Raw genomic sequence first — 69,666 nt, 5'->3', positions numbered from 1 at the left:
TACTACGAGTCCAGAGCCCTGTTAAGTTGTTTATAACCAAAATAAGTTGAAACTTGAAACCAAACATGTTTTTTTTGCATTCTTTCCTGACCACGCTTTTCACTATCTCTATTTTTACTAAAATGCAAAAGATAGGTCAGACTAGCTTATTTGACCATACTTTTCTTTCGTTTGTACAACTTCTCACGGAGGGTATTTTCTAACTAAAATGCAAAAGATAGGTCAGACTAGCCAATTTCCTCACCATTACCATGCAATTCGACTCGATGCCTTGTGTTGTTTACGTAGCTACTGTATGGACACTAGATGAAAATCTAATGAGCTACAGTAAAATCAGGTTCGTATTAGTTGCTTCGAGACGCATTACCAAAATGAAACATGTTCCCCGTTTCGAGAACATTGTTCCAATCATGGTAAGCATATGTTCCATCTCTCAAACAAACAATATAAATATGTATACTCCTTTGTACCATGACTTTAAAATGTGGCATCCTACGTGTTCTACATCTCCGTTCCTCTTGACCCATCGTTCTGAGAGAGAACCTAGATGCTAAGAATCAATCGAGGATGGGTGAGTGAGGGACGCCAGTGCGACGGCGGCACGAGAGGGGTGCAGGCAGAAGGGTGGGGAGGGCAGCATGTCGCAAGCGGCACAGGAAGGGCTCTGCGTCGGGCTGGCTCTAGAAAAAAAACCAGTGAGGACTATCCAAATCAAGACATGGTGATTTTTTTAGATAATTGATAGTTTATACCCGGCTTCATCTATCAACTGATAGAATCAGGCCAATTATTACAACGTCTCACCCAAAGGCACACACACAAACTTCAAAAACAACACCTTTGCCGCCAGCCACACTGGTAACCGAAACAAAATAAAGTTTAGACTAAACATAACCAAGACGTCTTGTAGATAACCATCCATTTGAACTAAAAACTATGGAGCTGACGATTCTAGGTGTTGTCCAACTAGGATCAGCTGATCCCGCTGATCATCATGCTGCTGCAATCTTGCCCACTGTCGAAGCTAGTGCGTTCCCCTGAAGAGTACCTTTGTCTGGTGTAGTATCCATGTTCCTTTTAGCCTTCAGCTTTGTTGCCTTGTCCACGGAATCCTGATCCGTAGTTGCTGCAGTCCTCTTGCTTGATCTCGAAGGAGACACTGTCCCACCCTTATGTGCTTTCAAATTATTGAGGTTCCCGGAGTCTGTTTGAGGGGGCATCAATTTAGCCTTCCACTGGCCATCCCCATTTGCATTCACATTTTAAGAAAGGACAATCACTGGTCTGTTAGGATCTTTCACTAGCTTTCCCTGAGAGGGCATTGGATCAGCCCCTTTTGCTTGTTGCTGTGTAGCATCAGCAGCAGCACCAGCGACTGGTAGCTGATTACCAGCATCATTGTTAGGCACGTGATCCCCCTCTTTACCTCCATCAATATCCATTTTCCCATTAGTTTTGTCCTCATTTGGTTTTTCCCCTTTAGGGTCATCATCCTCCATGGTAGAGTCTAGATCAATTAGCTCTAGCTCACCATCAGGCATACCCTGCTCTACCCCAAAGTGTAGCTGGTAAACATAGTCCCCAATGACCACATCCACAAAGACTAGGATGAGGTTGGAATCTAGCACCGCTACTTTCATTCTTGCTCTTCCAAATTTCTTCATGAATTTAGTATCCATAGCTCTTGGGACACCTAGGATAGAGGCAATTGCCCAGATAATGGGGAATTCCCTAAATTCCTTAGGTAGCCCCCTAAACTGCACCCAGACCTTCTCAATCTCATACTTGTAAACATCCTCCTCCACGCTCTTTTCAAATTGAATTTTGCCTTTCACAGTTTTTGTAACCATGGGGCCCCAGTAAACCATAGTGTCCAAAAGGTCAGAGGAAGGAAAATTAGTGGTGAAGGCATCCTTGCCTTTCTCCTCAATCACCCACTTGGTCTTGCCAGGTAGTAGATTTTCCAGTTCCACTGCTAACAGCTCAGCAGTAATGGAACCTTCCAACACACGTACCGTAGCAGACTTTTCCTCTACAATGACCTTAGGATTTTCATTGACTGGTATAAAATAGAACCCAGACCTTCTACAGCATAGCCACAAGGGATAGCAGTAACGTTCATTTTCTTTATATTTGGGCACAACTTAGTAACATGGTCACCATAACATATATCGCAACATAACTGTAGTGCGCTCATGAATGGTATGACCTTTAGTGTGGCAGTGATAACAAAACGGTGTACCCTTCTTTTTCCCTACATTTTTTGATGACTCCGGTACCTCGACATTTACTTTAGAAGCATTTGCATTCGGTGGGACAATGCCTTTCTGTACCTCCTTTGTCGCATGTGGTGCTGCAGTTGCCGAAGCCGATGTCGTGGTCGCTGTTGCAGCCACGTTGTCCAGTGAAGGCGTTGCCCCCATGGTAGGAGCAGCACCCTCTGGTGCCTTCCCTTGAGCCAGCTCAACCAACTGGTGTGACCCCCCCCCCTGTGCACCCTCCTGCGCGCCCGAGTTAGGGAGGGAATGAACCCCCCATTGCCTGGGACCCTCCCCCATGGAACGGGATGGAGCCCCCCGCGTTCTGAGAAGGGTGCCCCAAGACACCACCGGGTTGCTGTTGGAGAGGTTGCCCCCCGCCGGCCTGCTGTTGCTGGTTAGGGTTGGTGCCACCAAAATTTGGAATAGGCCCCATAGACAGATGACTGGAATGCCCCTGGCCAGACCAAGGACGGCGTCCACCGCCGTATCCGCCTCCACCAAAGTAAGGCCGACGTCCTTGTCCATGATGGCCATATCCGTTGCCATAGCCGCCATACCCTCCATGCCCACCTCCATATGCGCCGTGACCATGACCTCGACCATGCGGGTGGAAACTGTGTCCACGACCACTTCCCCGAACCCTGGATTAAATCCTGGGTTGAAACCGGGGTTGAATCCCGCACCTCTGCCTCCTCCTCGCTCTCCAAACCCTCCTCCATTGCCTGCTCCTGGCACCACCATGGTCTTGCCCTCACGCACAACTTCCGCGAAGGAACGTCGCTGTGGCGAAGAGGTAAGTGGCGGCAGGACTATGCAACTGAAATGTTCGGCCTGTTCGCTGGTTGGTTTCTGGGCTGGTTTGGGCTGCCAGCTGCTGGTTTATTGTGAGAGGAAAACACTGTTGACTGGCTGGTTTGGGCTGGCTGAAACCAACAAGCGAACAGGCTGGTTGGCTACAATATTATTTTAAACGTACGCATGGTGATTTAATTACCCCCATAGGTCACGTGTCAGCATATATCCGCAAGTTGTCGTGGTAGATATGGTCCTCACCGTTTTTTTGGCTGGCTCTTCTGCATCGAAAGGCCGTGAGTTGGTGGCACTGGTTTTCTCCGTCGGTGTCATCCGTCCTCATGTTGCTACTAGTAGATTGGCGTGCGCATCCGCGTGTCTGTGTGCCTGTAAATGGAGATTTTGTGTAACAATGGGCGCGTTAGAAATCTGAGTGAACTGAAGTATAAAGTTGAAAGCAGTACAATGTTCAAGTGCGCAATACATGTATGAAACTGAACTGTTCCATGAATTTAGTATATTATGAATTGAAGACTTAGAAAAAAGTCATCTAGCCCTGAATCATTTATCCTTTACTCATCCTTGACACAACAAAGCAGTACAATGAAGAAAAGCTAGCTGATCTACATAGAAGAGTCTATACAATAGTAGACAATATCCTAGTCATACACAAGGCCCTCAGAATATGTTCAACCAGCTACACAAGCATATCTCGCTTACATTTATGGTTATGGAGATCATGGTGGTCTCCTCTTCAGCCTTTTTGGGATCAGTTCATGGTAAACTGACTCCCTTGGATAAGTGCACAAAAGGATAGAAGAAGCTGAAGAGCCAAATTATACATAGGTAAAATTGAACGCAGATGTTGATCAATGGCTGGCCATTTGTTTGGGGGCTTCAATGTGTGCCCTCTTAATGAGCAGCCTGTGTCCTGCAACAATAAATAATGGATGACTACAACGTCCATAATCTGTGTAGTGTTGACGTTGTTTAAGATCGATATGACGAACCAGACAAATTGACATCAATCTGAAAATGAAGAGCAAGCAAATTTGAGATGTTAACGCCATTGAAGTGCACCCTTAATGTGTTAGCTGTCTATGTATATTGTATGTATACCCTACAAAAGTAAATGGAAATGGCAGTAGATACCTATGTCATGAATAGAACCTAGAATTGTATATGAAACAACACTGCTAAAAAAATCAGTTTCCGATGTGGGCAATCTGATTTGCCTTTCTATCTGCAAGGATAGCTTGGGAAAAACTTGTCTTCTTAACCGCCTTAGAGTCTTAAGCAACAGGTCAGAGTTCCTATGAATTCCATTCGAATCCAAGAGGTTTTCATTACGGAAATTCTTAGTATGTTCCTCTAATCAGTTACATCATCAGTTAACTGAGCTATATTATCTTATGATACGTGTACTGTATATAACATATCAGGCACGGATCAACTTAACTACTGGTGCATCCAGAATATGGAGAAGGAAAAATAAGGCAAAGATGAGGTCAGTAAAGCAGCAAAACAACACTAACCAAAGTTTTTTTTTCTGGACACTGCATTGAACCTTAGTGGAACTTACTTTGATATAGACAAGGTTCCTCCTTTGTAGCTTCATTACTAATCTTTTCTAAATGTAATTTAGAGGCAGACATGGCAGCACATTCTTTAACCAGTTGGACATTTTAAGTGAGAGTGTTCAGTGTAGTTGAATGGTGCTCATAACCAACTATATTTAAGATTAATTGGAAGCTGCAGGTTGGGCCTAACTATTTTGCAGGAGTCACGCTGTTGCAATTAGACCTCTTTTTGCATAGTAGTGCTGTGAGTTCGTCGCTGTGAGTTCGTCAACACGAGTTCACAAGGAAATAAATGGGAAAATAAATTATTTATTACTTTTTCCCCAACCGTGACCAACAACAGCATCACTGAAACTATAAAGATTCTGTATTGTTTCCAACAGTCACCAACAACAGTTTTCTAGCAGCAGTTCCATTTATGACTATTATCTAAACCGAACTATAAACTGTTGAGTCCACTATCATCATCATTAGTTGAATTTTAAACTAATAACTTCTATCAATATCTGTAATTACTACAGGCAAAGCTATATATGCAGGATGATCTGCTTGATTTTCTATTAGCACCAAGCCCATGATTGATGGCTGAAACTTAACAGAGTTTATCAAACTTGGTGGCCCTTTCAGTCCACTTAGCTAACTAAGGTTCCTGAGGTAGTTATCTATCTACATGCACACATATTCTATACAACATGTTGTAGGAGTGTCAAATATTCGTAAACAAACTAATCCATGAGTTCTAGGATCTATCAAAGTCAAAGGCAATGGATTCTGATGTCCCAATTATTTAATAACCAAACAACTCAACTGAAATACATGGAGTACGTAAATTTAGAGCAACAACTAGTGTTGCTGATGAATCGATCATCAGCTGACTTCCCCTTATCTAGCATATTTTCTTAGAAACTATGCCCACAAAACATGTGCAACTCGGCTGTAGTTTGCAAACATCATGTGAAGCAAAACGAAACACAGAGATAAGTTAGAAAATAAGTTCAGCTAGGGAACTCATACTCATTTATGTTGTACATCATTTTGGGATAGGGAACAGAAATAGGAAGTTGAAATCATGACGTATGGAAGCAAACGAAAGACCTCCTATTTGGAGAACCAAAGACACATGTACTGAAGTAAATTAAAAACAATAAAGAAAATTAACCTTTAGGCAGCAGGGTAGCAGCTGACATCTGTGATCAGCTAAACAAACCTTGAGCGGTATAGAGGAGGAAGCTAGAAAATAAAATCAGGAGCTCATTAGACCTGTATTTATGAAAACTTTAAACATTTCAACTATACTACTGAATTCGAAGCATATGTGGTGTAGTAGCCGACGATTTTTTGGAAATGTTGTCGCTCACAACAGAACATTGATTCAATTATCATGTAATAAAAACGCTATGCATGGCAACTGGAAAAACAAGTAGATGTTGGTTCTGTCCTGCATGGAATGGCTAGCCTGTGTGATGTAATAAACTGGAATGATTGTAAGGTAATATAATGCATGATAAAAGAAAAAGGCCTTACAGTTGTTTGACTTTATAGGACAAATAGAACAACGATGCATAGTGGGTCCCTTAATGGCAGCATGGTTCATTCTAGATGGTCAAAATCCTATAGCTCACATTGACGCAAATTTGCAGGAAAGCAGTGAGCTATAAATAAACAATAGTGGTATTGTTGTACAACTATTTATACAGCGTATATGTTGAGATAAGTCATAAGTGGGTCAGCAGCGGCAAGGAGCATGTATTGCATGATAGTTTGTAACAGAACCGACCAATTATACGAAATTAAGTAAGAAAATCATCCGCCAGCGCAGACGCTTTAGCAAACTTAAGCCCGTATAACCCGGTAGTCCGTGAAATCACGAAGGATTTCAAACCAACTCATGTCCCAGCCATGATCGTAATAAGTTTAGCGGTCACCAATCACATATTACATAAAAGTTTGCATAACAGATACATCAGAGTTTAACCATAGTTATTACAAAACAAGTTCGAATAAAAAGTAGCGGAAGTCAATTGTTTAAAACCACACACACTCACACGGAGTTCAAATATAGTGCCAGCGAATGATCATCTCCAACAAAAGCATCAGAAGAGACGTAAGGAATGACCATGCCCATGGTCCTAAGCATCACCCATCGCAGGATACAGGCAGTTGATACAGTAGCCATAGTACATCTGCCCATCTGCAACAAGTGGGAATAAAACCCTGAGTACGAGAAGGTACTCAGCCAGACTTACCCGACATAACCGAAAATAAATGACACCAAGGATTATGAAGGGCTTTATAGTGGGGTAGCTGACTCATTTGCAAAAAGAAGCATTTTTAGCATTTCAAGAACCTTTCTAAAAGCATTATTGCCAAGTTAATTATTATTAACCTGTCAACTAGATTTGCACCTATACTAGAGTAAACATATGATTAAGCAGATAATGATAACCAATGATCATTAATCAACTTCCATGCTGTCATATTCATTATAACTGTCCAAGTGTTCCATAACATTTACTACGATGAAGTAACTCAAGTCAAGTGCTCACTATCCAGGAGCGATGGCGATTCGAATCGATTCCTAACCAGCTGGTGATTTGTTCCTTACACAAACCTCACTCACCCGCTAAAGTGAGATATTGATCACCGAGTCAACTTTCCAGGAATCTCGAGTTTGCCAGGAACCACATGTACCCGGGGGCCGACCGACTGCACTTTGGCCTTATCATCCCGCCCCCGTTTCCTACCACACCTGCTTCGGCACAGTGCGTTGCGGGCAATTTACTCGGCCCGCAAAATCTCCCAGCTTCGCGGTCGGAAGGTACTTTATCCGGCCAGCTAAATGTAAGGCATGCGTTCAACATGACTCGAGGCCCAACAACGGCCGGTCCTTAATCGACACAGACGGAAAACACTACAGTCCAAAACACTGCAAGTCTCCGTCCGGTCTCAACTTCATTTAACACTTAGTTATACCATGACTTCATAGTCATCCAAGCAGATCCAGGTAACCACCTATAGCTCGCAGGTGACAGGAAATCACCCGACTTCTACCGGTCTAAGCCAGCTAAGCATTGACTCGACTGCGGATACCAGGGTAACAAGGATATAGTATAACAAAGGTAAGCAAGGTATAATGCAGCAACGGTTGCAAACAACTCCTGAACGTAATGCATTAATTAAAGTAAAGCATTTAATTAAATCATTGCAAACCGGGAGAAAAATGCTCCGGGGCTTGCCTCTCTCGAAGGAGCTCGGACGGTGATCGGGGCACTCCGGAAGTTCCTCAATGCCCTCCTCGTCGGCTTCTGGCACTTCCTGCGGCTGCACCTCGAACTGCTCCTCGGGCTCCTCGGGTATGACGGCCGGGTTCTCGGTTTGCGATCCTGTATGATGCAATGCGTGTAAGTGATTATGCAAACGGTGCATCGAAGGAGATGAATGCAATGGATATGTTGAAATACAAGGTAGTCAACATCATCCAAGAAACTATACCATAAGCACATGTCATCTACTGCATTCTCTTCTACTACTAATATGTTAAGTTAACCTATCTTATGAAATGCTTCAAAGATACACCAAAGCTTTACTAATTTCTTAATCACACTTAAAGCGACACTGGCTTAAACCCTAGTTAATAATAGGTTTGAATAGCAACATATATTTCTGATGCTCCTAAAAGTCTGCGAAAATTACAGTAGCATAATACTACTCTAAACAGACTACCATAAAAATTTCATGGCATTAGGCTAAGTAAACCATCCTACACAAAAATGACAAACTATAGCATAAAAATGAGCATGAAATTACTTTGTACTATGAAAAGTGTCAAACAACAGAATTAATATTTTTCCTAGGTTCTTCATAGCATATAATGACTGTACAAAAATTACCACATGCATGTTTTATACAAAGTTTGCTCTCTAGCAAAAATAACAAAAATCAGCCATTTAAGGTACTTGAACTACACCTCAAAATTTTCCCACAGCACATACATGAAATATATTTTTCCTAGGAAGTACATGACATAAGAAGATTAACAAACTTGGAATCATATTTTTCTGAAGCCTATATATTTTTCTACATCTTTTTCAAGTTATCAGCAATATTCAAGATTAAATAAAATCCTATAGAAAAGTATATCAAACATGACATGCAATAATTTTCCCAAGTAGATCTGGTAATAAGGAACCTAGAAAAATTTGTTTCAACAAATTTGGAGCAACTTTGAGTATCCAAATATTTTGTAAACCATTTCTGTTTTCAAATAAGAATGAATAAATGGAAATCAATTCTTCAAAACTCCACTGGGCCGGCCTGCGGATGAACTGGCCCACGGCCACAGCCGGCCTGCTCAGACCGAGCGAAAAGGGGGCGAGCGGCGGCCTGGCTCGGGGCTCGGCCCAAGCCAGCCTGGTCCAGCTCGGCCGGGCAAGGCCACGCCGCTGCGGCTGGGCCCTGCCGGTCAGCGACCGAGAGCAGGGGAGGTGCTCCGCCGGCCGGTGCTCACCGGCGGCAAGCTCCTCCGAAGATGCAGGCGGTATCAGCGGGCTCCCCACGCGGAGCCGCACCAACGGGAAGGGTAGAGGTGGCCCGGCGTCGTGGCGTTCCACGCGACCACAGCAGCCGCGCGCCGGCGAGAAAGGGGGACGGCCGAGCTCGGCCCTTACCTTGACGATGGCAGTCGCGAGCGAGCGCAAGCGAAGGAGCTAGGCGAGGCGGAGCTCCGGGCGAGATGAATCGAAGAATGAAGCGCTGGCGGTGGAGCACGTCGTCGGCGGGGCAGCGACGGTGGCGAGCGCGTGCGCTGCTGCTGCTGAGCAAGAGGCAGGGAGACAAGGCGGCGAAAGCGAGGAGTGCGGAGAGAGGAGCGCGCTGCGGGGCAGAAGAAGGCGCGCGCGTGGAGGTGAAGCCAGGCCACGGCTGCCGCGCGGCGGGCGTTGTCAGCGCAGGGCGGCCACGCGGCGAGCGCGCTCTGACGCGGTCGGGGCACGTCGCGGTGCGGCGCGGGCAGGCGCGCGGAGGACTGGGCCGCGGCGAGCCAGCTGGGCCGAGGCAGAGGCGGGTGAGCGGGCGACGGCGCGGAGGCAGGCCGGGCCGCCTGTGCGGCTGGGCCGAAAGCGAGGCGGCGGCCCAGGAAAAAGGAAATGAAGATTTTTCAATTGATTTTCAAGAAAATTTTAAAATGCCATCTTTCAAACATTATTTTGAGCAAGAAAATGACCTCTTTTGAAAATGTACCAAAAATGAAAGTTGCTTAGAATTAAATTCCCTACAACTTTGCTTTTATGACCAAAGTCCAATTCTATCTGGATTTTAAATTATAGAATCAAAGTTAAATTTTAACTCAAAACCCTAATTTTGGGAAATTACTTTGGAAGCAAAATTTTGAATAAATTTGAATACGAACCTTGCTCCAAAATTTTTGCTAAATAATTCTAGATGATTTACAAGCATAACCAACAGTTTCTACTCAACTAGCAAGCAAGAATCAGAGCAAAACAACTCTAATAAGTGTATGCATCATTTACTTTTCACAAACATGTTTCGTATGTTTCGAAGAAATGTTTTAGTTGTTATATGCAAGATTACGCATGTATGATTTGGATGCTTGATGATGCATGAGATGCGGGATTTGCAGTGCCTAAATGCAGGCATAACACCGGGGTGTTACAGCCCTCCCCCCTTATAAAAATCTCGTCCCGAGATTTGGGTTACGAACCATTTGTTATAAAATTCTTCATAAGCTTTTTGTAGATACTCTCCTGTCTCCCAAGTTGCATCTCCCTCATCATGATGATCCCACTGTATCTTGTAAGTTTTCACCACACTATTCCGAGTAGCACGTTCCTTAGTGTCTAACACTCGGACTGGTTGTTCACGATACACCAAATCTGATTTGAGTTGAATACCTCGAGGTTCTATTCTTTCCTCCGGAACACGCAAACATTTCTTGAGATGTGATACATGGAAAACTGGGAAAACTGTACTCATTGTCTCAGGTAACTCTAACTTGTAGGCTACCGGACCTCTTTGTTCCAAGATCTTGTATGGTCCTACGAATCTTGCGGCAAGCTTTCTTCGGATTCCAAACCTTTTCTTCTTCATTGGGGTGACTTTTAGATAAACATAGTCTCCAACTTCAAACACAAGGGGTCTCCTCCTTTTGTCCGCATAGCTTTTCTGACGGGATTGGGCAGCTTTCATATTCTGCTGAATAATCTGAACTCTCTTCTCGGCTTCTTCTACAAAGTCAATGCCATAATACCTTCTATCTCCCGGTTCGACCCAATTCAATGGTGTTCTACATTTTCTGCCATATAAAGCTTCGAATGGGGCCATCTTGATGCTTTCTTGATAACTATTATTATAAGAAAACTCAGCTAACGGTAACCATGACTCCCATGATCCCTTGGAAGACAATACACAGGCTCTCAACATATCCTCCAAAACAGCATTTACTCGTTCAGTCTGACCATCTGTCTGAGGATGATAAGCGGTACTGCGAATCAAACTAGTTCCTAAGCCTTTGTGTAAATGTTCCCAAAAATGAGCCGTGAACTGTGAGCCTCTATCAGATATTATGGTCTTTGGTATACCATGCAACCTTACAATTTCTGCGATATACTTCTCGGCATATTGAGGTGGTCGATAATCTGTTTTGACAGGCAAGAAATGAGCGGTCTTGGTAAGACGATCCACAATTACCCAAATTGAATCATGTCCTTTTTGAGTAGGGGGCAAACCCGTGATAAAATCCATACTGATATCGTCCCACTTCCAACTAGGGACTGATAAGGGTTGCAACATACCGGCAGGTTTCATGTGAATGGCTTTCACTCGACAACATGTGTCACATCTGGCAACATATGCTGTAATTTTTTTCTTCATTTTGGTCCACCAATATCGAGATCTTAGTTCTTGATACATCTTACTACTTCCAGGATGGATAGATAGCTTAGACAGGTGAGCTTCATCCATGAGTTTATTCCTAAGCTCTCGATCCTTGGGAACCACAAGACGGTTGTCAAACCACAACACGCCCTGTTCATCCACTTTAAAGTGTTGAGACGGCTTTTCTTTTATTTTCTCTTTGATGTGGAATATCCCCTTGTCAGTTTTCTGGCCTTCTATTATCTTACTCTCCAAGGAGCAACTAATCTGAATACTATTTAACACAGCAGGATGCATTAGATCGAATCCATCTTCAAGTAATGGCTGCACAGTCAAGTAATGTGACTTCCTGCTCAAAGCATCTGCCACTACATTGGCTTTACCAGGATGATATTGCACATTCAAGTTGTAATCTTTGATCAATTCCAACCATCTACGCTGTCTCATGTTTAGCTCTGGTTGGGTAAAGATATACTTAAGACTCTTGTGATCCGTGAAAATATTGCACACGTTACCAAGTAGGTAATGTCTCCAAATTTTTAGGGCGTGCACAACTGCAGCAAGTTCAAGATCATGTGTTGGGTAGTTGACCTCGTGCTTTCTCAATTGACGTGATGCATAAGCTATGACTCTTCTTTCTTGCATAAGAACACAACCCAATCCAGTCTTTGATGCGTCGCAAAACACATCAAATGGTTTCTCAATATCTGGTTGTGCTAGAACAGGAGCAGTGGTCAACAGTTTCCGCAAAGTGTGGAAAGCTGCTTCACACTCCTCTGTCCACACAAACTTGTGATCCTTCTGTAGGAGACTCGTCATCGGTTTGGCGATCTTTGAGAAATCTGGTATAAAGCGACGGTAATAACCCGCCAGTCCTAAGAAACTTCTAATCTCAGGAACTGAGGTCGGTGCTTTCCAATTCATAACTTCTTGCACCTTACTTGGATCGACTGAAACTCCATTCTCTGACAAAATGTGACCAAGGAAAGGGACTTCCTTCAACCAGAATTCGCATTTGCTAAACTTAGCATACAATTGATGATCTCTGAGTCTGGTCAAGACAGTTCTCAGATGCTCTTCGTGATCTTTCTCGTTCTCGGAGTACACCAGAATGTCATCGATGAACACTACCACAAACTTATCCAATTCTGGCATGAAAACTGTATTCATCAAAAACATAAAGTATGCGGGAGCATTTGTCAAGCCAAAAGACATGACAAGATACTCATACAACCCGTATCTGGTGGAAAATGCAGTTTTTGGTATATCCTGTGGCCTAATCTTAATCTGATGATAACCGGATCTCAAATCTATTTTTGAGAACACCTTGGCCTTGGATAATTGGTCAAACAGAACATCAATATGTGGCAAGGGATACTTATTCTTGACGGTCACAGCATTGAGTGGTCTATAATCTATGCACATTCTCAACGTGCCCTCTTTCTTCTTTTTCACAAACAAAGCGGGACATCCCCATTCAGACTTGCTTGGCCGAATAAACCCCTTTTTCGACAAATCTTCTAATTGCTTCTTTAGCTCAGCTAACTCATCGGGAGGCATCCGATAGGGCCTTCTTGAAATCGGAGCTGTTCCAGGGACTAGCTCAATTCCAAACTCAATCTCCCTATCTGGCGGAAGACCAGGTAGCTCATCCGGGAATACATCCGGAAATTCACACACTACCGGAATCTGATGAATAGGAATGACTGTTGTAGCGCATGTAACACTTATAAGGTCTGTTCTTCGAGGCAATGGTACTTGGAAAGTACCCTCACCTAGGGGATCCTTAAGGGTAAGTACTCGACTTCCAGTATCTATGACTGCTCCCCAATCCTTCATCCAATTCATCCCTATAATGACATCCAAGACTAACCCAGGCATAACTATCAAGTTCACTCGGAACTTCCTGCTACCTAATTCAAGGGTTGCCCCTCGAACCATCCGGTTGGTCAAAACGTCAGCCCCTGCTGAACTTATACGATAACCATAACCCAATTCTGTGCATGGTTGTTCATGTTTCTGTGCAAATGCTTGACTCATAAAAGAATGCGATGATCCAGAATCAAATAGAACAACTGCAGGGTTTTCATTGACAGTAAACTTACCAGCAGTGACGGGCTCTCCCTCTGGAATTTCATCCACTGTTGTACTGTGCACTCTAGCATTATAAGTCTGCTGCTTCTTCTTGGGAGGGTACGGACAAAACTTCGAGAAATGACCGAGTTGATCGCAGTTATAGCAGGGTCCTCTTACTGTCCCGGCAGATCCCATAGCTCCCTTGGAACTGCCTTGTACCGCAGTTGCGGCTGCTTTGTTGGGCTGTACTGCCATCTTGTACGGCTTTTGAGGTCCACGGAAATTCTGGCTTCTTGGCTGAGGTGGCCTGAATCTAGCGCCAGGTGCCGATGGGCGATAAGGAGGACGACCTCCCATAGGTGCTCTAGCTTGAGACGGCCCACCTTCGAAGGCTCTCTTGCGTGTCTTGGCTGCGGTGCTGGCGTTGTTATTCTTCTCCTGCTTCAGACAGTCGCTGATGAAGTCGTTGAATCTGACGCGGTTGTTGGTACCAACATGCTTCATCATTTTTGGATTGAGACCCCTCTTAAAACTGGCTATCCTTTTGGCATCTGTGTCAACCATGTCGGGAGCATAGCGACACAAGTTGTTGAAGGCATGCAGGTATTGCGTCACAGTTTTGGTACCCTGGTTCAATGCCAGAAACTCTCCCAACTTCATTTCAGTCAGCCCGGGTGGAATATAGACTCCACGGAAGGCCTCAGCAAACTCTCTCCAAGAAATCTGAGCATTTGGAGGGAAGGTGGTGCGATGGTGCTTCCACCACATTCCCGCCGGTCCCTGCAATTGAAGTGCAGCATACTCCGTTTTCAGAACCTCAGTCATCCTCAACACACGGAATTTATCTTCCATCGTGTTGATCCATTCCTCAGCGTCGAGTGGCTCTGTGGCTTCCTTGAATACGGGTGGCCTGGTGTCCATGAAATCTTCGAAGCTGCTATATTGGTTTACTCCCATGCCACCACCTTGATTGTTACCACGTTGCACGTTGTTGGCTATGGTGCGCAGAAAATCTTCCATGTTCTTCTGGGATTGTTCCGCATTGCGCTGACTCCCGAGCAGCTGTGCGAGAAACATCTCGGGGGTAAACGGGGGAGGAGGTGGCAAATGCGGTTCATGGGGAGGCTCATTGTTGTTGCCATGATTTCCTCCACCACCACCAGTCCCTGAACCGTTAGCACCGGGCTCAGCGGCTTCATACGTGGTTCGGCGAGTGTTTGTCATCTGCATATTTTAGCAACAAGTAACGATTGAGTGAAGTTGTAACAATTGCGAGTGCAGAAAAACTTATGCCGTACTGAATTTACTGGAGAGAATAAATTCATACAATAAAACAGAGGCACAACAATCGCATTCCAATTAAAACAACAGCACTTAATCGAATTACTTAAACGGCAAACATCGCGTCCATATAATCACATTGCCAGCATACATACACTGGACTTTTTATGCGTTCAGATATCGCATTCGAAAATCAAGTTCCAACCACATGCCAAGTCTCATACGTTCGAAGCAACATACGATAGATTACATGCCAACAAAGAAAAGTCATCGCGACAAGACCTAGATACTAGCGCAAAGCAACTAGCCTACTCCTCGGGGCCATCGTCGGGATCGGAGACGTCACCATCACCTCCAGGTGAAACTACAGGCTCGTTCTGGTTGTCGTCGTCGATGTCCATGCCAGCGGCGTTCGGCGGAGCGTATGGGCCAACCCCATTGTAGAGCGCGTGAAACTCCTCGTGCAGGTTGCCGTTGTATTCCTCTAGCTCATCGACTCTCTGCAGCAGAAGGTTTCTTGCGTTCCAGGCTTCATTCCTTTCCTGAACCAACTGTCCAATCATGCGATCTGCATTGTTGTTGGCTTGAGTCAACGTATGCACTCGCTGCATAGCTCTATCACCTCTTTCAACCGCCTGATCTCGCTGTAAGTTCATATCAGCCAACTGCTCCTGCAAGCTAGCTATGGCTCGTGCCTGTCTCTTCTTCTGCTTCTTCCCTTTGAGCTTATCCTCACTACGCAAGCCAGTCAAAGTCCAGTAGGTACTCTCGAGACCCTCATACGCTCTGATGGCGGCGAACATAGCACTCATTGCCTGGTTGTCGCTAGCCTGTCCCTCAGCTGGACCTCTGACTAATGCGCTTCCTTGAGGCTGAACCCAAATGGCATCACGAGGATCATCCCTAGGAAAAGTACCAGCTAAAGCTGCTGCAAGCTCACTGGGAAATCTGCTCATAATGTCCCTGATGACACGGAAGGCTGCTCCCTCTGCACCCTCAGCTGGAGTGCGACCCTCAAACTCCAAATGCCAACCATCCCAATCTGGAGCATCACCGAGAGCAGGAACCGTGATCTCCACCACTGCAAGTCCATCATCTGTTAACTGGTTCTCATTCCAAGAGTACACCGGCTCTTGACCCTCTGGGTACCCCACATCATGGAGCACTCTCCAAAGCAAAGTCGGCATGCCAAACTCGCTCAAGAAGGTGTCCGTGGTGCGGTGCTCCCTCAGGGCCAACGGACGTCGGGGTGCTCTTCCTCCGGTGGACTTACGGGCGGTCTGCTTCGTGCGGGCCATCTGTAGCAAAAGTTCTCTTATTACTTCGGGGAAACATATTTTTGGTGATACACTTTTTATCAAAATGAGATAATCAATTTATAAGGGGAGGTATGCATGAGATGAATGAGATGCACAAGTAACAGGATGTATGTACGGGTCGTACGTTCTCACAAACTTAGGAAATAAATAATTTCTAACGACTAAGTCGGTGGCATACAACGATCTCTCAAATACGTAGCTAATACGTTCTACACGATAGCGCTGTTATGTTCCTACAGAAGATTCATTTCAGCCCAATTCCCAATTAATGCATAAAGCAGTAAAATTTTTATCTACACGATCTACACGAATCCCCAGATACGTGTACAACGGTAGTAACTACCCGAATCATCGTCCTATTGACGGCATCGCCTCAACAGACGGAAGACCCATACATGAGATACCTTTGTAAAACATGCGTAGGACATGTAATTACTCCAGCATCATATAATCATTCACCCTAGATCGGCGGTGTATCCGATCATGCTCTCACAACTCACACTTACCGATGCGTAGAGGCAAAAGATCCATTCATTACCACTCAAACAAGTGGCACTCATACAATAGCACGCCGTATGAGCGACGAAAGAGAAATATGATGCAAGAACCCCAGTCAGTACTTAATTAAGCCACCTAAAGTCCTTAACTGGGCATAAAGGATCTGATCACTGGCACACTTTAGATTTTGAAAATCACGTTTTTCAAATGCCTTTTTGTTTTAAATACACTTGTGAACAGTAACACGCTAAACCATGCTCTGATGCCAGCTGTAACAGAACCGACCAATTATACGAAATTAAGTAAGAAAATCATCCGCCAGCGCAGACGCTTTAGCAAACTTAAGCCCGTATAACCCGGTAGTCCGTGAAATCACGAAGGATTTCAAACCAACTCATGTCCCAGCCATGATCGTAATAAGTTTAGCGGTCACCAATCACATATTACATAAAAGTTTGCATAACAGATACATCAGAGTTTAACCATAGTTATTACAAAACAAGTTCGAATAAAAAGTAGCGGAAGTCAATTGTTTAAAACCACACACACTCACACGGAGTTCAAATATAGTGCCAGCGAATGATCATCTCCAACAAAAGCATCAGAAGAGACGTAAGGAATGACCATGCCCATGGTCCTAAGCATCACCCATCGCAGGATACAGGCAGTTGATACAGTAGCCATAGTACATCTGCCCATCTGCAACAAGTGGGAATAAAACCCTGAGTACGAGAAGGTACTCAGCCAGACTTACCCGACATAACCGAAAATAAATGACACCAAGGATTATGAAGGGCTTTATAGTGGGGTAGCTGACTCATTTGCAAAAAGAAGCATTTTTAGCATTTCAAGAACCTTTCTAAAAGCATTATTGCCAAGTTAATTATTATTAACCTGTCAACTAGATTTGCACCTATACTAGAGTAAACATATGATTAAGCAGATAATGATAACCAATGATCATTAATCAACTTCCATGCTGTCATATTCATTATAACTGTCCAAGTGTTCCATAACATTTACTACGATGAAGTAACTCAAGTCAAGTGCTCACTATCCAGGAGCGATGGCGATTCGAATCGATTCCTAACCAGCTGGTGATTTGTTCCTTACACAAACCTCACTCACCCGCTAAAGTGAGATATTGATCACCGAGTCAACTTTCCAGGAATCTCGAGTTTGCCAGGAACCACATGTACCCGGGGGCCGACCGACTGCACTTTGGCCTTATCATCCCGCCCCCGTTTCCTACCACACCTGCTTCGGCACAGTGCGTTGCGGGCAATTTACTCGGCCCGCAAAATCTCCCAGCTTCGCGGTCGGAAGGTACTTTATCCGGCCAGCTAAATGTAAGGCATGCGTTCAACATGACTCGAGGCCCAACAACGGCCGGTCCTTAATCGACACAGACGGAAAACACTACAGTCCAAAACACTGCAAGTCTCCGTCCGGTCTCAACTTCATTTAACACTTAGTTATACCATGACTTCATAGTCATCCAAGCAGATCCAGGTAACCACCTATAGCTCGCAGGTGACAGGAAATCACCCGACTTCTACCGGTCTAAGCCAGCTAAGCATTGACTCGACTGCGGATACCAGGGTAACAAGGATATAGTATAACAAAGGTAAGCAAGGTATAATGCAGCAACGGTTGCAAACAACTCCTGAACGTAATGCATTAATTAAAGTAAAGCATTTAATTAAATCATTGCAAACCGGGAGAAAAATGCTCCGGGGCTTGCCTCTCTCGAAGGAGCTCGGACGGTGATCGGGGCACTCCGGAAGTTCCTCAATGCCCTCCTCGTCGGCTTCTGGCACTTCCTGCGGCTGCACCTCGAACTGCTCCTCGGGCTCCTCGGGTATGACGGCCGGGTTCTCGGTTTGCGATCCTGTATGATGCAATGCGTGTAAGTGATTATGCAAACGGTGCATCGAAGGAGATGAATGCAATGGATATGTTGAAATACAAGGTAGTCAACATCATCCAAGAAACTATACCATAAGCACATGTCATCTACTGCATTCTCTTCTACTACTAATATGTTAAGTTAACCTATCTTATGAAATGCTTCAAAGATACACCAAAGCTTTACTAATTTCTTAATCACACTTAAAGCGACACTGGCTTAAACCCTAGTTAATAATAGGTTTGAATAGCAACATATATTTCTGATGCTCCTAAAAGTCTGCGAAAATTACAGTAGCATAATACTACTCTAAACAGACTACCATAAAAATTTCATGGCATTAGGCTAAGTAAACCATCCTACACAAAAATGACAAACTATAGCATAAAAATGAGCATGAAATTACTTTGTACTATGAAAAGTGTCAAACAACAGAATTAATATTTTTCCTAGGTTCTTCATAGCATATAATGACTGTACAAAAATTACCACATGCATGTTTTATACAAAGTTTGCTCTCTAGCAAAAATAACAAAAATCAGCCATTTAAGGTACTTGAACTACACCTCAAAATTTTCCCACAGCACATACATGAAATATATTTTTCCTAGGAAGTACATGACATAAGAAGATTAACAAACTTGGAATCATATTTTTCTGAAGCCTATATATTTTTCTACATCTTTTTCAAGTTATCAGCAATATTCAAGATTAAATAAAATCCTATAGAAAAGTATATCAAACATGACATGCAATAATTTTCCCAAGTAGATCTGGTAATAAGGAACCTAGAAAAATTTGTTTCAACAAATTTGGAGCAACTTTGAGTATCCAAATATTTTGTAAACCATTTCTGTTTTCAAATAAGAATGAATAAATGGAAATCAATTCTTCAAAACTCCACTGGGCCGGCCTGCGGATGAACTGGCCCACGGCCACAGCCGGCCTGCTCAGACCGAGCGAAAAGGGGGCGAGCGGCGGCCTGGCTCGGGGCTCGGCCCAAGCCAGCCTGGTCCAGCTCGGCCGGGCAAGGCCACGCCGCTGCGGCTGGGCCCTGCCGGTCAGCGACCGAGAGCAGGGGAGGCGCTCCGCCGGCCGGTGCTCACCGGCGGCAAGCTCCTCCGAAGATGCAGGCGGTATCAGCGGGCTCCCCACGCGGAGCCGCACCAACGGGAAGGGTAGAGGTGGCCCGGCGTCGTGGCGTTCCACGCGACCACGGCAGCCGCGCGCCGGCGAGAAAGGGGGACGGCCGAGCTCGGCCCTTACCTTGACGATGGCAGTCGCGAGCGAGCGCAAGCGAAGGAGCTAGGCGAGGCGGAGCTCCGGGCGAGATGAATCGAAGAATGAAGCGCTGGCGGTGGAGCACGTCGTCGGCGGGGCAGCGACGGTGGCGAGCGCGTGCGCTGCTGCTGCTGAGCAAGAGGCAGGGAGACAAGGCGGCGAAAGCGAGGAGTGCGGAGAGAGGAGCGCGCTGCGGGGCAGAAGAAGGCGCGCGCGTGGAGGTGAAGCCAGGCCACGGCTGCCGCGCGGCGGGCGTTGTCAGCGCAGGGCGGCCACGCGGCGAGCGCGCTCTGACGCGGTCGGGGCACGTCGCGGCGCGGCGCGGGCAGGCGCGCGGAGGACTGGGCCGCGGCGAGCCAGCTGGGCCGAGGCAGAGGCGGGTGAGCGGGCGACGGCGCGGAGGCAGGCCGGGCCGCCTGTGCGGCTGGGCCGAAAGCGAGGCGGCGGCCCAGGAAAAAGGAAATGAAGATTTTTCAATTGATTTTCAAGAAAATTTTAAAATGCCATCTTTCAAACATTATTTTGAGCAAGAAAATGACCTCTTTTGAAAATGTACCAAAAATGAAAGTTGCTTAGAATTAAATTCCCTACAACTTTGCTTTTATGACCAAAGTCCAATTCTATCTGGATTTTAAATTATAGAATCAAAGTTAAATTTTAACTCAAAACCCTAATTTTGGGAAATTACTTTGGAAGCAAAATTTTGAATAAATTTGAATACGAACCTTGCTCCAAAATTTTTGCTAAATAATTCTAGATGATTTACAAGCATAACCAACAGTTTCTACTCAACTAGCAAGCAAGAATCAGAGCAAAACAACTCTAATAAGTGTATGCATCATTTACTTTTCACAAACATGTTTCGTATGTTTCGAAGAAATGTTTCAGTTGTTATATGCAAGATTACGCATGTATGATTTGGATGCTTGATGATGCATGAGATGCGGGATTTGCAGTGCCTAAATACAGGCATAACACCGGGGTGTTACATAGTTAAATAAGCATATTTGGACCAGCTCAAACTTGATACCATCTTCAATTAGAGGAACTGGAAACTGCGAAATCCAATAAGATATCCAAAACAATTTAGAATTTGATTCTGAATATCTTCATGCCATCTGAACACATATTACACCTTATTTGAACACAGAAAACAAAGGAAATGACATATATATGAGTACATAAGTAGGCAGCATTTCGATCTATTATTATGAAATAATCTAAACTAACATCTAAGGAAGGCAGAGAAAGAGGATAACATACCAAAACGATGAACTGAACCCTAGGTGTCCTCCCGAGGATTGAGTAGGTGTTCCCCCTGGATGATTAAGGGAGCCCAACCTACAAAATAGATCCATATTAGAATTGGCGTTGAAAAATATGATGGCGCAACAAATCTCTTTTGATTTCATTTTGTGCATTTTTTGAGGTACACGATAGAGCGAAGGACTAACTGGATAATTAGCCAATTTCGTTGCATCATCTTAGACACATAGAACTTAGAATTTACGAATGTATCGGGAAATAGGTAGAACTGATAAAGGAGATGGTGCGAAAATACCAATAATCAAGAAACATGATCAATCTTCCTCTGAAATCATCAAATTCTCCAATGAAAACCGGCATCAACAAATTTTGTCATGGAGAGACCTGCGTTGGTAGCTGCCACCTGAGAAAAGGTAACCACATATTACCTGAGAACCTGAAGACAAAAGGAAGGTGAACTAAGACCATTAGGAATTGGTAAGCTAAACTTTGGGTGGCAAGCATGCAGCTTATCAAGCTCTCCAGAGTATTAGCACATATATTTAAAGCTAACTTCTGAGGCAAATATGTGGACTGCTATATCTAGAATGACCATAGACATGAAAAGTGTAGCATGGCATATACAAAACTTAGGATCTTAGTAACAGTAACAGCATGCTATTAGTATGATTCCCGTATACAAAAACCAAATTTGATAGCGCAAGATTATTGACATCTCAGTGTTATAATATGGCTGCTTCAAAAAACAAAAACACATACACTGGCACTGAGATATGCAGAAAAGAGATTGAGACTGAATTTTCTAGACTTAGTATCTGCTACATGCACCGAAAAGAAACATTCCTTATTATAAATGAGGCATCTAGCAAGTTGCCAACCTGTGAAGCAACCGTGTTATGGTTTATCCTAACACAGTTCTGTTTTTAATCTGCACTATTTTCATCCAGCATCATATTTTAAAGGGAGGAGGGTAAGGCACCTGCTGGCGGAGATCGATAGCATCTTTTTCACCTTGGCTGCTCCGTCTGCATCCATAGAAAAAAGAAGATGGAGTATGGATCTATAGAGAGGAGAAGATAGAGCACCATAGAAATGCCCCTGTTCTTGCCCAATCCAGAACCCTAGAAATCAAAATCCCCAAATATCAGTGCATCCCCTAACCATAACGCAAAGAGATAAGGCCATTTACTTACCTAAGACGCCGACGGACCAGTGGATCATGTGATTCCAAATATCCTGTGCTGGAACTAACGGATCCGGCCATGGAGGCACTGGATCCGGTCATGGAGGCCCCCGATGAACCCCAGCAAAGGTGGACGACAAGCACACAGATCTCCGGTTGACCCCAGCGCCGGAGTGTGAAGGAGAAGAGGAGCAAGGGAGGGAGGCCGCCTTTACCTGGGGTCTGCTCGCGCCGGGTGGTCGCCGAGCCGCCCGCGCCGGCGCCCTCGCCAGCCACGCCGCGCCAGGGCTGTGCTCCGCCCGCACCCCGCGACCTGCGGCGTGGCCGTAGCCGGTGCATCGCCGTGGGAGAGAAGGAGAGGAAGGGGAGGCGTGAGCGGCGGCGGCGGCATCCGTGCGAGGCACGGGAGGAGTGGGGGAGGACGGGGAAGAGATGAGGCCGACTCTTTTTTTTTTCCTATAGAAGGATCTGGACCCAAAATCGGAAGCCGCAGTATATATTTGATGGATTGGCTCCAGAGCAGAAGCCGGATTACGCTGAGAAGCTGTTGCTTCGAGTGATCTGGGCCATCGAACGTGTGATCGGACGGCTGAGGTTATTTTGGGCGACGTTTTGGCTTTTAAATGCTACTTGATGGCATCCGCCACCAGCTCGTGAGCACTCCACAAGTCCCGGTAACCTAAAACTCCAGACAAACCATCCAACGGCCCAGCGGCACGGTCCCGCTCGGCCAACGGCCAGATGGGCCACCGAGCCCCTTTGTCCTCTCCGATATATTACTCCAGCGCCAAGCCCTAGCAGAGCTAAAACCCTTGCGGCGGCTACCTTTCCCCCACCCCCTCTCGTCTCGCGGCCGCCGCAGGCGAAACCCCCTCATCGCCTCGCACCGCGCTGTCCACCGCCAAATCTCCCCCAGGTTCGAGGGTTTCTGCCGTCTCAACAGCCCGATTCGGTTGGCCCACGTACTCCTCTGTCTAATTTGGTCCCATGGGCGTTCGTTCGGTGGTATCTGTTGTTTCAGCTGAGTTTATCGGGGGACTGGTTGTGGGCGGAGATGTTGGTGCTCTTCGAGACCCCCGCGGGGTTCGCCCTATTCAAGGTGCTCGACGAGGGGAAGCTCGACAAGGTCGAGGTGAGTGACCGCCGCTGCGATTTCTAAGTCTGGTTTTGATTGGGTTCGTTAAATTTGGTCTGCTCCGTGCTTTTCTTTTGAGTTATCAGTGCTAATGTGCTACGCCTTTGTGTTCTTGTTGTTGGCAGGATCTATGGAAGGAGTTCACGACGTCGGACTCAGCAAGAAAGGTCTGTGATTCTCTTAACCTTCAGAAGTTCGGAGCACAAACGGTTTTTTATTTTTCCATTCCATAGTCCCAGCGTAGGATCTGACACGTTATGACATTCTGCGTTTGTCAGTTTTGAACAAATGGCACAAACTCATTTATTTCGTTGGAACACTGGTTGTAGCCACGAGAATATGAACTTTTACTTAGCTTAGGTTGGCTTAGCTGGATATGTTTTAGAATGTGTTTTCTGTAAGCTATTTCAAACATTTCACATTTCAAGCTACGAAGCGGCTAGAGATTTTGCGCGCTGTTTCATGCTGATACCCATTATCTGCACACAATGGATGATGCCATTCGGAAACCATTCATACTGCGTCCCCTAACAGACTTACTGTTTCCGTTGAAATGCAAAATAAGAAAAAAAGAAGAAAACATGATGTGTCGTCCTAGCTATATTCTTCGCATCACCTTTATTAGCTTTCTGTTCTGACTAATAACTGTGGACTTTCTTGTAGGTGGTTGAGCTGAAGGCTTTCAACAAGTTTGAAAACACATCCGATGCCCTATCTGCGGCAACCCTGATTATTGATAGCAAGCCTAGCAAGGGTCTGCGCAAGTTCTTGCAGAAACATTGTGAGGGTGAAACATTGGCAGTTGCTGATTCTAAGCTTGGAAATGCTATAAAAGAAAAGCTGGTCAGTAGTATTTCTCAATTTGTTACTTTTTGTGAATGACCACCCCTCATTACATTTTTATTGCATTGCAGAAAATTGACTGCCTTCACAATAGTGCTGTGATGGAGCTGATGAGAGGGCTGAGAAATCAGCTCACCGAGCTTATAACTGGGTTGGGTGCACAAGACCTTGGTCCAATGAGCTTGGGATTGTCCCACAGCTTGTCTAGGTATAAGCTGAAGTTCAGTCCTGAGAAGGTGAGTCTTATATGGGTGCTACTGGCAATCTTATCTACCATGTTGTTATATGCTCTGTTTCTGGCTTTTATTGTGTCATCATCATTTGTGCTTTGCATGTAATTACCGTTTTCCATATTGTACTTGCATATTTATCCTTTGATTGCCTGTTGGTGTTTCTATGTTATCTTACTTTTGCCACATTCATAATATGTAACATCCTGCAAGTTTTGACTATTGAAGATTCTTCTAGATCTTTGTTATTAAAGAAACAATTTCAATCTGTTAGGTGAATTTTGTATTGTTTCTGTTACACAGGTTGATACCATGATCATTCAAGCGATTGGATTATTGGATGATCTTGACAAGGAGCTTAACACTTACGCCATGAGAGTTCGTGAATGGTATGGCTGGCACTTTCCAGAACTCACCAAAATAGTTACAGATAATATACAGTATGCCAAAGTTGTGAAGATGATGGGCAACAGAGCTAATGCAGTCAACCTTGACTTTTCTGAGGTGATTATTGACATCTAAATATGATCTACAATTCCTATTAAGGAAATTGTTTAGTAAGAAGCTCTGTTGTTTTCAGATATTGTCAGATGAAGAGATAGAAACACAGCTAAAGGAGGCAGCAGTAATATCCATGGGAACAGAAGTTAGTGACCTTGACTTGTCAAATATCAGAGAGCTATGCGATCAAGTGTTGGCCCTTTCTGAGTACAGAACCCAGCTATATGACTATTTAAAAAGCAGGATGAACACTATCGCACCAAATCTGACAGCACTGGTGGGCGAATTAGTTGGTGCTCGCCTTATTGCGCATGGTGGAAGTTTGCTAAATTTGGCTAAGCAGCCTGGTAGCACAATTCAGATACTTGGTGCGGAGAAGGTTTGTTTACCTGTGGATGGATGATTCTGGAAACTTTTTTTTTTCAATTTCCACCTCTTTTGTGTGCAACAACGCCTCGTATGGCATACATGAACAGTATTTGCTTATGTTGTCTGCTAGAATTATCTAACATCTCGCGAAACATGTGAATTTCTTGTTTCATGACTTTTTTTTAAAAAAATGTTGTTTATTCTCTAATAATGTCTTAGTGATGTCAATTGATGGCCTGTGTTAACATTATTTAGTTATTATGCTGCCTGCTAGAATTTGCTTTCTTTGCTAAGAACTAAAGATTGTGTCTCTCTCCAGGCTTTATTCAGAGCTCTGAAGACGAAGCATTCTACACCTAAGTATGGCCTCATCTACCATGCATCCTTAATTGGGAAGGCTTCTCAAAAGCACAAGGGAAAAATCTCTCGTTCTCTTGCTGCAAAAACTGCTCTGGCCATCCGATATGATGCCCTTGGTGATGGTGAGGACAACTCCATTGGCACTGAGAGTCGACTCAAGGTATGCGCACTGTGGAAATGATTTTGCTTTTCATAATTAGTATGATATACGCTGCCTTGTGACACATGACAATTGAACAGCTTGAGACACGGCTTCAAGTTCTTGAGAATAGAGAACTTGGGAAATCAGCTGGTTCCACAAAGGGGAAGCCCAAGATAGAAGTGTATGAAAAGGACCGGAAGAAGGGTGCTGGGGCTTTAACAACTCCTGCTAAGGTAAGCAGTGTTATGACTCATGACATCTTGCTCTCCATGAAAAAAAAAAAATCTGAGAAGGCTTTCGGATAATGAATGGGTTGGGCTGAAAACTTGCCCGGCCCTTCAAGAAATATATGGTTGGGCTGAAATTTGCCCAGCCCTTCAAGAAATATGTTTGTCAGAACCTTGGAATGTTCTAGTTTTGGACTGTTTTAACTTTTTACCGTAAAAAGGTCTCCCATTGGCTTTGCTTGAAGTATCTTTAGGCAAACACTCCTTTGGTTGCATTATATCTTTAGGCAAACACTCCTTTGGTTGCATTATATCTTTCTCTATAGATATTGCACGCATGATCTTGTTTTGACTTGATGCTTTTATTTTGTTTTAGACATACAACCCTGCAGCTGATCTGGTACTTGCTGAAGAAACACCAAAGAAGTCAGAATTGGCTTCAAAGAAGAGGAAACATCATGAGGTGAAAACTGAACCATCAGCAGAACCTGCAGATGAAGCAATCCAGGAGGCTGGTGACCAGGAGGACGGGAAGAAGAAGAAGAAAAAGAAGTCCAAGGAAAGCGAGGAGGCTCCTGCTGTTGAAGGTGATGGGGAGAAGAAAAAGAAAAAGAAGTCCAAGGAGGCCGAGGATGAGCCTGCTGTGGCTGCTGCCTCAGAAGGTGAGAAGAAGAAGAAAAAGAAGTCTGATGCTGATGGTAAGGATGTTGTAATGCAAACCGAAGAGTCTGGTAAGAAAGATAAGAAGAAAAAGAAGAAAAAGCATGCTGATGATGAGTGAGGCATTCACAGGTAGAGAATGTACGGGTACCAAAGGCTGGGACTCAGCTGTTCTGTAAAATGGGTATGATGAAGAAAAAGCATGCTGATGATCAGTTTTTTTTTTTTTTTGGACCCGGCTTAGTATTCGTACTTCATCGATCTGGATGATGATGGGATGTTGCAACCTCGTAAATTAGTATGATCCGGAGGATGATGGAATTTAAGTTTTGATGTTGCAACCTCATAAATTAGTATGATGATTGTTCATGGTAACTGTGCAGCTGAGAGACCTTCCATGTGTGTTTGGTTCTCAGTTCAATTCTAAGCCGGGCTAGCTCAAGCCAACAGTTACTTGTGGCTAAGTTTGAGTGTGTTTGGATAGCTGGTTTGGCTTGAATACACTCGCCCCTTCCTGGAGCTGGAGAATTTACCTCCTTAGAAACGTTCTGTCGAACAGTTGAAGTGCATGGTCGTGGCGGAACCAGGTCGTCTGCAGTTGGCCAGCTCGACTTGTCTCTGCGGTCACTCGATATCTGGCCGTTCAGTGGTATCCAACGACAGAGCATTTGCGCTGTCTCCACACTGCTCGCTGGGCTTCGACCCAATATCAGCACGGCGCAAGCAGGTCAGCTGCGTGAGCTCCACGAGCGCGGAAGAGGCGACGGTAAGGCTACGGCGCAAGTTCCATGGTCGACGACGCGAGCTCGAGCAGCAGGGCCCATGGCCGGCGCAGGCGAAACATCTGGCTGCAGCGCGAGCTCCATGGTCGGGGGCACGAGCTCGAGCTGTCAATCAGTATGGTCATGGCCGGCACGGGCGCAACATGGCCGCGGCGCCGGCGCGAGAGAGGGAACAGCCGGGCTTTGGCGTGAGCTGCACGCTCCACGCTGGGCGGTGCGAGCTCCATGGCTAGTAGGTCTCGGTGGGTGAGCATGAGGATGGCAGCCCGATCCGGTGTCGCACCTAACGAGACGGGAGCACCGCGGCGCTCAGGTGATGCGCCCGGCGATGACGGAGGAGCCGCGTGGCCTGGCCTAGGGAACGAGAAACGGCGGCGGAGGCGGAGGTCGGAGTCGCGAGGGGTAGAGCCGTGCGGGATGGGCTTACATGGGCCGGTTGGAGGAGGGCTGTTAGATTAGCTTCTTTTGAGCTGACGGTTGGATCAGATAGAAACGGCGTGGATGAATAACTGCAGACACAAGTCCATCCGGGCAACTGTAGAGGATCTCGTTCCGGTGGTGGCATGGCGCGAGCGACAATTTTCGGCGACTGCTACGGTGGGAGGTAGCTCTGCGCGCACGCCGGCGGTGGAGGAAGGCCGCCGGGGGGGGGGGGGGAGCTCTGCGCGCACGCCGGCAGTGGAGGAGGCCGCAGGAGGGAGCTCTGCGCACACGCCGGCGGTGGAGGAGGCCGCTGCCAGCTCATCCGGCGGCGGAGCATGTGGGGAGTGCGCAGGAGGACTCGACGCTGGCCTCTGGTTTGGTTGGGCAGCGCCCGCCTCTCCCTGCTCGCCCCCGCGGCGATGAGTAGCGATGCCATGGAGGCGGCCTGGCATGAGGTGGAGGCGACGCCATGAGGGAGCGGACGCGAGCACGAGGTGGAAGAGGGGAGCTGACGCGGACGCGAGCACAAGGTCCATCGGAGGAGCAGAGGGCGAGCTTCGGCACCCCGCAGCCGACCGGCGCCTCTGGTCCGTCGGACGGCAGCAGCCGGCCGCCCCGCTGCTCGGCGTCGAGACCAGTGGCGAGCCCGCGCCGCGGCCGTCGTCGTGGGTGGAGCGTGTGGTGAGCGAGCAGGGAGGGCCGCCGGAGACGAGCGAAGGAGCAGATGGCGAGCTTCGGCACCCCGCAGCTGGCCGACGCCTCTAGTCCGTCGGAGGGTAGCAGTCGGCCGGCCCGCTGCTCGGCATCGAGGCCGGTGGCGAGCCCGCGCCGTGGCCGTCGTGGTGGAGGCGAGTGGGGAGGGACGCCGGAGATGGCGCGGGGAGGGCCGCTGGAGACGAGCGAGGCGAGCAGACGAGAGAGGGCACGGTAGGTGAGGGCGGGGCGGTGACCAGAAGGGAGCATGGGGCTGGCTCGGGCCTGGCTCCAGAACGGCCGATTTGGGCGTTAGGGAGTGTTCGGCTGGGAAAGGTTCGGTTTTTTTTTTTGTTTAGCCAGTGTTTTTCTTTCATAATATTTGAATATAAACAGTATTTTTTAGCATGAACAGTATTATTTTATCCCAGCCGAACACTCAACGAGTCTGGCCTTGCTCCAGCAGTACGGATGGCCAGCCGTAGCCAGGCTCCACCCACTTCTAGGCAATCAAATAGGATAAAATTGGCTTCAGGGAGCTAGGCTAGAGGTTGGTCACTCAACCAAACACACCCATAATACTAGAGAGATGCCACATGCGAGTTTCTAATGTACCTGCAAGCAGAGGTCAGAGAGATGCTCAATGCTGACCTGAACCTGCAAGCAGAGGTCAATGTGGAGAGATTGCACAATGCTGACCTGAACCTGCAAGCAGAGGTCTCATGCATGATCAAAATAGGCAGAGACAAATTCAATGGCTCATAATTTAGCAAAAAGGCAAGGCAGGTTTTGATTCTTAGTTTTTGCTTGTTCTATTGTGAGTCTTGGACCCATTCTAGAAATTATACTATTTAGATGGCCCGTAAAACTTTCAGGGGCCTGTTTAGAACACGGGATATATTTTCTGTACCTGCGTTATCCCAGTGAAATTGAACTAATTCCTGTGAAATTCCTGCACGATTCCTAGAAATTTCTGTGTTCCAAACATGCCCTGAATGGTTTTTTTTCCATCTATATAATTTGTATTTAAGGTTTAAATGAAATTTACCCTTTCAAAAAAAATGCAAGTTTTCTATGTACCCCTGCTAGCGTGGAGAGGTCTAAGCTATACTCGCAGCGACAGCATTGCGACCCCTGCTGCTTGATGGCAGTAATTCACCACCATTCTTGCTGTTAGTTGATCTGGTGGTACATAATTTTGTGACCCATCATCACAAATCATTGGAGTAGAGCATTCGTCTAGCATGTGTTGTGTAAAACCGAAAACCATTTAACATGGGGCACTTCGCTACTTGAGGTTGCCTCTTACTCCTATGTGATGTTTGAATCATCTACCTAAGCTCCGATGTTTGAATCATCTACCTAAGCTCCAACGTGCGGTCGCATCATCAAGCTAACAAAAAGTTGGAAACCAACCTTGCATTGCACCATTAAACAACCCCGATCATTGTTGTTTTGTTTTGGAATATTAGGTGAATGAATGATTCCCCTGTGCAACAGTATGTTATTTTGTGATTTACTCTGTCCCAAGGAAAATACAATTCTATATTTGAACAAAATCATTTTTTTAAATTTAATTAAATTTGTAGAAGATAGTATATTTATTTGGTGTCATATACAGATAATTAAACTCTTTTTTAGTTGGAGTAATCCCTGTGCCGTGCTCCAGGAGAAGATTGGCAGGCAGGGTGCCTTCTCATGGCGCAGCACAGCGGCAACTTGTCCGGAAAAGTTTGCATCAACTGTTCCTGCCCGCTGGAAAGGGTGGACGATTCGGTGACAGCAGTAAGTAAACCAAACAAACAGATAGATGCTCGTGGTTGACGTCAAAAAGAGGGAGACAGATGCTCATGGTCAAAGCAACGAGCCATGGCAAGCAAAGGTTTGTGTGAGCAGCCGAAGCAACATGGAGAGAGAGAGGTACGGAGCGACTGACCGACCGACTCTTTGCAACCGAAAGAGGAACGAAGGGTTGGTAGTCTGGTACTCTGGTAGACCAGATAGTTCACCGTCGTGTCCTCCTGGGACGTCTCACGTCTGTTCAGAAAATGGAGAGACCCTTTTTTTATTTGTTAAAATAATAGAAGAAGGAGAATTGGGGGCGTGCGCTATGAATCTTGAAGCAACAATCGTTAGGGCCTTGCATAACATTTCGGGATTCTTTTTTTTTCCTTATGTCACTAGTGCTACCTTTGATCTGAAACTAAAACCAGTAGTGGACCCACTGTTCCGAGTAGAGTTTGAGCGAAACGTTTGGGGATAGGATTGCGTGTTTTTAAGCTTCTAGGGCTTGTTCGGTTGTTTCGGATTCATGGCATGGAATTATTTCGAGGTGAAATGATTGTATAATTTGTATAACAATTCATCAGCTGGATTGGTTCCTTCCTCCATTCTGGAATAACCAAACGACCCCTTAGCGAGGTGCAATGCAACAAATATCTTAGTCTGTGCCCATGATGGAGTCTAGGCTGCGCCCAGGATCGTTGGGTCCTAGGCTCGCCACTGTCTAAAACTAACCACATGCACAAATTCAGACCGAATGCCATATGGTGCTGCTACCATAGAAATGTTTCCCCTAGTATTCCTCCCACCTCGGCCACCAGGGATGTAAGGTGGGCTATCCGCAAAACCGTAAATAGACTTAGTTTCAAAACCAGCTATTTTCGCATAGTACAATTTTTGTAGCACCTTGGGCCATACTTTCAGTTTTCCGCTTTTTACAAATAGGTGGGAACATAGAGATGTTTCATAACCGTTTTAAGAGAGATAGAGAGAAGAGGTAAATTTTGTAATTGATCCAATTAAACAATTTATAATTTTTTCACAATAGTTTTTCCATGTATCACAACAGCCGAACCAAACGGACCCTTAACCGGTGCCGGAGCTCTATACCCTTATAGAGAAATATATACAAGACAAGAGAGAGCCTTTTTTTTCATTAGAGTACCTTTTATGACTTCATATTTGAGCCACATAACACTACTGGGGCCATGTTTAGTTCCCCAGATTTCCTGAATTTGGCACTATACAAAAAAAGATTTCTCGTCACATCAAATTTGCGGTACATGCATGGAGTACTAAATGTTAACGAAATCAAAAACTAATTGCACAATTTGGTTGTACTTTGCGAGACGAACGTTTTGAGCCTAATTAGTCAACGATTAGACAATTATTACCAAATAAAAACAAAACGCTACAGCGTAGCTACAGTAACACCGAATCCGGCGGCGCCGAATCCGACCTCCAACTAAACATGGCCTGGCATTAATATTTGCCAATGTACAACAGTACGAGATGGCGAAGCATTCGTCTCTTGCACTGATTGTCCCGCTGTTTCCGGATAAAAGGAAGTCGAGCAGAGTTCAAAGCCGTGCAGAAAACACAAAAATAAAATAAAAGCAACCAAACCAAAAGTCTAAATAACCAAGCTAAAATCAACGAGCTATTTTATGGGTAAAAGGTAATCCATCTGTTCCGGCAAAAAGGTCTGCCCATGTTTTCACTCTAGCCTCACATGGCATGTCCGCATGAGCACATCCACATCATGTCATGTCCAGGCGAGCGAGGCATGATCCGGACGGACACCGAGACAAAGCCCTTGTTTAGTTCGCGAAATTTGGATTTTGGGGCTACTGTAGCACCTTCGTTTTTATTTGGCAAATAGTATCTAAACATTGACTAATTAGGCTTAAAACGTTCGTCTCGCAATTTCCCACCAAACTGTGCAATTAGTTTTTCTTTTCGTCTACATTTAATGCTTCATGCACGGGCCGCAAACATTCGATGTGACAGGTACTGTATCAACTTTTTGGATTTTGAGGTCCAACTAAACAAGGGCAAAACGAGAGAGAGAGACCCATCAGCTTTCAGCAGCTGAAACTGAGAGAGTCAAACCCTCCTCCGGAGTCCGGAGCACGGGCACAGCAAGGCACAGGCGCACAGCCAGCTCTCCTCTCGGTCTCGGTCCCCTGCCCGGTCCACACTCCCTCGCGCCCGCTCCACTCCACTCCCCCTCCCCAGTCCCCACCCCCAGCCCCATGAGCCGCCGCCGGTGACCAGCAGCACCCCCATGGGCTGCGTCCAAGGCCGCCCCTCCGCGCCCAGCCCCGACCACCCGCCGCAGCCGCCCGAGCCGCCGGCCCCCGCGGCGGCGGCGCAGGAGGCCGCCGGGAAGGCCGAGCAGCCGGCAGCGCCAGCCGAGAAGCCGGCCCGGCGGGAGAGGCGCTCCCGCTCGTCGCGCAGCGGGCCCGGGCCCAGCTTCGCCAACAGGGCGCGCGGGGAGCAGGTCGCCGCCGGCTGGCCCGCCTGGCTCTCCGCCGTGGCCGGCGAGGCCATCGACGGATGGACCCCGCGCCGCGCCGACTCCTTCGAGAAGATTGACAAGGTACGCTCGCGCGCCCTCCCATTCCCCCGTCCCCACGCCCGCGGTTCGTGGTGCCGCCATTGGGAGCTGACAGAAGCTTTGTTTGCATCTCTGTGGGCTGCGCCGCCGGGCAGATCGGCCAGGGCACGTACAGCAACGTGTACAAGGCGCGCGACACGGTGAGCGGCAAGATCGTGGCGCTCAAGAAGGTGCGCTTCGACAACCTCGAGCCCGAGAGCGTCCGCTTCATGGCCCGCGAGATCCTCATCCTCCGGCGCCTCGACCACCCCAACGTCGTCAAGCTCGACGGCCTCGTCACCTCCCGCATGTCCTGCAGCCTCTACCTCGTCTTCGAGTACATGGAGCACGACCTCGCGGGCCTCGCCGCCAGCCCGGAAATCAAGTTCACTGAGCCACAGGTCCCCTAGATCCCCAACCACCGTTCCCGCACTGCATCCGCTGGGTGCCATCGGCTTCACGCACTCACAGCGCATGAATGGAATGCAGGTCAAGTGCTATATGCATCAGTTGCTGTCGGGTCTGGAGCACTGCCACGACCGCGGGGTGCTGCACCGCGACATCAAGGGCTCGAATCTGCTCTTGGACAACAATGGCATGCTGAAGATTGCAGATTTTGGTCTCGCGTCATTCTTCGACCCAGACCGTAAACAGCCGATGACGAGCCGGGTGGTGACCCTATGGTACCGGCCACCCGAGCTACTTCTCGGCGCAACGGATTACGGGGTGGGTGTGGACCTCTGGAGCGCAGGGTGTATCCTGGCCGAGTTGCTCGCTGGGAGGCCAATTATGCCAGGACGAACAGAGGTTGGCATAAAGTTCTTAACCTCACAATATCTCAATTAGATATACTTTACATCTGACTGCATTCCAGTGAAACGTAGCTTGCCTCAGAATCATTTCTGGATTTATGTAGTTCTGTTATATATTTGGAGAAAATTTCCCATTTTGACTTTTGAGTTTGCCGATTCTGGTATGATCGGTGATGGGGCTGCAGTGAGTTGGTTAGTTTGCTTCCCATTCCTCACCCATGTTCAATTCTAGGCATGACGAGGTGAAAACCGAAAATACCCTTGTTCATCATAGTACTGTGACTTGTGAGAAGAAACCACAGGAGAAAGATTCCTTTTTTATTATTTGTGTATTTCTTTATGAAACATCTCTGTAGTTTCTGTTGTATAACAAGCCACTCTAACTGAATCATGCCAGCATAGAAAATGTCTGTCCAGCAATATCTCTCGTGAAAAATTTATCTTCCTCGAAATTCTGATTATTGCCACATGTTTCAGCATTCATTTCCATGCTTCCTGTCCATTTTTTTTTTTAAAATTGCCATGCTTTATTTCATTTTGCATCCAGTCTTCTGTATCTGATTCAACTATGACCTGTTGCACTGTTTGTGCACTTAATGTTGTCCATACCATCCAACCCGATGAATAGCAATTGCCTTTATCTTCCATGTTTCACTGATCTAGTCATGTCTGTCACTTTTAGGTGGAACAGCTGCATAAAATTTTTAAGTTGTGTGGCTCACCAACAGAAGAATATTGGAAAAAGTCAAAGCTGCCTCATGCTACAATATTTAAGCCTCAGCAACCGTACAAAAGGCGAATAAGAGAGACGTTTAAGGATTTTCCACAATCAGCACTGCAGTTGATCGAGACACTACTTGCAATTGATCCAGCAGATCGGTTAACAGCGACTTCTGCATTAAAAAGCGATGTAAGCTGGTTACTATTTCACACTATCCTATTCCCATTTGATGGCACAAAACATTTGAAATTCTTTATTTGTGTTGAAGTCTTCACTAACTTTCATGAACACAATACTTGATGTTTAACAAATTAATGAGAATATTTCTTTTGCTGGCACATAATGATATATCCACTGGTCAAAATTTAGGTGTATCGCATATCCAAACAACTCAATTTGTTTTTGTGCAATATGAGGAAATTTAGACCATGATTCTCAATTTCTCACGATTCCATTGGGACTAAAGAATCATATGGTTAATTCCAGAAACAACATAATACTACATGAATCTAGGCTAGCAGAGACTGTAGGGGTTTCTAGCGCCTGATATGCTAGCATTATAGCACCCAGATTCTCATCCTTGTCACATTTTGTTTTGTAGCATATTTTTTTGGTGTTGTGTATTAATGCCTTCTGTTAACTTTCTATGTGTGCAGTTCTTTACAACCGAACCTTTTGCATGCGAACCGTCGAGTCTTCCAAAATATCCTCCAAGCAAAGAAATAGATGCAAAACGAAGAGACGAAGAAGCCAGACGGTTTGTCAACTTGCCACTTATTTCATTAGTTAGGATGATCCACAGTGTCATAGACTTATCTGCTTTGAGTGTGCAGTAACAAATCTTGTTATGAGCATAGCAACTGCCGCCTATAATTGCGTTTCATGGGGGTAACATCGCTATCCTTACGCACACAAAAGAAAAAAAAATTACAAATGAGCAAGATCAATTAGGTTTTATTTATCTTCTGTTTTCTTGTGGTCTGAAACCACAATTGTTTCATCTACATTTGCTCCACTAACCTAAAAAATATGCAATTTTTACATTTTGATATTTGAAATTGTTCATATAAGATATTTCTGTAGAAATAATACCTTAGTATGATAATGTAGGGTCCCATGCTTAGCAAGTGCTTACTGTTGGCAAGAAAAAAACTTGAGTGCACATTATTAGAAGGCTTTGTGAACACTAGCTTTGTCTAGTATCTGAAAAGAACAAACATGTTATTAGCCTATTAGGCATTGGATCTTTGGATCTATCCAGGTACTCACTAGTTACCACGAGTCATTAACATTGAAACAGAAGTTGAACAACAACACTGTCATGATTTAGTAAATGTAGAGGACATTTCGTCCTCCTTTCAACTCCTGTTAAACAACAAAGCCTTTAAGTCCCAAACAAGTTTTGTTGGCTAGAGTTGAAACCCAGCAGAAGCAATCAAGGTTCAGGCATGTGAATAGCTGTTTTCCGAGCACCCCTATCTAAGGCTAAGTCTTTGGGTATATTCCATTCTTTCAAGTCTCCTTTTATTGCCTCTACCCAAGTCAACTTCGGTCTTCCTCTGCCTCTCTTCATGTTACTATCCTGGCTTAGGATTCCACTAGCACTGGTGTCTCTGGAGGTCTCCGTTGGACATGTCCAAACCATCTCAACCTGTGTTCGACAAGCTTTTCTTCATTTGGTGCTACCCCTAATCTATCACGTATATCATCGTTCCGAACTCGATCCCTTCTTGTATGACCGCAAATCCAACGCAACATATGCATTTCCGCGACACTTATCTGTTGAACATGTCGTCTTTTCGTAGGCCAACATTCTGCACCATACAACATAGCAGGTCTAATCGCCGTCATATAAAACTTGCCTTTTAGCTTCTGTGGTACCCTTTTGTCACATAGGACACCAGATGCTTGACGCCACTTCATCCACCCTGCTTCGATTCTATGGCTAACATCTTCATCAATATCCCCGTCTTTCAACTCCTGTTAAACATAAGTGCTAAAAAGTGAGCTACTTAAATTGACCAGATCTTTTCTGGTATTTTAATGTTAATACCTATGTCCTTTGTAAGTTAAAAAAGAAAACGAGAGAATGTGACTAAAGGGACACATCGTGTACTAGTTTATGCTTCCATTATTATACAATACAAAAGCAAAAAGTATCTCTTCTCTCAAAAAACCTTTTTAGTTAAATTTAGTGCTAACTGTGGTCAAACTTTAAGTGGCATAATTGTGCTAAAAGCTCCTGGATTTCTGTAATTTGTTGAATATGTTTTAGACCTCATAATTGAGTCAAAGGATAACTACTGCCTCATTTTTCTGATCGAGTTTTCACTGATTGCGTGTCCCCATATCTGCAACTAGCCAAATATCCTAGTGCTACCCTTGAGGCCCTGACCCATCTCCCTGTTCGTGATCTCATGTCAGTTCAGTTGAGCACTTATACACTACCATGATGCTACCTGACTTGTCTACCATGTTCAACAGTTTAAGAGCTGCTGGTGGTAGAGCTAATGGTGATGGAGCCAAGAAGACGAGAACACGTGATCGACCTAAGGCAGTTCCAGCTCCAGAGGCAAATGCTGAACTTCAAGTAAACATCGATGTATGTTGAATGAACTTGTTACTTTTGGTACAATTTGTTACTGTGAGATGGTCTTTTTAGAGGTTAATAAGATAAGCTTAGGATAGAGTTGTTCAATGTTCTGAGGCCGTGCAGCCACTGCTTTGTCTCAGCCCACCCTTTCAGTCTTTCACATAAACTCTACATTTGTAAAATACACCCTACATCCAAGTAGACTTCATGATGGGTCCCCAGCCATGGTCCAAAAGGAAGCCCATACTACCATAAAACAAACTTTGTAGTATCACTGACTTGTGCTTATCCTTTTCTTTCTGATTACAGAAAAGAAGGTTCATTACTCATGCAAATGCGAAGAGCAAGAGTGAAAAGTTCCCTCCCCCACATCAAGATGGTGCGGTTGGTGTCCCTTTGGATACTTCAAATCATATGGACCCGCTATACGAACCTCCAGACCCATCTTCCTTCAGCACTGTGTTCACATATGAGAAAGGCGCTGTGCCTACTTGGTCTGGACCATTGGTTGATCCTGCTGCAGTGGTGAACCAAAAGCGGAAGCACAAGTCTGGGCGCTCATCGAAACAACCGGCAACTGCCCGTGCTCGGTAAGATCCTAAGGACCAATATTTACAGGTAAAAAAATGAGACTTCAACATGGGGGAAATACTCCATGGTGGTACCTGCACGCTGTTTTGCAAACAAGGCATGCAATGATAAAGTCGTCTGTTGGTTACCTGTTGTCATGTGAGTGATTTTTTCTAGACATCATGTATAGGCTGGGGAGGGAGTTGAAGTAGTCACTTCTGTACATTAGGTTTTCTTCTGCTCTTCAAGCAGCTGCATTTGATGTTAGATTCATTTGAATGGAAGCTTAGATCTCTAGAGTTTCACTACACCCCCTTCCATTGTAACAGTCTGTTGCCTGCATAATCAGTTCTTATCAATTCAATGGAATTTTTCAATCGGAAGTTTTGGTGAAGAGTTGATGGATTCATGAACTGTGACATGTATCACATTGGAAGCTGGAAAAATATTCCTGAATTTCTGATTTTGTATTTTTGCTAGGGATATTGAATTTGAAGTTTATATCTTGCTGATAACATCAGGTTGCGCATAACTTGTAGAATAGGTGGTGGTGTGGAGCTTTGGTGAGTCAAGCCTCCTCAGTAGGTCTGTTTTCGATTTGTTGAATTGTAGACGCAAGAATATAGAGGGTCAGAATGCCGAAATTAGAGAAAAAGAATAGAGAGAGACCCTGGTCAGTTTGGGACTGCTCTAAGAAATCCATCGGGGAGTAGCCTCATAAATAATGAAGTTTTTGAAACAACTCTTTAGGTGCTCCAAAGCTTCACCTTTTTTTTTTACCAGAGTTTGTGGAGATGCACATGTTTGGTTGAAAAAACGTCGAGCGAAACTGAAAAACATGAAATAGAGCAGTCCCAGACAAGTCAATTAGTACTATTTGAGACAATAGAAATCAGATCCCAGAAAAAATAGGGCAAGTAAGAAGCTATTTTAGATAGTACACCCTACGTTTCAAAATAAATGCTCATCTTGTATTTTGTGGAGTTAATTAATCTTAAGTTAACTAAGTATATAAAAAATACTAATATTTATGATACCAATAAAAGCTTGTTTGGATCAAGGGCTAATTGCTAGCTAACTTAAAAATTAGTCCAAAATAGCTCTAGTGCATTCAAACAGTAGGACTAATGTGGGCGAACTTTTTGACAAGTTTTCAACTAGTTGTTAGTAAACTATAGCTAATTTGGACCAATTATTAGCCCAACTAGTAACTAGCCATGTGTATCAAACATGTCCTAAATATTGTTAGATTAATTGCATCATCTATTTTTATAATAAACCTATTTAGAGATACAAATATTAATAATATTTTCTATAAATCTAATCAAATTTAAGATTCATCGATTCCACAATGTGCGAGATAAAGACTACTTTAGCACGGAGGAAGTACTGCTCAAGAGTGGAGAACTCAAGCTAACAACAATTTGCTCCAAATCCGCGAGAGCCTAAACCCGCTGTACAGCGGGCTAAAATGGTCCTACGCTAGGCACGTTGTACGGCTATTAGACTCAAGCCCAACAGTCTAACTCCACAGGGCTGGCTACAAGCGATGCGCGTGACCCCAGCCCAACAGCCATTTCAGCAGAACGCTCCACCGCTTCTCCGAAAAGGCAAAAACCCCACAGCTTGAGCGCCGCGCCGGAAGCCTCCGCCCCCGAAACCACGAGCGAAAACCCTCCTAGTCCGGCGGTGATGGCCGGCGTCGGTGGCAGCGGCGGTGGAGGTGGGGGCGACGCGGAGATGGGCGGTTGGACGGGGCTTCTCCACTCCTCCGCGAAGCTCCTCGAGCAGGCGGCGCCCACCCCGCACTTCCCTCCCCTTCAGGTGCGCGCCCGACGCCATCCCCCTTTCCTTCCTCGCAGCTTCTCTCCCTTCTCGCTGTCGGCGCCGGCTACACTTGTTCCCTTCCGCACCTGACGGCTTCGTTTCTGGTTCCTGCAGAGGAACCTAGACCAGCTCGAGGCGCTCTCCACCAAGCTCAAGGCGAAGACCATCCGCGCTGAGGCTCCGTCCCAGTCGCTCTCCGCCACCAGGTAGATTAATCTCTGGAACCCACTTGATTAGCCTGGGGAGCCTTTCTGTGCATTCTCTATTTTGCCTGAATTGCAAGTGCCGCTTCTCTATTTTGCGGGGGAAAGGCTTGGTCTCGGTTTATTCCTTTCGAGACCCCACTCATGTGGGAGTTTTTTTTTTTTTTTTTTTTTTTTTTTTTTTTTTTTTTTTTTTTTTTTTTTTGGCAAGTGCCGCTTCTATAATTTTGTCGGGACTTAGGGTTTGGGCTGTACTAATGCAGATTGCTAGCACGCGAGGGGATCAATGCCGAGCAGCTCGCCAGGGACCTCAAATCATTCGAACTCAAGGTAATGGATGAGCGTGCCTGCTGGGCCAGAAATAGTGCATTGAGGGCTACATTTCATATAGTGATATGACTAGTTTCAGTGGTGTTGAAAAATCGAGCAATTGATTTGGTTTAATAGAGGATCTAGGTTTGTTTGAAGCAGAATAGGATATGGAATTCACAGAAGCATTGTCATGATTTACATGACTATCTGGTTGCACTGGAAGCTGCTACTAGTTCGAAAATACATCACATATTTTTGTTGTGTGACAATCCACCCTTACTTCCCTCGCATAGTTATTTACTTATTACAGTAAGACGACTCGTCCTTTATTCCCTTATCGGTTATCATGCAGAACATGATTTACTAATAAAGAAATAAGTCATCAGCACATAGCCACAACCCTTATATCTCTCCAGCCATTTTGGTTAAGAAAAAAAAGACACTTGGCATTTTGTGCATGAATTACATCACGGAGAACAAGTATGGTGCTACAGTCTTTCTAAGATTGACCTCCACACCATTTTGGTTCCAGTAAAACCTTAATGTGCATGTGTATGTCGTCGCACATTTGCCAAATAGATGCCTAATTGATCAGAAAAGAACTCAATATGTCATTTTCTGCTGTGCTTCTATATGTGCCTTTTATTGTAGATTTTCAGCTTCTAAAATATCACTTGCTGCACAACTAATGTATGTAAATCTTATCTGGCCAAATTTGATGTTTTGCAGACAACCTTTGAGGATGTTTTTCCATCTGAAGCAACTACTGTTGAGGAGTACTTGCAGCAGGTGAACACTTTATATCGCTCTGATTAGATACTCGCCAGAATTTCACGGAGTATAAACACAGTATTATGTTTTCAGCTTCATGAAATGGCCATAGTTTCATCCATCCAAGAAGCTCAAAAGGACAACTTAAGGAGTTTTAACAACTATATGATGCAAGTTCTTGAGGTTGGTTTGCTTCCATCTATTCCGTTCAATTAATATTTGATCAGGGCTAATAGTTACAGAATCAACCTGGTGTATGTTTGATTAGCTATTCAAGTTTCTTCATCATCTGAATTTAGATTTGTGTTTGGACAACTTTTACATTCTGACAACAACCTTGGTTAATCTGGTATAATGTAAATAACACTTTACTTTTACCATTCAGAGAGTTAATATTTCTACACTTTTTTCATTGCCACAATGGACATTAGCACTTTAGCCTGTGTCTTCATGCTTTTTTTTTCAGTGATTTCACTCTGTAGTTTGATAACTGTATATTTTGTCTCCTGTAGGATGACTGGCAGAAAGAGAAGAGAGATTTCTTGCAGAGTCTAAGCCGGCTTTCTACATTACCCAAGAGAAACACTAATCTCTCGACCAGTGGGCTGGCTCGCCCTGCTTTAATGCCACCATCAACTTCCAATCTTCATGCTCCATCAGGCCTGCCTTCTGCAGAAGTCATGCCTATACCGAACAAGACCATTATCGAAAAAAAATCTTCAGTTTATGCTGTGGTTGTGAGGGACCTCAATGATGCTAGAGGACGCAGTCTACCTTTTAATGTACTCTCTTTACATCTATGTTAAGATTAAGCATATTATCAGCCATAAGAAATTAGAAATTTAAACCATTTAAAGTTCATTATCCAAGAATTCAATTTTGATTAATACCTTAAGTTTCTATTACATATGTTCTTCGATATATTATCATCATACCATGACAAATTTCTCTTGATGCTCCATCTTAATTCTGCTTGAGCTCATTAATGTCGTATTTTGTGTAGCCTGCTACGGTTTTTAGGGCTGCTTATGAGTCCTTGTCTGTTGATGCTGTTGGCACAAAGTCAGTGACTATGCAGAAAGTGTGGCATCTAATTCAGGTACTAATATTGACTTTATTTATACCATTATCTGTTAATTTCTGCTTATATTTGAATTCATCATTATAGGAAGATGAACAGTATTGTGCACTGGCAGTTACCATTACTTAATAATTGGTGTTTCTGTTGCTTATTATCTAATTCAGGCATTAGTTGGGGAAGGGTCAACTCATCGAATTGGTTCAAGAAAAATGTCACTAGTGGTAGGTGCAAGGCGCCATCTTGAATGGGGTCATGAGAAGTACATACTTGAGACCATCAACAGCCATCCAGCTCTTGTGAGTATAAATAGTTTTACTTATCTTTGTACTGAACTACTGGCGCTTGCTTAGCACATGAGTCTGCTTCCTTATGGAAGTCAAGTACCTTTCAAATCCAGTTATGTAAGGTTTATAATTATGACTTTGGTGCATATCTATACATGCTATCTTGACAATTGTTGTGTTTGCCCTTACTAATTTTGTATTTCCCACTTTCTTGTTGAATTTTTTATATAAATCAAATTTGGCATAAGCTTGCATTGGGTGCATATTTGTAGAACACTTTTTTACTAGGGCAGACCCAGTGCCGGAGGCTCCCACATGAGTGGGGTCTGGGGAAGGGAAAAACCGAGGCAAGCCTTCCCCCCCGCAAAATCTGCGGAGAGGCTGCTTCGAACCCGCGACCTGGTAGGTGTTTAAATTTTAAAATGCTTTGGAGGTCACGAAATTTTCCACATATGTGCAATTATGTCAGCATATTTGAATTAGAATCACGACTAACAACTCACTAAACTCCGTTAAGTGAAACTTTTGACATCAGATTCATCAACTCACCTAATCCCGCTTATGTGGATACCATGGTGGCTTAGGAGTGTATTTTTGCAGAAACCTCTTGGCTCTATGTTCTCATCTGCCTTCAATTTTTTCCTTCTCTCTATTCGTTACGCTGGTGTGGCGTTTTAGGAGCCTTGTGCTGCCCACCACCCCAGCCAACAGTCACAGCCAATTGCCCTAGCATGGCAGCTGAAGTTTTCCGCCCTTGATGTATTTACCAATCAACTTGAGGTAATGCTTGAGAAATGTTTGTGAATTTGCTATATCAGCCATGGTACATCTGCTGCCATTTCACACCGCTGGGTCCTGCCTTTAGTTGATGCCCATGCGACTGCAAACTCTCGCATTTGCAATGAAAAATCACCATGAATCTGTTAGGAGATGACCGAGGGATTCCAACACAGAAGTCCAATCATTCACAGTGCACCCCTCATGGCATCCACATAAGCAGGCATGTGTGACTTGCAATGAACACTTAACAAATTTTGGTGTCATCTTAGTCTAGTTTTTAAGATCACTTACCTAATTTCACGTAGAGGGCAAGTTTCACTACCACCAATGCAAATTACTCTATATTCTTGGTCGTGGCATGTCCAATACACTTGGTAGCATACAATTAAGATTAGTGAAACATTGCTATTTATGGGAGTTCTTTTGCTACAACATTTAATGACATTCTGGGTCATGAAGTATCACTTGATTGGCAGCATATGCTCAGAAGTCACATAATTACTCTGTTAGCGCCTTACGGTCATGGCAAATTATTCCTTCAAGATCTATTTGTTCATCTTTCTACATATAAACCAAATCTCCACTGCAATTAGTTCTTATAGTGATTTACATTTTACCTTAGGGCGCCCTATTTTTTTTCATATTTGTTTTTTTTTTGGTGCAAATGCTTCTCCCATTGCATTGTATAATAATCAATCATGTTTTGCATTTTGATATGTTGTTTTAGGCTGCTCTTGGTGGATCTGTTGGCAATCTTCAGAAGATCCGAGCATTTCTTCGGGTTGGTTTTGAATTGATGCTATTTTGCTCTATTTCTGTTGCTTTTGCACTAGTATTTATGCTCCAATGCATGCTTTGTCCACATGACCTGACAGGTAAGGCTGCGGGATCAAGGTGTGCTAGACTTTGACGCAACCGATCTACGCAGACAGCCTCCAGTGGATACAACCTGGCAGCAGGTTATTTTTTGTTTGTTCACTTCTATTGCTGAAAAGAACTCTGTACTTAACATCAGTGTTTCCATCTGTTAATGGTATGTTGAAATCTGTAACTAGCTATCTGTTAGTTCAGCTGCACTGTAGCTTCATGTGAAATGACAGCTGTAGTCAATGGGTTATTTCTAGACTTATTGAATCTAATTGTGTGTTCTTTCTTCTTATAATAGGTATTCTCATTTTTAGAGCACTTCTGCTAGATAATAAATGGCCTATGGTTGGGTTTATTACCTTTCTTGAATTTCCAATAGCAAATCCATGTTCTTTACTGTTCATTTTGGTAGAACTTTAGTAATTTGAATTGTTGCCCACTTATCTTTGAAGCTTCACATATTGCACTCCTGCAGATTTATTTCTGCTTGAGAACCGGATACTATGATGAAGCAAGACAAGTTGCCCAATCATCTCGTACTGCATATAACTTCGCTCCCCTGGTAAACTTTCTATGATCACGAATTCATGATTGTTCAGAACAAGGGACTCAGAGATAAATATGTTCTTCCACAGCTTGCAGATTGGATTTCTACTAATGGTGCTGTATCACCAGAGACTGCTCTGTCAGCTTCTGAGGAATGTGATAAAATGCTCAGAATGGGTGATCGGCCAGGGCGTCCTGGTTATGACAGGAAGAAGTTGCTGCTTTATGCCATAATTTGTGGTTGTCGGCGGCTAATTGAAAGGCTGCTAAAAGACCTGCCAACACTTTTTAACACTATAGAGGATTTCTTGTGGTTTAAGTTGTCAGCTCTGCGGGAATACACCAATGCATCTTCTTCTAATCTTATGAATGAAGGCTTGGTGCCTTATACGCTGGATGACCTGCAAAGTTACTTGAATAAATTTGAGCCATCATATTATACAAAGAGTGGGAAAGATCCCCTAGTCTATCCCTACATTCTGTTCTTAAGCATCCAATTACTCCCAGCAATTCTTTATTTGTCTAAAGAAGTTGGAGAGGATGGATACCATGTTGACGCTGTACATATTTCAATCGCTTTAGCTGACCATAGTGTTCTCCCTGACGGTGTTGGATCAGGCCAGAAAATTGGTGTCATGGATGCCTGCGCAGAGGCTGCAAGCATAATACGGCAGTATGGCTCTATATACTTGCGTAATGGTAATATTGATTTGGCCTTGGAATATTATGCACAAGCTGCTGCTGCCATGGGTGGAGGTGAGGTATCGTGGATGGTTGAAGGGCAAGCTGATAAGCAGCGACAACGAAGTTTGATGTTGAAGCAACTACTGACGGAGATATTACTAAGGGATGGTGGTATTCAACTTTTGCTTGGTCCAAATGGAATGGGAGAAGAAGGAGAGCTGAAAAAGTACATGATGGATTGGAGAAGTAGGCAGCAATTCTTACTTGAAGCTGCCCATCGGTGTCAAGAGGCTGGGCTCTATGACAAAGTAAGTAAATTTATTTTGTTGAACCTAAGTGTTTGTATTTGAAGGGCGGGCCTGGTGCAAGCGGTAGAGTCTTACCGCCTGTGACCGGAAGGTCCCGGGTTCGAGTCGCGGTCTCCTCGCATTGCACAGGCGAGGATAAGGCTTGCCACTGACACCCTTCCCCAGACCCCGCACAGAGCGGGAGCTCTCTGCATTGGGTACGCCCTAAGTGTTTGTATTTGTTTTTGTTCTTGTGCTTCTGGATCATTTTATTTTTGCATCTTCACTTTGGAAATAAGGTTCGTAGAAGGCAGCAGGCAGAAGCACCGACTCATCTTTATCGTTCTGTAGATCAGTGCTATGTATGTATTCATGATAGGATTATTATTTTTTGAATTTCTTGCATGCTTATTATTGATTGAAAGAGTTAAACTTAGGTTCTGCTTGGCATAGTAGTAGCTTTTCAAAAGCACCTCTTTTTTTTTTGCCCTTGTTTTGGAGCCATGACAGTAAGACATTCTAAAGTGCTTCACTTGACACATGAACCCCAAACTGACCCTCAGCTTCTAGCTTCTGAAAGAACAGTCTGATTCATTCTAGCTACTGATTATTGCATCTTAAACTTCACCAGTCCATCCATTGCCCTGCCATAAAACTACTTGTGTATAAACTTTATTAATTTTGCTCCAATACTGCCGTGCAAGAGACATGGCCAATCATATATGTACCATTAATCTGCTACAGTGCTATTGAACTTAATTATGCTTAGTGGATCAAATAGGACATGTCTATTTAAGGCACTTCAGCGTTCATTGCTATCTATATTCTGATATTATCTGCTTTGTGATGAAATTGAATCTTGAAAAGAGCTACCAGTGTATGCATTGTATAGAACGGTATTAGTTCAATTTTTTATTTGTGTTCATATGAAACAGGCTGTGGAAATTCACAAAAGAGTAGGAGCCTTTGCCATGGCTCTTCAGACAATAAACAAGTGCCTGTCTGATGCAGTCTGTGCCATGGCACGGAGTATGCTGGATGGCGAGAGTCGTGCTGCTGCCTTAATTCATTCTGGCAATGAAATTTTAGAGACAGCTAGATATTCTTCTGAAGCCAGGTTATTTCCCTCTTCTACTCTGGCACTGGTAGAATGCTGGTTATTTTACTGATTGAATCTGTTTTAATTTGTCTTGTGAAAACTTGCTTGCAGTATTCAAGAGAAGGATCTCATTTCTGAACAACAAACTGTGCTGAGACAGCTTGAAGCTATTCTCCATATTTATAGGCTAGCTCGAGCTGGACAGACTGTAGATGCTTTGAGGGAAACCATCAGGCTACCCTTCCTTCATCTGGACACTCAGGCTCCAAATGTGACTGTGGACATTTTCAGGAACTTGTCACCCCATGTTCAAGCTTGCGTGCCAGATCTCCTGAAGGTTGCTCTAAATTGCATTGACAATGTTAGAGATACTGATGGGACCTTGCGCACTGTCAAATCAAAGGTATTATCTGTTTCATATGTGTATCATTGGATTATCGCCACAAATTCATCAGACATGACAGCTTACTGCTTGCTGCTGTGGTACTTTTCACTACACTTAATTTGGCAATAACTGAAGGGATCTCTTGCAATCTTGTCGGAGGCCATATAAAGAGGGATTACATTATTGATTGTAATATACTCCCTCCGTCCCTAAATGTATGTCGTTTTCGCTTCCCGAGAAACAACTTTGACTAAATATATATTAAAAAATATTAATATTTATGATACATAATTAGTATCATTGGATAGATATTTGAATCTAATTTTTTAATAAATTTATTTGGAGATAGAAATGTTGCATGTATTTTCTATAAATCGAGTCAAAGTTATCGGCGTGCAAATCGTGGCGACAAACATTTAGGGAGAGGGAGTAGTTTGGATTGGTTGAGAATGATGTCGTGGAAAAATGAAGGAATATATCAATATATTTGTTTTTCTGTAGAACTGCCCATTTGTAATGTAAAACATGCATTTCTGAACCTCATCTTTTGCTGGTGTACTCAGCTTTAAATAATGCCTTTGCTAAACATAAATGCAGTCCTTCTGACCTGTTCTGATGCATTTTTCATTCGTAACTTGCAGATTGCAAACCTTGTAGCAAGCAACATGAGCCGGAATTGGCCACAGGATTTGTATCAGAAGGTGGCACAGTGCATATGAAGTGGCTTGTGTTTTGAGCTGGTCAGGAATCTGGACTAATCTGTATCAGAGCTCTGGAGCTTTCAAACTATTTGGTGTTGGCTACTTGTGCGCACCATGGTTGTCATCCCATCTTGTGTTTAATGAGCGACAAATGTAAAATGTTGATTTTTAAAAAGAATTTTCCACTGATATTATCCATTTTTGTTGTTGGAAAATAGCTCACCCATGGTACAGATGCCTTCAGATTTTAAGGTGGCTGTTGCTATTTTCGCCTTTTTGTATATTTTTTCTTCATAATCCTGATTGAACATTTAGGATATCTGCTATGTCTGTGTTTAGACTTAAACTGCGAGTTCTCTAAGCATTGGTCAAGTGCACATGCATCGACAAGGACCTCTATCAGTCGTTGGCAACTTAGCATCTCTGCCTGTTTTCAGGAGTGCACGTAGTGGTCTTTATCTCTCCGTTCTAAATTATAAGTCGCTTTGACTTTTGAGGTTTATTTATTTTATTATGTATTTAGACATATTATATTTAGATGCATAGTAAAATAGATATATAAAAAAGTCAAAGTAATTTATAATTTAGAACGGAGGGAGTATTACTGTTTCTTATGGAACCTAACCATTACTTAAGGAAGATTGAACTCCATATGTTGTCATCTGTTGTTTGGAAGGCAAAACTTACACGTGAGTTTTTACGTTTATTCGAATGGTAAAATCTCGTGTAAAAGTTTAGTGGAGTTCAACTAGCGTAAATGTAACGAAAGAGTGAAAGACGACGCCACAATAAAGAGGATCTTGTTTGTAGCAGTAAGTAATAAATAATTAAGAGGGAGAAATATGCAAAATATTAAGGTTATAGTAAATCTCAAGTAGTAACATGGCGTATCGATGCGGTTCGTGGCCTCGTTGGGAAGATGCTACAACTACAAGGTGTGTCATCAAGAAAGCCCAAGTTTCAGCGGCAAGCTCCTAGTTGTTTGTGGCCTAAAAGAAGCGAATATTTTTCTATAATGCTCCACGGCCGTCCGTTCGTCCAGAGGCTACCCGCCACACTTCGCCTTGTCGCTTTTGCCCGTCCTGCTCGCTTCAGCCTCTGACACGCGCCTCGCCTGTGACAGTTGCTCCCTTCTGTCACGCGCGCGGACCCCTGCGCCATGCAGCCCGCCCGCCGCGGCCATCCCTCGCCGCGCCTCATCACGCGCGCGGCCTCTGCTCTCCCCGTCTCTCGTGTCCGTTGACAATAGAGCGCCTCCTCGGTCTCTTCCCCAACCCCAATACTGTTGGGATGCCTCGTTGTCACCGCCCTTGCTGATGGTTACTGGGCGCACGTGCCGGGGCGCCTCGGGTCGTCTCCGGCCGAGCCTAGAGCACCCACGAGCACGGCCAGATGTTGGTGGTGGTCGCACATAGCCGCTCGCCGCCGGCTCCCACCCCAACGGCTGGAATTGGACCGGCCCGGGCCTCCCTTCTCATATGTTGCAAATGCATGTTTCAAGTGTTTCAAACGTTTTAGATGTATGTTTGCAATTGTTTCATATGGAGGCTATAAAAGTAGATCGGGGATGTTTGCACATGTTGCATATGCTACGAGCGTTTCATAGGCATGTTGCAAGCGTTTGTTTAAAATATTTTATCTGTTCTAGGCGTATGTTGCATGCGTTCTGATCTAAATGTTGCATATATTTCACACATATGCTGCAATAATATGTTCTAAATGTTTCAACTGTTTTCAGTCTTAATTTGCTGTAAGTGTTTTCATGTTGCAAGTTGCAAGTGTTTAATCGGGATGTTGCATATGTTTTCACACATATGTTGCATATGTATGTTTCAAATGTTTCATCTCCTTTCAGACGTATGTTGCATTGTTTCATATTTTAGACATATGTTCAGAGAGTCATGGGGCATGGCGCCCCCGGGTACTAGGGGATGGGGCGCGGCGAGCCGAGGCACCTGCGGAAGGGGCACGCTAGGGGGGGAGATGGGGCGGTGGGGCCCTGGGGGTTGCGGACGGGTGTGCGACGCACCGGGGCTGCAGACGGGGCGGGCTAGGGGCCGGCACACGCCGCGCTGTGGGAAGGCGAGCCATGCGCTGTGGGAAGGCTGGGGGATCGAATGGGCTCCTGTGGATCGTATCGTACGGGTGGGAAGCTTCGTCCGGACGTGCTGCTGGGGCCGAATGTTCGGGCGCTAGTGCCTCCCAAGATTTTTTAGGTTGGGGCGGCTTTCACGTGAGTGCTGTGATCTCCCTCCGTCCCTGTCCTCAGTAAATCAATTTATGAAGTTGTTTTAAAATCAAATATTTAAATTTATTAACTAAATTTATTGAAAAGTTAATCAAAATTGCGATATCAAATTAGTATCATTAGATTTTTTTCCACACTGATAAAACAATTAGTATCGCTAGATACATTATAAACTACTATATTTTCATAGTAACGTGGTACTTTCGTGCCAAATATAATTAGGTTAAACATAAACTTTTTTTTTGACTAAAAGATAACTTAGAAATCGATTGCTCAATTTCTTTATTCGTGTGGTTTTTTAGTCCTGTTTTCATTAAAAAAACTGGACAGACAATTGTCTTTTTTCTTTCTTCGTCTAATAGAAATCGTGGCAAAACTTATACCGTCCTTCCTAGAAAAGAAATCGATTCCTCAAGGGGCGAGGAGGAGAATGCAGTGAGCTGAGGGAACAGGGAAGTGAACCAGGTGGACCCAGTAAGTGATGTCTGGAGGCTTTGGACTGCTACAGAAAAGGAATCGTGCACAAAGGGTACCACTGGTAACAGCTGCAGCGTGCAGGTAATCGGTATGGAAGAACTGAAGAAGCATCAAGTCAATGAATGAATGAATGCAACACTCATGCACGCCCAGACGGCAGGCGGCAGCCGGGGCCCTGAAGCAACACCAACTTCAACTTGCATGTAGATCTAGATGTAGCACAAAAACACCTTATCCTGAGGATTACTTTATCTATGCTCCACTCCACCCTGTTGAGTATTCACCTGATCACTTCCAAGCCCGGGGAGGGGATCCACATCTCTCGCTCCACCGAAAGGTCGGGCGATTGGGCTTTGGCAGCAGAAAACACAAAAAACTAGTCGCGTCTGTTGGCCTGGGATCGGAGCCTAGTAACCATCTGTTTTAGAATAATTTTGTGTGATGCGATCCAGTGCCGAACAGCCCGAATGATTGGTTTGGTTGGTCAGGTAACCTGGGCACGATCGATAGATAAGCACGGAGATCGATCGAGTCTTTCAGGTGAAGCCGCTTGCGAGGTCGCCGTTCCAACGCAGACTGCGGATGGCTATGGCTGACCTAATATGTTTCTTTTTCATGAGATCGTGATGAGCATGTATCTTCTTTTCTATTAAAGAAGGAGAAGAAGTTTGTACGACAACATGAGATGGTATGCTGCGTAAGTTGCGGAGCTGAACCAGCAGGGCGCACAAGAATCGCCGTGGTCACTCGTGAGATGATGCAAGCAGCAGCAGGATCAGGAGTTGCTTTGGTTTGCCGGCACGCCTCCCCTGCCCCCCTCGGAAAGGAAAAGAAAGGAAACGGGAAGGCGCCTGGATGGATCTTGGTTTCTTTCCTTGAATGAAAAGGTTAAAGAAAGTGATTTTAGAAAGAGAGAAATGGAAGGGGCTACACTTTTGACTTCTAGATTGATTCTCTGCCACTGCGATGGTCGGCTACCTAGCTCTGAGCCTCTTCTGCAACTACTAGTACGAGTCATGGCATTGAAGACTCGCCGCTGGGCGGCCAACAAGAACCCCAGGTAAGCCCCTGTTCGCTGGGTAGTATTTGCTTATAAGCTACTCCCTCTGTCCCTTTACTTCTGTCGTTGTAGCTCCTACATGGGTTCATCAAAGACTCTGTGAATATAGACAGCAGGGGCGTCCAGGTGCAGGGCAAACACAGTGAATGCAGACGTTCAAATCCTATCTCCAAACGACAGTCAATACGGGACGGAGGGAGTATGACTTATCGATTAACGAATATTATTTTTTCTTTCACATCTGTCAACAATACTTTTAATCATGACTTATAAGCTAAATCAGGCCAAACGAATAGGACGAGAATAAGATGCTAGCAGCAGCACCAGCAGCACTATGCCAGAAGCAGCAGCACATACAGTATATATAAATAAACCGAAATGCTGTGGTGCCGACCTGCTCTCCTCTGCCTTCCTTCCTAGCTTCTCCACGAAAAAGGATATTTCCCAACTCGGACGTCCGTCACAGCGTTCCTTTTGCTCGCCGTTTGATTCTCCAGCACGGTTGCCGCTCCCGTGGCCTTCTCCAACGCGGGGGCGTCTCGCCACGCGAGGCCGCACTTGCCCGCCCGCCGTTGCTACCTCCACTATGGGTGCCGCTCGCCGAGATCGTCGCCGCTCACTAGGGGCTGCGCAGCCGCCAGCCACTACCATCCTCCTTTTTCACCGCGACCTAGCGCCTGATCTCGCTCTACAGTGTTCCCCATCCGATAGGTTTCGCTAAAAGCACATATTACAAACGTATGTTTAGTGTTTTAGAGGTACGTTACAGGTGTTTAATACAGATGTTGCAAAAGTAGATCGGGATATTGCATATGTTGCAATGGCTTTGTATACGTATGTTGCAAGCGTTTGTTTTCAATGTTTCATATGTTTTCAGACTCATGTTGCAAATGTGTTTATCTAGATGTTGCATATGTTTCACATATATGTTGTAAGTGTTGTAAATATTGCATCTAGATATTTCAAAAGTAGATCGGATATTACACATGTTGCTGTGGCTATACACGCATGTTTCAAGCACACGTTTCAAACGTTTTATCTGATTTAGATGTATGTTACGCGTGTTTTATTTGGATGTACCAAAATAGATCCCGAGGAAACACATGCTGTTGCTGTTAATTTGCCGCCATGGATCACCGCTAGCGCCCGCTGGTGGTGGTGTTGCCGCTGCGTGCATGCGTGGGTCCGCGCGGCCTCTACAACGGGATAGGTGTCGGCGTGGGAGCTAGGCACCTCAGGCGTGAAAGCACCCTCGGACACTAGCGTTCTGGATCGCCGTCCGGAAGCTGGCAAATTCGATAAATAAGGGCCTGTTTGGTTTCCATAAGTCAGGTGACTTATTAAGTCAGGTGACTGAAAACCAGTGACTTATAAGTCATGCCTGTTTGGTTGTAGATGACTTATAAGCTCATTAAAGGTGTGGGCCCCACGTGAAAAATGATGACTTATAAGTTTTAAGCAGGGGTAAACCAACTTAAAACTTATAAGCAGGGGTGACTTATAAGTTAGTGGTGTTTGGCAAAATAAGTTACTTATTTCACTTTTTAATTTATAACTAGGTGACTTATTTGAAATTAAACATGTCCTAAATATTAAAAATAAAGAATAGAAAGAAGCAGCTTTCCTTTTACAGCCCCAGCCCCCAGGACAGAATCACTCAGGCAGGCAGGGGCAGGGCGGCGACCCAATCCACGACGCCCATTTCCGTTTCTTTCCGTTTTCAGGCAGGCAGTCACTTTACCACCACTCGAGGCACCGGCGCTAGCGGCAGGCAGCGCCGAGGACCAGCAGAAGTATAAAATACTCTCCTGCTCCGCCACCACCGCGCCGCGGCAGCCCAAGCCTCATCCTTCCTCGGTTCCTCAGATCTCATCGCGGCGCTCCTCCCGCCTCCACACACGTCGCCGTCCATGGAGCACGACGCCAAGGCGCGCCGCGGGTTCGCCAGGATGGGCTTCGGGTCCGTGCTGCTGCCTGCTCACCGTTCGCGGTGTCTGCACAGCTGAAGCTGCTGCTGCTGGTTCTGCTCGCCGTTCGTTTGCTCACCAGGACCGTTGCTGAAGCTGCAGGTGCAAGCACTACCGGAGGCGGTGCCGGATCCGCGCGCCCTGCTGCGGCGACGTCTTCCACTGCCGCCATTGCCACAACGAATCCACGGTGCCGTGCTCCTCACCCCTCTCCATCCCTCTTCTTCCCTGCGCACCTGACGGCTGACGCTGACCTTTGGTCCTCTGTTTCTTTCGTCCTTTTCTTTTTCCCATTTTCATGTGCTGCTGCTGCTGTTCCTTGTTGGATCTTGGTCCGGTTGATTGATTGGATTGGATTGGGCGCAGAGAGACGGGCACGAGCTGGATCGACACGCCGTCCAATCGGTACACTTGGCCTTTTCGGTTCCTCCTTTGAAAATTTACACCATATCGCATCGAACATCGAACGTTGACACAAGTACGAAGTATTAAATATAGACTAAAAAAAATAACTAATAGTTCAGTTTGTAACTAATTGTGAGACGAATCTTTTAAGCCTAATTAGGCCATGATTTGATAATGTATTGCTACAGTAACACGTGTCCTAATGATGGATTAATTAGGCTTAATAAATTCGTCTCGTGGTTTATCGACGGATTCTGTAATTTATTTTTTATTAGTATCCGAATATTTCATATAACACCTATATGATTTCCCATATGACACCCGAAAACTTGAGCCTTGCTTACCATTTCTTCCTTCCTGCTCTCGATGCTTACTTCCCCGGATTCTTCTTGGGCTGACCTGTCGTGTTTCCATCCCACCCAGGTTATCTGCCTCGTCTGCGACACCGAGCAGCCGGTCAGTACTCAGTACTCACTGCACGACTTTGTGTTTCACTTTCACCTTAATTACTGTGTGTCAACTCCGTGTCCCAATGACAAGTGGGACCGGCCCTGCATTGACCGCGCAATGATGATACAGTATTGACTCCGAAACTCTATCTACGGAGTGGAGTGGTTCATTGGTTATTATTATTAACCCCGTCTTTCCTGGCGATCACAGATTGCGCAGGTTTGCTGCAACTGCGGCGTCTGCATGGGGGAGTACTTCTGCACAACGTGCAAATTCTTGGACGATGACGTGAGATGCAGACTGCAGCTGCTAGTACTGTAGACTGTTTTATTTACCTGATCTGGTGACTCCGGTTGTAAATGATATGATGCTGTCTGTGTGTGTAGGTTGACAAGGAGCAGTTCCATTGCGACGATTGCGCCATCTGCAGGTGTGTGTGTGCCTCCCCTTTTCCCCGTTACACGATCTGAATCACTGTGCAACCTGCCATTCTGTGCTTCAAGTATTGGTAACTTTGTAAACTGGGTCCAGTTTCGTTTGAGATCGGTCATGATAAGTGCCAACGTTGGTGCAGAATGCAAATCTTCTTCTTTTTTTTCTTTCTGTTGGCATACTTTGCTGTGAACTGAAACTTGCAGTCACAGTTTCGCTAGGAACCTCTGAAACTATCACTCTCGTTTGGAAGTTACGACTGCACTAAATAAAGCTGACTGAAATTGCGATCCGTTTGTTTGAACAGAGTTGGAGGAAAGGACAACTTCTTCCACTGCCAAAAGTGTGGTAAATACACTTGCATCCCGTTCCACGGCCGTCTGATTCTAGGACGAACTGATTCTTGCGTTCCCATCATCAATCATATTCATCCGGTTATTTATTTATATATCACACAGGATCCTGCTACTCGACGACCCTGCGCGACAAGCACTGCTGCATCGAGAACTCGATGAAGAACAACTGCCCCATCTGCTACGAGGTGTGGTTGCTGTGCCTTCTTCTGTGATTCTGTGTGCTGCTGCAGACTGTACACCTCTGCTTGCTCATCATTTGGAACCTTTGCTATTGTTGCAAGGCAGTACATGTTTGATTCGCTGAGGGAGACGTCAGTGCTCCGGTGTGGTCACACCATGCACCTCCAGTGCTTCCACGAGATGTTGAAGCACGACAAGTAAGCGCCCATGCCTCCCCTGCTTTTGCTGTTGCTGGCGCCAGGTCGGCGTCTCTTTCGTTTCGTGTGGCCTTCTTCTTCCTTGGATTGGATGGATAACAACGCTGTGCTGTCCGTGTAGGTTCTCGTGTCCCATATGCGCGACGTCCATCTTTGACATGGACAAGTTCTTCAAGGCCCTGGACGCAGAGGTATTACGCGAATCTCTGGCTCACTCGGCAGTTAAAGCTTCTTAGCGTGTTCAGATTGGCGTCTAGAGTCTTTTGATTGGCTGCAAGAAAACTCTCTGGTTTCTAGTCTGGAACGCGACATGAACCCTCTCCAGAGTGACACAGCCCAGAACAAGCACAGGCACAACAGTTGAAATGATATGTTGAGGAAACTGGTTTAGATAGATCATAACAATTGACAATTGTAGATGATTATTTCGACAACACGTGGCACAGGTTGTCTGAGTACTGAAAGTGGTTTGTTTCTTTCAAACTCTGCAGATGGAGTCAAGCTACTTCTACATGGGAAAGGTCAGTGCCTAACTGCCAAAGCTGATATGACCCACACCCAACCATCCTTCTCTATCCGAAATCTCTGGACCCAATTCTGTTCAGCTCTCCTGGAGAGCAAAGTATCCTCTCGTATAAATTCAGGGCATTTTACAACCACAACAAGATTCATCAGTGACTAAAAAAAGGCTGACAAGTAAAGTAACTGGCTCAAATTCAGAGAGAAAACCTAGAAACGGCCGCAGAGCAGAGATGCCCAGACGCAACTCGGCAGCAAGATCCGATCGATGCCGTATCAGTGCCCATTCCAATGCCATGCTGATGGATGACGGCTCATGCTTGTGTGTGTGTGGTGGTGTTGGTGCAGGGCTGGATCGTGTGCAACGACTGCAGGGACACGACGCAGGTTTTCTCCGGCGTGGCGGGCCACAAGTGCTGCCACTGCCAGTCCCACAACACCTGCCGGGTGGCTCCCCCTGTCCTCCCGTAGAGCCACACATTATTGTTGGATGGAAGGCTCATCCGTCCATGGATGATGGATGCGACGTATCGGCAGCCAAGATACCCAGCTACACCTACACACATATTGCTATTTATTTATACCAGTAACATTTTTATACAGTCCAAGATGAACTGCATAATTTCGTGATATGCAGAGTTAGCGTATGCGTATGTGCGTACGTACACTGTTATTGCAGATCGGAAGATTGTCCGACTCTGGACGCATTTGTACCACGACTAAAACTATCATGTGATACCATATTTGGACAGAAAAACTACTTGTAGGACATTGGAAGTTACTAACTTGACGAGTGGTATTTCGTTGGAGTGCATAATATTTATTACTCCCTCCGTTTTAAATTATAAGTCGCTTTGACTTTTTTTTTATTATATAAAATTTGCTATGCTAGACATACATTATATCTAGATGTATAGCAATATTGATGTACCAAAAAAATTAAAACGACTTATAATTTAAAATAGAGGGAGTAGTTCAAATCCAATCTCTCTTTCTAAGCTGAGAATGGCAGAGGCTTCCGAATTTCGCGTGCATTTTGACGTAATAAAAGAAGAAGCTTCACGTGAAAAGGCAGGTCCAAATTTATAGTTTGTTGTAAATTTGTTTCTTGTGTCCTGCCAGGTTTGTTGTGAATTCTAGAAAGATTTAACCCTATAAAGTACAAAATTAAAACGATTGTTTAAAGCATGGCTACACCGTGGGGAGAAAGAACTATATCGGGTTTCGGTGATTGATGAATCTAAAGCATATGTGGCTAACTATGTCTTACAGGGATACTGACAAAGGGTGAGTTACATTTAGACCACGTGGTTATCTTCCCTTAGCAAGAGGAGCCAAGGGGGCAATGCCCCCCAAGCCCCCACTAAGGCAACAATATTTTTTTACTTCATAATTATTTATTAATATAATCTACATTTGTATTAAGAGAGATATAGTATAAAATTGTTGTTATACACACATGTATATAGTATTCTATATGTATATATGAGTGTGAATTATGTGGAACGGGGGATAGTTGGCCACGAGGGTGTGGTAGCTACCACTGTCTCTTTTTTGAAATTAACTACCATCTTTTCTGGATTGGGGACACATGGATTGTTTTGCACTTTCCATTGCATGCACGAAATAGGGGCTGCACGGTCTCCGTGTCTGTTGGATAGCTTTCGCACGGACCGCTCCATTTTGGCTTGAGCGCCTGCCACCGGCCAGTGAGGGTCTGTTTGAAATGCGGGAAATATTTCTTGCTTTTGTGTTTTTCCTGTGAAATTGAATTGATTCTTGTGAAATTCCTAAATGATTCCTGCAAAATTTCTGCATTCCAAACATGCCTAAGTTGTGATTGGTTACAACAAAGTGCGTCTTTTTACTTGGTTTTAAGTTTGAGGCAATTATATCTTCTAAATTGTTTGTCTAATTAATGATCGTTTCCACCATTATATTTATCTCGATTAAACCTACAAGTTAAGACCCATTTGACTATGTTTATGAAGAGACGATCTTTTCTGGATTGGGGACACATGGATTGTTTTGTACTTTCCATTGCATGCACCAAATAGGGGCTGCACGGTCTCCGTGTCTGTTGGCTATCTTTCGCATGGACCACTCCATTTTGGCTTGAGCGCCTGCCACCGGCCAGTGAGTTGTGATCGGTTACAACAAAGTGCTTTTTACTTGGTTTTAAGTTTAAAGCAATTATATCTTCTAAACTGTTTGTCTAATTAATGATCCGTTTCCACCATTATATTTATCTCGATTAAACCTACAAGTTAAGACCCATTTGACTATGTTTATGAAGAGACGGGGCCATTATTGTCCTGTTCGTTTGGGCTGGTTTGGCTTATAAGTCATGACTGAAAGTACCGTTGGCTGGTTTGGTGTGAGAGAAAAATACTGTTAGTTAGCTGATAAGCCATGACTTATAAGCCCGATACGAGCAAGCGAACAGGCTGTATGTTGTTTAAGATATTTTTTAAACAGAGATTATGTTGTTTAATACAGAGGCGGAGCAATTATATTTAAGATAGAGGCGGAGCCAAGGGGAGCACAACAATAATATTTACTTCATAATTATTTATTAATAATCTACATTTGTATTAAGAGAGATATAGCATAAAATTGTTGTATTTATTTATTTGATGGTTTTAGACAACAAAATCACAGAAAACATAACTAGAATAAAATAGTTTGATTCTGCTAAATTTGTTTGCCTACTATATTAAGACGCATTTAATAAAATAGCTTTTACTAAATGTATACTTACATTTCATTATATTTTACAATTTTGTTGAACGCATACTTGATTAGTATTTAGTAATAACAATTCGGTGGCTATCAATATACTTTATTATCATAAAATTGTTGAACAATAGTGTTACTATATGTCGACTTTGCAGATCGTATTACAGACGCAGATGCTCATATACATGCACAATATGAGCATCTTAGAAATACTCAGACGGTAGATTTCAAGATTTACGAGTCAGCACATGTGTCTCGTTATCGATGGTCGCCTAACACGAGAAGAGCATTGTTAAATCATTAAATACTGGAATAAATTCAGAAAAATAAGAGAAAACTACATTGATAACAAACGGACGGGCTATTCTCGGTTCGCATATGTTGAACTTCTCTAACTGACCCCTCCACGTATAATTCTTGATTGGATTCGACATATGTCCCAAGAATATTATCTGAAGGGTAAAGACACGATAGTGTCAAGTGTATTACTTTGTGCTACGAGCGCTTACACGTAATGTTAGGACTTATGTTTATATCTTTGGACATACTATTAAGAGGGGAAGGGGAAGAGGAAGAGGGTCGAGACTAGCATCTTGATCAATGTTGGAGTTGAGAATAGTTTTGGTGCACATCAGCACACATAAGAAGATATCCAAACAAGTTGGATCAAGAGTGGCTAAAACAGATAGAGGATAAGTTAAGGATCTAAAATAAGTTGAATAGGACGAAATTGGATTTCAAATGGAGACATTATTCTAGTTTAAAGTTGAAAGTGCATCTAGGCCCCTAAGTGGCGCATTCATGATGATACAATTATGTGGTATGCTTAAACATGTTTATACGCCGATTAGAATGTTTTGGAAATTTACTATATTTTTTGGATATTTTTTTTATTTTTCTAGAGCTAAATCTAGTTTTGAAGCATCTAGATATATTTTCTTGAGGTCTAAACATTTTATTTGGGTCTGGAGTATCAAAGTCTATCTCTTCTCTTCTTTTTTTGAAAATTTTAAAAGCGTAGAGACATTTTCTGTGGTTTAAAACGTTTATCGTGTATTTATCAAAATTTTTAATAAAAAGATAAAACCACTTTTAAAACCACTCCAAACCACGATAGTAGATGTAATTTGAACGGTTTCAAGAGTTTAGGGATAAGATATCAAAATATTCAAAATCAGACTATAATAATTGTTTAGAGAGACAAGATGAACTTTCAAATAAGCTACGCTTCACGCGCTGAGCGGGCCAGCAGGACCCTTGGAAATTGTAATGTAATGGTCTGTTGGTGTCGTTGGAGAAGGGGTTATCGGAGTAAGAATGAATCAAGTCTGAACCTTAATCCTACATCTGAATACTACCGCTCCCAAATTCTTCTTCCCCGTTCCCAATTCCACTCCTTCCGAATCTATCTGAACTAGAAGTATATCCCGCGTGTCACCATGGGATTTTTGTAAAAATAAATCTATTATATACATAGTATTATTATAGATATTATGTATAATGTGTATATATATATGAATTTGACTTGTATGTTATTTTATTGTATCAGATCAGGTAAAAAATTGGTAAGTTAATAGAAGAAAAACCAATAGAATATTTGATTACATTATAGAAGAATAGGTGATGAAACAAATAGCGTAGTGTATGTAGATAACTTGTATGTTAATAGATTAAAGATTTAAAGTATTTCACATGATAGAGATAACATGGACATTTTTTTGTAATTAATAAGGGGTGACATGGAATTAGTGAAAAATGATGTGAACATCTTGTATGAAGAGATATAACATTTAGTGGAGTCACTTAGTGGGAAATGACGTGGACACCTTTCATGAAGAGAAAAATATTTAGTGGAGTTTTAGCTTTATAAGAGTTACTAGGTAGCGTGCTCGTACGTTGCTACGGGACAACTAAATCTTTTGTACTAAAAACACACGGATCGCACGATAAGATAACAATACTGTTAAATTAAATACCGACGTTAAAGTGACATTTAATTCAAAAAGCAAAGTTCGTGAAATTAACACAGTCACGGAGAGCGCGGCGTCGCAGGCTCACAAACTCTACTGTATAGACTTTTTCGTGATATGGCTAAGATAATATTTTATATCAGTAGAAAGAATTCTCCGATATCCATTTCTTTCACGCGCCAATAAATCCATGAATAAGTTCCGCTGCATCTCCATATAATCTTGTACACACAGGTTCGAGTATATATGTAAATATTAGTGCCTGTCACATGGATAATACTGCGTGTCTTAAAAAATCTCTCATAAAATTTTAAAACAAAATATGTTATACTCATCGTATAAATATGTATGACTTTAGGACTATTCCACACATACATATATTGTAGAATAAGGTATCCACTTGAATGTCTGTTCCATGATGTTGAATTAGGTGGTGTAATTCTTAATTTCGACATATTTTTCAGGTCAAGGCAACCAATGGTGACACTTTTCTTAGTGGTGCATAATGGTGTACCTCTTGACTATCTGAGTAAGGACAAGTTAGCACTGCAAAGGCTTAGAAAAGCTGTTGAGAAGACTAAGATTGAGTTTTTTTTCACTATGCATACTAAAACCTATGTCCTTGTTTATCATTGCCGATGCTTTTGATACAAAGCAATTCAACATTACCATGATCAAATATAAGTTTGAGTTTCTTATAAGCAATCTCATAGAGGGACTTTCATTCTTTATGTGATCTGCCTCAAGGATATTAGCAGGACGATGGATCCATGTTGGAATATCGTACCAAAAAGTGTCCACGTTTTATCCATGATTTATTTCCCATGAATACATGCGGGTACTATGATAACACTAACTACACCAAATAAAAGATTAGAGAGAATTTGCATTGCCTCTAGAAGAATTTATTTATTAAGTTCTTTAGACTCTACAGGTAGCTTTGAAATATCTGTTTGCATGTTTTACCTCGTATCCTAATTCAAAATTTTGTAGTTTAATTAGAATATTTAGGTGATTGTACATATATAATATTCAATACAAGAATAATATATGCATGATCTTCTTGAAAGATTTCTGCAGTGTAAAGACATCTTCGTTTTTCATGCATGCCCGTGCTAACGCTACGGTAAAAATAAAAGGACAATATATATCAATTAAAAAATAAAAACAAAACTTATGCTCAAAGTCAAAGAGATAAATTATGGATGCTTGAATTTTGTCATCCATTATCTACCGGCGTGCCTATAAAATAGACTGAATAAATAATTAAACATAGATAGAAATCTAAATTAATGAAAGGATCATTGCAAGACATCAATCATCTCATAGCTTCGGACAATATCGCAAAGCTACTAAAAACTATAATTGTGCCCTCATCTCAAACATTATCCAGATAAATGGATTACAATGAAAGAAATAGATATCGAAGATTTCTTCCTGCCAATATAAAATATTATCTTAGCCGCATCACGGAAAGGTCTATAAAGTAGAGTTTGTGAGCCTACGATGCCGCGCACTCCGTGACTGTGTTAAATTCATAAACTTTGCTTTTTGGATTAAATGTCACTTTAACGTTGGTATTTAATTTTTACAGTATTGTTATCTTATCGTGCGATCAATGTGTTTTTAGTATAAATTGTTAGTTATCCCGTAGCAACGCATGGACACGCTACCTAGTATAAATATAAAGAATGAAAAAGCCGACAAGAAAGATTGGCATTAGGCCAACTCCTTTTGATTCTTTACAAACACATCTGAAAGTTAACATGTGGGCTGTGGGCATCAAATCAAAACAACAAAAAGAACATTAATTCGACCATAAGTAGCATTTGCCCTCCTTTTTTTTGAAAAAAAAGAAAGGTACTGCAGAGTTACATGATTGCCAATCTTATCAGCACCATCAATTTTTGGCAATTGTAGAACTCAACCAAGACACCCATTGAAGTGCTACATCCCTAACTCGCAACCCAATTAAGAATAAGTTCTCGCAAACCTAGCTCCCCAACCATTATTAAACTGCATGAAGGGCTCCGAACTGAATACCACTATTTGAAAAAAGAGTAAATGATTATTGTTTCCTTCCATACATGATTATTGTTTCCTTCTATGTTTCCATGCATGATTATTGTTTCCTTCCATGCATGATTGTTTTCTTCCATATATGATTATTGTTTCCTTTCATACATGTGGCCTTAGGTGATCGATTTATTTTCTTCAAAGCAGACGAAGATCACAAGGATGTCAATTTCTTTTTTTATCGTGCAGGGTATCGCACGGGGTGGACAGACGGATGAACCAAAATAAATATCGCACCAAAAGATGTCCACGCTCTATTCTTTTTTGGTCGTAGAAGGTAAATAACGGGACTTGGTAGTAGCTAATTTTCCTTTTCGTTTCTCGGGCCATGGTAGACGGCTTGGCCCGTTTAGTTCCTTGGGCAGGTGGGCCGCCCGAGATCCAGAGGCGAGAAAGGCGCTACGGGAACCGTAAGGCGCCGCACTTCCCCAGATCACTCGATTCCTCGTCGCGGGTCTTGGTCCTGGAAGCGGCGGGGGAGCTGGTCCAGGAATCGTCAAGACGCCCCCGCGCGCCATTACAGTCTGACAGTGACCACACAGGTTCAGGCCTCAGTCCTCCTGTCGCTGTCCCCGCTCATGAACCGGGCAGCGACTACGGAACGAGCGGATGTGGATTTCCTGTTTCGATTTCGATTTCCCTTCCTCTTCCTCTGCCTCGGGGTAACCATTAATCTCACTTTCACCCTCGCGTTCCACCTCTTCCCTTTCCTTTGTTCCTCCAGCCTAGTAGCTTCTTGCTCTGCAGTTTGCCAGTTTTGGGTTCCAGTCCACATGGATGGGTGGAGATGGATCGGCAAAGCGGCTGCGGCTGCTGCTGTGGCGTTCTTGCTCCTGTCGACCGGTCCTCCTGGAGGAGCAAGGAGAGGTACTTCGATTCGTCTCACTCGTGTCAGATTCCTGTGGAAGCCCAGCGGAATCCATGCGCTCCGGCCGGGCTCTGATTTGTTATTTTGCTCTCAGATTGGGGGTTTCCATTCCCGGATTCCCCATTTGCCTTTCTGCTTTTTCCCAGTCGTATCTTGCTATAGTTGCTACTGTGTGTTTGTTCAACACTGCCTGTTGTAAATCAACTACTCTAATTATCACAGAACCCGATGTCAACAACAATGGGCGGAATTTTGTTTTTAACTATACTCTGGCCAAGGCTGTTGTGGAATACGCTGCAGCTGTAAGTTATTCAACCCCCCTTCATTTTAGCATATTGTGCCATATATACTAGCACTAGTATTTTTTTATATCATTTCCCCCACCATTTTCCTAAGAGTCAGCCAACTACGCATTTTATTTTAAATTTGTTATCATTCATTTAGTTTCAATTTTTCACTATATTTTAAATTTTTTTTCAAACCGGAGGTATCCCCCATTTCCATTAAGATCAACGGAAATCAGAGTTTGTTTAGACTGTTTCAGAGCAACCAGAAAACCAGACATGCAAGACTGAGCAGACTCACGACCACAACCTATCCTGAACATACCTTGCAAATGTAAAGAAGCGAACCAAAAGAAGCCATATAGGCAGACAGACCAAGAGTTCGGACTCAACAGAGAAATCACTATATTTTAATGTTGTCAAAATAAAGAGATCCCCATTTTTTTTCTTCTGGTACACAGGTATATATGACAGATCTGACCGCCTTATATACATGGACATGCTCAAGATGCAATGACTTGACTCGAGTAAGATTATCTAGGAGTATATGGTGTTTAGTGAATAGTCCAATGTGATCTGTTTCAGTTGAAGCTTGAAGTAAATCAAAGATACGTTTTTCACTGACTTTGCCATGCTTACCTATTTTTATTACAAAACAGGGCTTTGAGATGACTTGTATAATTGTTGATGTCCAGAATTGCTTGCAGGTCTCTATGCTACTTCCTTTCCCTCATAAGTCATAAGTGCTTTATTGTCAATATTCTTTAAATAAAGAAAACAATGCTACTCGTGATTGAACAATCAATGTCGCAGGCATTCGTCGGTGTTGATCACAATCTCAATGCTATCATTGTTTCAATCAGGGGAACTCAAGAGAACAGGTTCTGAAATAATTTGCAAACTTGTACTCATCTTTTTTTTTAATTTCATGGAGTTTCCATCTCATGATATCACACTTCTTAAATTTCCTGATCAGCGTACAGAATTGGATTAAGGACATAATATGGAAGCAGGTTAATCTTAATTATCCAAACATGCCCAATGCTAAGGTTTGTGGCGTTAACCATCTGATCTAATTTTACTTCTCTTTTCAACAGTAAGACATGGCTTATCTTTCCTCCAGTTCTTTTTTTCCTGATGAGATTTCTCCTATGGTTAAAGGTCCACATTGGGTTTTACTCTTCTTACAATAATACAGTTTTACGTCCAGCCATCACGAATGCTGTTCGCAAGGCAAGGAAGCTACATGGACATAGTAACATAATTGTAACAGGGCATTCCATGGGTGGAGCAATAGCTTCTTTTTGTGCCCTTGATCTTGCCGTAAGTGACCCCCAGATACTGAATATATATTTGTTTGCACAAGGTTCCTTCTTTACTGCACAAGAGGTTACCATCGGTGGCCATGGAATGTTTTTTTTCCTCCATGATCTCTGAAACGTTTCTCTCATTTACAGATGAGCTTTGGAAGTAACAATGTTCATCTGATGACTTTTGGGCAACCACGTGTTGGCAATGCTGCTTTTGCCTCCTACTTTGCCAAGTATGTGACAAACACAATCAGAATGACACATGAACGTGATATTGTACCTCATCTGCCGCCTTATTTCTTCTTCCTCCCACAACTGACGTACAAGCACTTCCCCAGAGAGGTATGCTCCTGAACAAACCTAGGAAATGTACTGTGCTGAGTACTAAACACTTCTCCAAATTCTCTCATTATATTGCTGTGCTTACATCTCTGGATTCAGTGGCGGAGCCAGGATTTTTGTGGAGCCTGGGCAAAGACATAACGTCATACTAATATTGACAAGTTCAGAAAAATAGCACACATAATTATTTAATAATTTTAAATTTTAAACTAAAATAATCTTTTAGAACACAAGTTCACGGTGGCTCAGAAATTGAAAATTAAAGATAAATCCAAGTGAACAATAGTAGTACATCATCCATTCCATTTAACCCCTACATATTTGAGAATTGAAATTTACATGCCTGGCAAAGCCTCCTCCCCTCTGCTATTTGCATTTTTTTGTGGTAAAATGTGAACTCAGAACTTCAGAAGCTGAGAGTGTGGTGACGTCCAACAGTGGACTCGTGACGGCTTTGCTCCCGTCATTCACCCTGTTCGCTTGTTGGTTTCAGCCAGCCCAAACCAGCCAGCCAACAGTATTTTCCTCTCACAATAAACCAGCATCAGTCAGCCCAAACCAGCCCACAAACCAACCAGCGAACAGGCCGATTATTAGTATATGCTACTGCCCCCTGTGTCCTAGCCAGCACCCTCTACCCTGCCTCATCTTCCCTGTCTCTGCTACTGAGTCTTCCTGTATACGAGTAGTACAGTGTACTTGGGTCTAAAGTGTCACACTCCGCAGCAAGGGAGCCCGGCCAGCCGCCCAGGGTGGCCAGGCCTTGGCTCCGCCGCTGTCAGGATTGAACTAAATGTTGAACTCCACGACTATTTGCTTGGTAGCATGTGAATTTGAGTGAACACCAATTGCTTCCGAAACGATATGAGCATCCTCATAATATGTTAACACAATAAAAACGTAAATAATCTTTCAGTTCTTGAACAAATTGTCGCAGACTGTTCATTCTCTGTTTCTGAGTGGATTAATTTGCCTCGCTGTTTAGCCTACTTGAAGAACCTGTAGTATGTGCTGTTTTGGCTTGAACCTGAACTAAATGCTGAAGTGTTTTCTTACCAATGCAAGCATACACATCTTTGCAACCTCATCCTAAACTCTTTACATGTGTTATTAGGTGTGGGAACATGAAGTCGATGGCAACACAACCTATCAAGTCTGCGATGGCAGCGGTGAAGACCCAAACTGTTGCAGGTGGGAAGGGAACTGGTAGCTTCAGTTTGTTGCTGCCTACTAGCTCAACACTTATATTCTTATATATACATCATAGGGCTCTCTGTTTTGCTTTTGCCTTTCCTCCTCCAGGAGCGTGTTTGTGCTGCTCTGGAGTGCTTCTGACCACTTGACCTACATGGGAGTTGAGATCGCGGCTGATGATTGGAGCACCTGCAGGATCGTCCTGGGGCGAAGTGTCGAGCAGCTCAAAGGGAGCCTTGCCAGCGACATTGTGATGTCCGGACTGTCAGTCGACGTTGTCATCGCGGATGATAGTGTGCAAGTTGAGTGACGCGGTTCAGAGTAGTCGTTCGTAGTCATGAATTTAAAGGAGGCTGTTGTTGCATATCCTTCAGAGCAAACGGAAGGCTTTTTTTCTTCCGTTTTGTTCTGTGGTTCTTTCAGGCATGTGTAGCTTGAGCTGTACAGAAGCTGGCACGGTCCTTGGCTTCATACTGTATATACAATATAGTGTACAAGGATTGATTTGTTTTACAGGAACGAGGATCATGCATGTGTGTTTTGGCGTCTCATCAGATGGATTATTCAGTTTTTTTTAAAGTAAAGATGGATTATTCAGTTGATACGGGATCCACTTTATGTACGTGTAACACATATTTCATTAAGAGAAATTAGAAGTACATTACAATTTACCCGCTCAGTGGTAAGCGCCAAGCTTACTAGAGAGAACCAAAAACACAAGAAAGAAAGAAGAACAACCGAAACAAGAGCTGAGGGCGAAAAAACAGCAAGCCTAAAAGTCTGACTCCCTAACCAGACAACAACATGCACGGCCACTCAACCTGCGCACAAAGCAACAGAACAGGAAGAGGCAACCCTGCGACAACTGATGGCTACGTTAACTCTCAACGCATCTATCTCAGGAGCCCATCAACCTTCGGGACGAAGTCATGCAGGATGCGTCGTCCGGAAAAATAACCTTGAAAGCCTCATGCGCGGGATAGCACAAACGCCAACGATTTTTTGGGTAGGAGAGAACCCACTGAACGACTTCCTTGCTAGTAGTCACGTCTTCAGTACAAGGTAGAAAAACTATAAAGCTTGCTTGCAAGGTTGACAATTAGGAGATATTGATATTGATTGATTCTTGGAGTTCTTATACTTTTCTCAGTGACAAGGCAGTACAAGCTCTCAATTGTCAGGTCACTGCGGCACCGGAGGTATCTATGACTGTGGCAAATCGGCAGAAACTCAGCAGTAACCAACAGGTTGAAAGGTCCTGATAGTTAGAGGGGGTAAATATCCTATATAAATTTCTACAACAACACTAAGTAAAATGGTTAGACAGATATAAGGCGAAACAAATATTACACTAGCCTACTAAAAATGCAAGCCACCTACCATAATTCTAGTTGCTATAGTCTCTAATCACACAAAGGCTATGTCACTACACTAAGTTAGTGAGATCTCAAAGACTAACTAAAGAGCCTCACTAACTACTAGACCTGACACAAGTTAGCTCTCAAAACTAATTACACTAAAGAGCTTAGTGTAATACCCCGGTGTTACGATCTCGTTTGGCACCGCGATTTAGGCATAAGAAAAATTTTTGAAACGCGTTTCTCAGATTTTGCTTTAAAAAGTACTTGATGCGATGAGTGGATCCGGTGACTCAGTTTTGGGGACTCGAATCAACGTCCAAGTTAAATTCCTCAGTGCGTAAAGATAATTAGGAAAGTCGAACGACTATTCTAGCGAACGGTCTATTCTGCTAGATTGAGCTTGAAAAGCAACTTTTATAAATAAAATAAAATCCATTAATAAATAGAACGATATATTCCGCTGTTAATATATCGTTCTGGTTGGCGTCCTCATATTAAATGTGCGCCCACGCATATTTAACCACAATTTACTAGTAAGACACGGGGAAAAACTATATTCCTGTTGATGCGTACAGACTAGTATTATAACAATTTTGTACTTCGCATGGTCAGCTATTAATATATTCCTAATTTAATTGAACTGCGCTGTGGTAAACCTTGCGCTGTGGCCTTGGCCTTATTTGATGTGTCAGGCCACTCTGTCCTGCAGACTGTGCTAGTTGACCTGCTGCTTGCCTTTCTTTTCTCCGCTGCGTCTCTGTCTTGTCTGACTGCCTCTGTTCCTCGTGTTCACCACCCAGTGCATTTAATCTGGAGCACCGCCTAGCTGAAGCCGTAGCCACCGCTGGCTTGGCTTCGCTCTCCTCTGTGAAATGTGAAGCAAATCAGGAGCGAGCCCCACAGTTCCTGTTTCTGTCTGTGTCCTGATTTTTTTTTCTCATGCCTATCTCCGTCTGTCTCCTGCTCGCAATGTTTCCCTCTCTTGCTCCTTTCCTTTTTCTACTTATTTCCGACCGTCGTCGCTCGGCCACTGCCGCATCAGTCCACCGTAGTGCCCTGTCGTCGTCCACGCCGAGTCGCCTTGCTGCTGGCGCACGCGTGTTGCAGCGGCGCCCCATCTTTCTTCCCCTCACCCGTGCGCGCCCGAGCCACTTTCGCCGGTCTCGCCTCGTCCCGCCGACGCTGGTCGTCCCCGCGAGTGAGCGCGCCCGCGCTCCTCGGGTCCGCATTGGGGCCTGCTGCTCCGACCGTGGCCGTCATGCGTGCGCGCGTGCGCGAGTTCCTTGGCCGCGCGTGGCTCTCCGTTCCTTCCCTTTCTCGCTGCCCTGCGCCCTGCTGCTCCTCGCCACCGTAGCTCACCGCGCCGCGCTCCCTCCTCTGGCTGCGCCGCCCCCACCACCGCAGCGGCCACGTCTCTTGGCCAGCAGTTTCCCCCGAGACGCCCCCGTTTTTCCTTCCCGCTCTTCCCCTTGCTCAAGGCCGAAGCTCCGCGGTTCCTCGGCGTCCATGCCACAGCGCCCTTCCCCAGCTCACCCATCCGAGCAACCCGCGCAGCCCGCTGTGGCTGTCGTCGCCGGTTTCCCTTGCGTGCGCGCGTGAAGCCACCACTGCGCTGGAACCAGTCC

At 44.2% G+C, this 69,666-nt stretch overlaps 5 protein-coding genes and 1 long non-coding RNA gene across 8 annotated transcripts; 5 read left to right on the top strand and 1 right to left on the bottom strand.

Moving 5' to 3' along the window:
- Positions 1 to 18,497: 18,497 nt before the first annotated feature.
- On the bottom strand, positions 18,498 to 21,573 carry LOC136539929 (uncharacterized). Its single transcript, XR_010779785.1, has 3 exons — positions 21,450 to 21,573; positions 21,152 to 21,229; positions 18,498 to 18,589 (listed from the first exon to the last, which is right to left on the bottom strand). It is a non-coding gene; the product is annotated as an uncharacterized lncRNA (long non-coding RNA).
- A 1,557-nt stretch (positions 21,574 to 23,130) lies between these two features.
- LOC136531534 (probable nucleolar protein 5-2) lies at positions 23,131 to 27,179 on the top strand. The gene is made up of 10 exons (XM_066524181.1): positions 23,131 to 23,253; positions 23,359 to 23,469; positions 23,598 to 23,639; positions 24,136 to 24,315; positions 24,387 to 24,551; positions 24,849 to 25,049; positions 25,126 to 25,425; positions 25,735 to 25,935; positions 26,016 to 26,150; positions 26,521 to 27,179. The coding sequence occupies exons 2-10, from the start codon at positions 23,392 to 23,394 to the stop codon at positions 26,923 to 26,925; spliced, it is 1,707 nt and encodes a 568-aa protein (XP_066380278.1). The 5' UTR covers positions 23,131 to 23,253; positions 23,359 to 23,391; the 3' UTR covers positions 26,926 to 27,179.
- Positions 27,180 to 32,643: 5,464 nt separating this feature from the next.
- On the top strand, positions 32,644 to 38,162 carry LOC136531541 (probable serine/threonine-protein kinase At1g54610). Its single transcript, XM_066524187.1, has 7 exons — positions 32,644 to 33,086; positions 33,200 to 33,484; positions 33,573 to 33,890; positions 34,578 to 34,805; positions 35,273 to 35,373; positions 37,101 to 37,218; positions 37,519 to 38,162. Exons 1-7 carry the CDS (start codon positions 32,772 to 32,774, stop codon positions 37,801 to 37,803), a joined length of 1,650 nt encoding a protein of 549 aa, XP_066380284.1. The 5' UTR covers positions 32,644 to 32,771; the 3' UTR covers positions 37,804 to 38,162.
- A 1,121-nt stretch (positions 38,163 to 39,283) lies between these two features.
- Positions 39,284 to 47,987, top strand: LOC136531496 (nuclear pore complex protein NUP93A-like). The gene is made up of 15 exons (XM_066524143.1): positions 39,284 to 39,603; positions 39,721 to 39,812; positions 40,073 to 40,139; positions 40,851 to 40,910; positions 40,986 to 41,075; positions 41,405 to 41,674; positions 41,896 to 41,991; positions 42,138 to 42,269; positions 43,765 to 43,818; positions 43,913 to 43,996; positions 44,380 to 44,466; positions 44,540 to 45,442; positions 46,357 to 46,538; positions 46,632 to 46,923; positions 47,547 to 47,987. Exons 1-15 carry the CDS (start codon positions 39,472 to 39,474, stop codon positions 47,622 to 47,624), a joined length of 2,619 nt encoding a protein of 872 aa, XP_066380240.1. The 5' UTR covers positions 39,284 to 39,471; the 3' UTR covers positions 47,625 to 47,987.
- A 5,160-nt stretch (positions 47,988 to 53,147) lies between these two features.
- On the top strand, positions 53,148 to 56,678 carry LOC136531523 (E3 ubiquitin-protein ligase SRFP1). Its single transcript, XM_066524177.1, has 12 exons — positions 53,148 to 53,351; positions 53,461 to 53,548; positions 53,725 to 53,763; positions 54,187 to 54,219; positions 54,424 to 54,501; positions 54,600 to 54,643; positions 54,953 to 54,993; positions 55,104 to 55,186; positions 55,287 to 55,378; positions 55,500 to 55,569; positions 55,870 to 55,899; positions 56,246 to 56,678. Exons 1-12 carry the CDS (start codon positions 53,302 to 53,304, stop codon positions 56,366 to 56,368), a joined length of 771 nt encoding a protein of 256 aa, XP_066380274.1. The 5' UTR covers positions 53,148 to 53,301; the 3' UTR covers positions 56,369 to 56,678.
- A 6,448-nt stretch (positions 56,679 to 63,126) lies between these two features.
- On the top strand, positions 63,127 to 67,214 carry LOC136531505 (lipase-like). Of its 3 annotated transcripts, none has more exons than XM_066524169.1 (11): positions 63,127 to 63,344; positions 63,430 to 63,549; positions 63,773 to 63,852; positions 64,296 to 64,361; positions 64,494 to 64,541; positions 64,648 to 64,715; positions 64,811 to 64,883; positions 64,996 to 65,157; positions 65,292 to 65,486; positions 66,601 to 66,677; positions 66,754 to 66,963. In XM_066524169.1, the coding sequence occupies exons 2-11, from the start codon at positions 63,456 to 63,458 to the stop codon at positions 66,827 to 66,829; spliced, it is 939 nt and encodes a 312-aa protein (XP_066380266.1). In that variant the 5' UTR covers positions 63,127 to 63,344; positions 63,430 to 63,455; the 3' UTR covers positions 66,830 to 66,963. The 3 variants fall into 3 exon arrangements, with proteins under 3 accessions (XP_066380266.1, XP_066380262.1, XP_066380252.1); XM_066524165.1 differs by having other exon boundaries at positions 63,128 to 63,344; positions 66,876 to 67,214; XM_066524155.1 differs by having other exon boundaries at positions 63,131 to 63,344; positions 66,789 to 67,214.
- The last annotated feature ends 2,452 nt before the right edge of the window (positions 67,215 to 69,666 follow it).

Source organism: Miscanthus floridulus, chromosome 2 (genome assembly GCF_019320115.1).
Source record: "Miscanthus floridulus cultivar M001 chromosome 2, ASM1932011v1, whole genome shotgun sequence".
Classification (NCBI taxonomy): Eukaryota; Viridiplantae; Streptophyta; class Magnoliopsida; order Poales; family Poaceae; genus Miscanthus; species Miscanthus floridulus.
This window is presented reverse-complemented; position numbering and strand designations above follow the sequence as displayed.

What these genes read in the sequence shown, in the direction of transcription:
- LOC136531534 (XM_066524181.1), top strand. Translation starts at nt 23,392, where the DNA reads ATGTTGGTGCTCTTCGAGACCCCCGCGGGGTTCGCCCTATTCAAGGTG. An exon ending in TGAAGTTCAGTCCTGAGAAG is followed by an intron (nt 24,552 to 24,848) that starts GTGAGTCTTATA and finishes TCTGTTACACAG; the next exon opens with GTTGATACCATGATCATTCA. An exon ending in AGATACTTGGTGCGGAGAAG is followed by an intron (nt 25,426 to 25,734) that starts GTTTGTTTACCT and finishes GTCTCTCTCCAG; the next exon opens with GCTTTATTCAGAGCTCTGAA.
- LOC136531541 (XM_066524187.1), top strand. Translation starts at nt 32,772, where the DNA reads ATGGGCTGCGTCCAAGGCCGCCCCTCCGCGCCCAGCCCCGACCACCCG. An exon ending in TTATGCCAGGACGAACAGAG is followed by an intron (nt 33,891 to 34,577) that starts GTTGGCATAAAG and finishes TGTCACTTTTAG; the next exon opens with GTGGAACAGCTGCATAAAAT. An exon ending in CTTCTGCATTAAAAAGCGAT is followed by an intron (nt 34,806 to 35,272) that starts GTAAGCTGGTTA and finishes CTATGTGTGCAG; the next exon opens with TTCTTTACAACCGAACCTTT.
- LOC136531496 (XM_066524143.1), top strand. Translation starts at nt 39,472, where the DNA reads ATGGCCGGCGTCGGTGGCAGCGGCGGTGGAGGTGGGGGCGACGCGGAG. An exon ending in GACGCAGTCTACCTTTTAAT is followed by an intron (nt 41,675 to 41,895) that starts GTACTCTCTTTA and finishes TATTTTGTGTAG; the next exon opens with CCTGCTACGGTTTTTAGGGC. An exon ending in TGCGCACTGTCAAATCAAAG is followed by an intron (nt 46,924 to 47,546) that starts GTATTATCTGTT and finishes CGTAACTTGCAG; the next exon opens with ATTGCAAACCTTGTAGCAAG.
- LOC136531523 (XM_066524177.1), top strand. Translation starts at nt 53,302, where the DNA reads ATGGAGCACGACGCCAAGGCGCGCCGCGGGTTCGCCAGGATGGGCTTC. An exon ending in ATCGACACGCCGTCCAATCG is followed by an intron (nt 53,764 to 54,186) that starts GTACACTTGGCC and finishes CATCCCACCCAG; the next exon opens with GTTATCTGCCTCGTCTGCGA. An exon ending in TCTGCGACACCGAGCAGCCG is followed by an intron (nt 54,220 to 54,423) that starts GTCAGTACTCAG and finishes TGGCGATCACAG; the next exon opens with ATTGCGCAGGTTTGCTGCAA.
- LOC136531505 (XM_066524155.1), top strand. Translation starts at nt 63,456, where the DNA reads ATGGATGGGTGGAGATGGATCGGCAAAGCGGCTGCGGCTGCTGCTGTG. An exon ending in CAAACATGCCCAATGCTAAG is followed by an intron (nt 64,884 to 64,995) that starts GTTTGTGGCGTT and finishes CTATGGTTAAAG; the next exon opens with GTCCACATTGGGTTTTACTC. An exon ending in ACAAGCACTTCCCCAGAGAG is followed by an intron (nt 65,487 to 66,600) that starts GTATGCTCCTGA and finishes ATGTGTTATTAG; the next exon opens with GTGTGGGAACATGAAGTCGA.